The sequence below is a fragment of the Papaver somniferum genome, chromosome 2, assembly GCF_003573695.1.
Source record: "Papaver somniferum cultivar HN1 chromosome 2, ASM357369v1, whole genome shotgun sequence".
In the NCBI taxonomy this organism is placed as follows: Eukaryota; Viridiplantae; Streptophyta; class Magnoliopsida; order Ranunculales; family Papaveraceae; genus Papaver; species Papaver somniferum.
Genome location: NC_039359.1, coordinates 205,979,534 through 206,051,622, shown reverse-complemented (window position 1 = coordinate 206,051,622; position 72,089 = coordinate 205,979,534). Strand labels below are relative to the sequence as shown.

The 72,089-nt window shown below is 35.9% G+C and overlaps 2 protein-coding genes, 3 long non-coding RNA genes, 2 other non-coding genes and 1 pseudogene across 8 annotated transcripts; 5 read left to right on the top strand and 3 right to left on the bottom strand.

Moving 5' to 3' along the window:
- Nucleotides 1–37,329: 37,329 nt before the first annotated feature.
- On the top strand, nucleotides 37,330–41,701 carry LOC113350324. The gene is made up of 3 exons (XR_003360750.1): nucleotides 37,330–37,542; nucleotides 37,694–37,762; nucleotides 41,385–41,701. It is a non-coding gene; the product is annotated as an uncharacterized LOC113350324 (long non-coding RNA).
- A 4,425-nt stretch (nucleotides 41,702–46,126) lies between these two features.
- LOC113350323 lies at nucleotides 46,127–53,725 on the top strand. 2 transcript variants are annotated; one of them, XR_003360749.1, is made up of 3 exons: nucleotides 46,127–46,355; nucleotides 46,508–46,576; nucleotides 50,180–50,297. It is a non-coding gene; the product is annotated as an uncharacterized LOC113350323 (long non-coding RNA). The 2 variants fall into 2 exon arrangements; XR_003360748.1 differs by lacking the exon at nucleotides 50,180–50,297 and adding an exon at nucleotides 51,563–53,725 and having other exon boundaries at nucleotides 46,133–46,355.
- LOC113350322 lies at nucleotides 46,638–51,494 on the bottom strand (annotated as a pseudogene).
- On the top strand, nucleotides 52,317–52,387 carry TRNAG-CCC. The gene has a single exon. It is a non-coding gene; the product is annotated as a tRNA-Gly (tRNA).
- Nucleotides 53,726–56,010: 2,285 nt separating the features above from the next.
- On the bottom strand, nucleotides 56,011–57,736 carry LOC113350321. The gene is made up of 2 exons (XR_003360747.1): nucleotides 57,464–57,736; nucleotides 56,011–57,374 (listed from the first exon to the last, which is right to left on the bottom strand). It is a non-coding gene; the product is annotated as an uncharacterized LOC113350321 (long non-coding RNA).
- Nucleotides 57,737–62,032: 4,296 nt separating this feature from the next.
- Nucleotides 62,033–62,103, top strand: TRNAG-CCC. The gene has a single exon. It is a non-coding gene; the product is annotated as a tRNA-Gly (tRNA).
- A 389-nt stretch (nucleotides 62,104–62,492) lies between these two features.
- LOC113350320 lies at nucleotides 62,493–63,132 on the top strand. The gene has a single exon (XM_026594438.1). It carries the CDS (start codon nucleotides 62,573–62,575, stop codon nucleotides 62,939–62,941), a length of 369 nt encoding a protein of 122 aa, XP_026450223.1. The 5' UTR covers nucleotides 62,493–62,572; the 3' UTR covers nucleotides 62,942–63,132.
- A 40-nt stretch (nucleotides 63,133–63,172) lies between these two features.
- Nucleotides 63,173–68,491, bottom strand: LOC113350319 (replication protein A 70 kDa DNA-binding subunit A-like). The gene is made up of 2 exons (XM_026594437.1): nucleotides 67,990–68,491; nucleotides 63,173–65,124 (listed from the first exon to the last, which is right to left on the bottom strand). The coding sequence occupies exons 1-2, from the start codon at nucleotides 68,247–68,249 to the stop codon at nucleotides 63,522–63,524; spliced, it is 1,863 nt and encodes a 620-aa protein (XP_026450222.1). The 5' UTR covers nucleotides 68,250–68,491; the 3' UTR covers nucleotides 63,173–63,521.
- Nucleotides 68,492–72,089: the final 3,598 nt, after the last annotated feature.

The window sequence follows — 72,089 nt, the reverse complement described above, 5'->3', positions numbered from 1 at the left end:
AGAGATTTCATCATTTAAGAGAGAATCATTTAAAGGAAAAAAAGATTTTGAATATCTGGACGTTTCTTTTTGGAGGATGCATGGTCCAAGAAGCGACACGCACATTAAGCTGCAGGAGAAGGGTTGCACCATGTAAATGAAATTTACTGGTTGTCACATCGTAGGCTCGCACTTCATTGAGTTTTGGATCAGTAAAGTTTTTTACTTTTATATAGTTCTTACTGAAGGGCCATAGAAATGGTGTTGCACTTATAGAAAATTTGTAACTCCAAAACAATCTGGTTTGCCATTTTTTTTCTCTCGCTATAATCCGCTCTTTTTTCAGTGATGTTTACGGTGTTTGAGCCAGACATTGGCAAATAGGGCCAGTTGCCTTGACAATTCGCTCTCAAAGCTTAGTTATGTTTTATGGAGTTCATTTATTTATTTTCTTGTTTTTCCTTACTTACCCATTCGCTCCTAGAACCTCCTTAGCTTTCACTTTTATTCATTGTTTGTTCCGGCCAAGTGCCTATTAGCCATTTTGGCACAAAGTTCACTTTTATTCCGCTAAAATATTGATTCCCTTTGGCAAACAAGTGGCATGTAGAATTTTACCAAACCAAAACCAAAACAAAAGCGAAAAATTTGTTTTACATTGTAGTTTAACTATAAGTACACAGTATATTGTCTTGAAGTGGAAATTCTGCAAAAACCAGTCCAACATTTCTTTACCAAAGAAACCGAATTTTCGTGCCAACATGTTGAAAATAGGGAGGATTCTCTTATTTACCTACTGCAAAAAAAAAAAAAAAAAAAATGGCTGCTGGGGCACTGATTTCCGTTTCCCCATTGAAAAATGACTTTGCCCTTTTTGTTTGCGTATAAAATTTCATAATGCTGTGGAATTTGGTAACAGTCGACTATGGTAATAATCAGTCAGTTGATGGTAGTAATTAGTAGAAATCTGTAAACTTAAACATGTGTTAATGGTTTAGAGTGCAAAATAAATAAGTGAGAACAAAGCAACATATGAAACATACATGATACAAAGTAGTAGAAATTTACGTTAGTCTCGTTGTTGATGTGCTTTGGACGCTCTAGTCCTAGCACATGAGGCCTAGTACTCGCTAATCCTAATTTACAAACTTGTGTAATGTTTAGTTCATATATGGATGAGTTAGTCCAAAGTTCAACCGATCTAGCGAATACGGTCTTTTCTTATTACCTAACTGCCCTTTTCATGTTTCTGTGTTCATTTCATTCTTAGATTTTTTTTTGAGAGAGAGATAAAGCGATTTACAGAGAGGAAAGTGAAGAATGAAGAACAAAATCCACTGAAACGAAACCAAAAATCGCATAACCTTCAATGATAGCAGTAGAAGCAGAAGGAAAGTAGGTAGAAACAAGTGATATGCCATTACTTCTAGGCATAAACCATGTGAAGATCTTAGACAATATTACGTTCAACATGTGGACGATTTCACCTTCAAGTTCGACAAAAATCTCATTATTGAAATTGTTTGTGAAGCTCATCATAATGATCTCAATTCTAGAGGTAATAATTGAATCGACTTCTCTTTTTAACATCACTGCCTAAACATTGATTTAATTTTAGTGTTAAGTTTAGCTAATTGAAATGATCTCGGATTGAATCACTAGAAAGATTTGACGTCTCAATTTGAATTGAACTGAAATTGAGAACGACATATTCTCGAATCAAATAATTGACAAGATTTGATGTAATTAAGCGGATTAAAACCAGAATTTAGGTATATGAAATCTTAATTAGATGTTGTTTTTCAAGAAATTAATTTTAGGGTATAATTCATGGATCCGTATTTTTTTCATTGTGATAATTTTTTTGATTTATTGAGTTCATGAGTTCTAAAAAGAAAGATTTTATTATAGGAGATATAGTTAGGGTAAAATCATGGAAAATTCCCGATTGGATTACTATTGTGCTTGATTCAGTATTGAAAGCACAGAACAAGGTTCTGATAGACAAAGGTATGTGAAACTTTTGTCATTGATTTATGAATTTTTTTTGAAATAGAATGGATTTGGATTGCAAAATTAGTGAAATTATTGTTGTATGGGAGATGATGATTCTGTGTGTGTGCACCGTCATAAAATTTGAAGCAGGCGTCGCTGGCACTCGGGCAAGGAAAAGTTTGATTCTCGCATGTGTTGCGGAATCAAAAGAAGAGCATGGCAAGGAAATGCTTGATAAATTGGAAGATAGGATGGATGAATTTGAACAGGTCATTTTGGACAAGAACACGGACAAAATTAAACCTAAACAGAAGGAATTGCTCTCGTACGTTGGAGGGTGAGAACTAACCACTCACTCTGTTCCCAAGCATTTTTATACACTCCTTCCTAGGTGAAGCAGTTTTCCACTTCATGTGCTTCTTACAATTAAGTTCCACGTATCCATGTGATGGAAAAGTGTTAGGGTGTCTCAGTATACTTATTGGTGATTCGAAAAATGTTAAAACGTTCAAAACTTTGGTACACATTCGGTCTCTCATTGAGTAATTAAGAGAACATGGCTCTGGATTTTATGGCCCCACTATTACTTCCAAATGTTAGAACTTTGAACTATCCATCTATTCTATTATTATCGTACTGTTGCTTACTTTAATTAGAGAAACCTCCGAACGGTGGAAGCCATTTTCAGACTTCCTATCATGCACCTCTCTCTTTATATATACATCTGTAAATCTTTCTCATGTGTATTGTTTTAATCTTTTTTTATTCTACCTCTCTTTGGTACTTTTTGTGTCTGTTTTTATTTGAAATTTCATGAAGTTTCGGTATTTTTCTTTTGTTTATTTAAAGGGTTCGCAAGCAATCACTACTAGTACTCCTCACTGTTCTCTTCATTGACTTACCTATTGTATTTTACTTGAGTAATAATGATGAATTTTCTCTTATTACCGCCAGTTTCATGAACTACTTACATGTCAGAAGGAACATGAAAATTTCTCCTATGATAGCTAGAGCCTTATCAACAAACCAAGAAAAAACAAATAACTTTAAGAAAATAATAAAATGACATCATTTACATGTAAATGACACGTAGGTAAGTAGGCAGCCTAGCACCTTTTTTCTGAGATTTAATTTGACATCCATTCTTATATGTACTGCTTAAAAGATTTTTCATGTGACACTGCTACTGCCATCATACCACTTCACTCTTTCTATATGGATCTATCATCTCTCATCTCTCTTTTGTATGCTTCCAACAAGGGTTGGTATCTATTTTATGTGTTCAGATAAATGCGATAAAAGAATGCTTTTTCAGTAATACATGGTTTTGCGGAGTTATCGCCGATTCAGCTTGACAAGGGAATCACCATCATTTTTGAATTTACATCCTTGTGTCTGGATTAGTGAGTTTTACTATATCTATGGGTTATTAGTGAAAATTTTATGTGACTCTTCAATGAGCTGAATTGCAGATGGAGAAATTTGACATTTTTGTTGGCGGAGTTGAACCTGATGCAATATGCAGTGATTAAGTACTTCCGATTGATGCTGGGTGCATCTGTTGTCTATGCAGCACAATGTATCTTTAAGAAAGCCCCTCTTTGGAACGATATATTGAATCTCCACACGGGTTTTGCTGAAGCTCAACTCATGTATGTATTTTATATAGTTAGCTTATTCAGGAATCATTTTTTTGATGGCTTTATAGGAATATGTCATGATTTATCTTTGATTGTTTAAGGGATACAGAATTGCACATAAGCTCATTCTTAGAGTGTACATAATTGTACACATGTTGAACATGTGTACATTGTTGTATATAAGTTCACTTTTTATGTGCACATAATTGTACACCTGTTGATCATGAATGTGCACATAGTTGTACACTTGTTGATTGTTAATGTGTACATAATTATACACCTATTGATTGCTAATGAGTGAATATATTAATTCATGTATTGGATATTTAGTTTTGTGAACTGAATTTTCTATTAGGTGTTTTATGTTCAACATGATTTTTTCATCCCAGTGGTTGGTCATGATTTTGTCATCACCTGTTTATCGTCTTTCCTGATAATTTAGCATTATTTTTCATGCTCATTGTTATTGCAAAATTCTCTTTAACTTTGATATGTTTGTTACCCAGTATCGTGAAAATGCCAACAAGTATTCTTGACTGATACTATATCCACGTGCAAGTAATTTTCTTGGCTCTCCTTTTTGTCAAAGGTCAAGGTCATCCAGCTTCCAACTCTCCACCATATTTTGGACCTTCAAGGAAGTTGGATTTTGAGCTAGAAATGGTTAGTCATTATTTCCTTACGCGATTATCAGCCACCAATTTTTATTTTGTGTACGACTGGCACATGTTATCTTTGGTAGGTAGCTCAACAATCTGACTGACCTGAACTGATTTTTTTTCAATTTGTTGTAGTAAGTTCGCGAAACAAGTTAGGAGAGTCTTACCAATGACGCAGATGATTACATTTTTGGTCTTATGGCAGTAGGTTGAGTCCAGTAGACCTCAGGATGGTAGTCAACGGGTAATTTGCAGTAGCTCAGTAGTTCAAAGAATAATTGGCAGCAGAAGTCTTTTGATGTGATCCAAAACAGTTGAAATCTTATCCTAAGAAGATTCTTTGCTGCATGAGGACTGGTGAGTGCAATTGTGGCCTTTTGCAATAATTTTTTTTATCTAGTAGACATGGAAGATAGGATCATTTTGATATATATACTTCGGGCATATGTGGACAACATGTGTACATATGTGGACAATATGTGTACATACTTGTACACATGTTGATTATTAATGTGTACATACTTGTAAACTATTATGCTATCTTTTTATTTAGTTGTTTTTGTTCACATTTTAATTGCACACTGTTGATTCTTTTTTAAGCTGGGTATAATTCTGTGATTTAGTTGTTTTTTGTTTATATTTTTTTCGTCAGAGCAATTTATTGACGTGTAATATTTTATTTTTATGGTGTACATATTTGTACACATATTGATTATTTAGGTGTACATAGTTGTGCGCATGTTATTCATTTTGGAGTCTAAGAAATTAGGTAAAGAACTAATGTGTACATAGTTGTACACGCATGTTATGTTATTTAGGTATACATAGTTGTCCACATGTTGATTGTTTAGGTGTACGTAGTTGTACACTTGCAGAACTATATTTTATGTACACAAACCAAAAATTAGGGAAAGCACTAATGTGAATAGGTGTTGGATTTTTTAAAGGTGTGTACGTAGTTGTACACCATTGTAATGATTGGAAATTTAGGTGTGTAAATAGTTGTATACCACTTTCACTCAATTTAGTAATGATTTAATGCTTCGACAATAAATGTTTAGATTCATAGGCTCGTATCAACTGTATTTTGCGTTAGTTCAAAACAACTATTGCCTCAAGCATGAAGGTTAATCTTATGAAAATGGATGAAGGGTGATAGTATGGTCGGTCAAAATTGATGTTCCGAGGAAAACATCTGCACTACCATGAAACATGAAGGCATTTAGATCTGTTATGTTGCAATATTTTTCTTGCTAGGTATGCGGCAAATATATGTGGACTGTGTTATCCATCCATTAAAATAAGAAGTAGGGTTATAAACATCATCTTCCATTTTATTTCGATAGAAGTACATGATATTAGTTACATCAACATATATGTAGGGCTGAAATCTCTAAATATCAATATGTAATGTGGACCAAGTCATTACTGTCAACATGATTACATGCAGAATTTGCATTTCAGCTCTATGTAGCTTTCCATGGTACTTCACTTGAATGAATGTATTATTTTATCTTGATCGACGATGTTTCAAAATTCCAGATTATTTTTACTGTACACGTTGTTTTGTTTTCGGTTTGCTTGCAGGATTTATGGGTCCAGCTACTATTTATGCTGAGTTTAAGCTCCAAATGTCCAGATTTTTGGATTGGCTCGTGTAACTCACCTGAGTATGGAATCAGCAAGATGTGAAGCAAAGCTTCACTGGATTCCCACACCTACAACATATGGATGGGCTATATACAAATTTAAAGTTTTGACAGGAGGATCAGCCAGTACCTCTTGACTTAATAAAAGTTACGGATCAGGTTCGCCCCTACATTTTGTATTAGTAATAGACTTTCCTCGTCTGAGATTTTCTAGTCTTTGGTTAGTATTTCTGGATTTTTGTGGATGTGTACATGTTTATACACCACTGTAAACTAATATTTTTGAAAACTGAGAATTATATAGCCATATGGGTACTCTTTTTGTAGCTCTCGGAAAGAGCTTTCCGAATATATAAAGTTTGTGAATTTTGGACAAACGGTTCAAAAAATAAATTGTTTTTTAATTATTTTTATATTATTTAAAATTGCTGACTTCATCATGACTCACTTGGACTAAACTGTAAATATTTGGACTAAATTGTAAATCAAGAAGGTTATATGTGTATTTTCCATATTTTAAATAACTTTTGGACTAAACTGTACCTAGTTAACTCGGCATGGACTAATTTGTACCTTTTGACGCGTTTTTGGACTAAACCGTTTTTTTCCCTACAAAGTACTACTGTACAAGAGAGGTAGTTTGGTTTTGGTGGAGGCGACTGTAGGATCAGAATCTCGCAGCAATAATGCCTCAGCGAAACTATCAACAACACAACACAACAGTGTCGCAGAACAATTTCAGAAATGACATGATAAACGACGTCAGCTAAAATCATGAGAAAAATGTGATGTTCCTGCGAAAATTAGAGAGTTTGCGAGATTAACATTTGTAAGGATGCGAGAATGTCGCAAGTCATATCCGAAAATAAAGGACAGATTAGCTTTGATCCACTATGAAACTCCCTATAAATAGTCGTTCCATTGTAAAGGAAAGGGGAGAGATCTTTTCTGATTGATAAGCAAGTAAATAGGAGAGAGAAAATCTAGAGCAGTGGTTATTCTTGATTCCTTTATCTTGTCTTGTAAGATTGTTCAAAGATTCATCAATAAAATTAAGATTGTTAATCTAAAATGAGTTGAATGTTAATGAAATCTTGTGAGGGGTGTACTGTAGAATTTCTTGCAACTACATAATGGCGCTAGAAACAGGGAGGATTGAAGATTATTCTAGAAAAAATTGAAGATTAATATTGAGATTTGTGAAGATTTGGAGTGATTGATTAAGAATTTTACATAATCTCTTGCAATTCATTAATATTGAAGAAATGGCTAGAAGAAGAAATACATCAGAACAACCAACTACTGTTAGAAGAAGCAAGAGAATTGCTGGAAGGGAAAGAAGTGAAATGGGAGAATCTACTAGAATGAGAAATAATGGAGAAAATCAAATTCAACCACCAGTTCAACAAACACTAATACAAGGAAGGAATACAGATTATGATAGGGTGAGTATACACACTTGGAAACCAAATTCAGCAGAAGAAGTAGAAGAAGAGCATCAAACCAGAAACCATAGACATGTAGAGAGAAATCAAGAAGCAGATGAAGGAATAATTCATGGAGATGAGGAAATTGGAGCGTTATAAATGTTGAGACGAAGAATACATGAAGAAAGAAGAGCTGGGGCAGAAGAACGTGCGAATCTAACAAGGAAAAATCACGAATTGAGGATGGAAAATATGAGACTACAGAGTAGAAGATCGAGAAGTATTACAAAATCATATTCAAGATCGACTAGAAGAGAGATGAGACGAAACTCACCCGCAATTAATGCCGGAAATAATATTCAAGAAGAAATATCAAATCCTAATGAAGAACATCGCGAAAATAGAGAAAGGACTGATGATCGTTACGTTCCACAAAATGAAACTTTTGATGATAGGCAAAATGATAGAAATCAAGAGAATGGACAACGTCAGGGACAAAATAATCAAGATGGCGAAGGGAATCGAGAGGAAGGAAGGAGAATTTTACATGAGAGAGAAGCTCAAAGAAATCAACAAACGATTGAAGAAGAAATTGAAAGACATTATGCTGAACAAGCATGTTTAATTTGCGAACGTGAAAGATTGAGAGCGGAAATGGAATAACAAGAGCTTCAGGAGACAATTCGCCAGAACAATCACGACAATCGAGAAAGAAGGCGTACACAAAACCGGAATAACGGTAATATCAATGAAGAGTATGATAGAGTACAGAGGATAGCTGAAAGACAGCGAATGTAATTGATAAGAAATGAACAAAATCATGGAGGGGAAAATGAGAGACATCATCATATGAGAATTCAAGATAGAGATAAGGAAGAGAATCGCAGAAGAAGACGAGATGAAGATGATGAAGAAGAAATGCAAAATTTCGCGAGAGAAGAAAGACATGAACGCAGAAGAAGGGAGGAGAAATTAAAAAGACCAATGGATCAAAATTCAGGTGTAAATAAACAAATCTTAAAAGAATTAGAAGAAATGAGAGGAATGCTAAATAATAGAGGAGAAGTAGACAGAAGACAATTAGATGAAGCTATAGAAGAAGCTACGAAAACTCCATTTACAAGGGAAGTAAAACTAGGAGGAATACCTCTGAAATGCAATTTGCCCGCATTAACCAGCATTTTTGATGGAACAACTTGTGCAATTCAACACATTGAAGCCTACGTGAGGTGTATGTTGCAACGAGAAAATCATGATGCCGTATTTTGCATCCATCTTAACAGGGGAGGCGTTAAAATGGTTCGAAGGTCTACCAAAGAATACGATAACATCCTTCCGTCATTTGCAGACTACATTCCTGGGGGCATATATAAGTAATAATTCTTCGCGACCTGGTATTGAAGACGTCTTTGGATTAAAACAAAGGATTGGCAAAAGTTTGAAGCACCTAACTAAATATGGAGGACTATGTGTAGCGAAATGGCTGGCCGTGTAGATGAGAGATATCTTATCTTATCATTTATCAATGTTATGTTTGCAACCAACCTATTGTATATCCAAATTTTCAGAGTCAAGAATACGATCACAATGACTGAATTGCGAGAACTTCAAAAAAAAAAAAAATATATTGCTCTAGAGGAAAGGCAAATTGAATTGGAATCATACCCATTTGCGAACACCAGTTCACAAACAGCGAATGCAAGCTTATTACCCAAACTAATAAACACAGTGGCGAACACTTATGGAGGTGACGGGCAACAATCAACAGAAACTGGTGGCTATAGGAAGCCGAGATCAAGAGGAGTATGAAAGAAAAAGAAATTTCTACAATCGCGGTGGAAAGAACAAAATTCAAAGACTCGATCAGCCGCAAGAAACTTATGGAGGTCAAAGACAAAACTATAATAGAAGACAAGGAGGTCACAAGGTGGTATGGGAAGAAATCAAGATGCCACCTCTAAATGCAAGTGTGGAGAAAATATGTGAAGCTATAATTTTGATGGAGAATATACCAACACCATGGAACATGGTAACGGAACCACCTCCAAACCACAGAAGTCATGAGTTTTGTTCTTATCATCATTTTCATGGACATACTACAAATGATTGCAGAAATGTAAAAAGAATTATTCTGAGAATGATAGATCAAGGAAAACTAAACCACTTTTTGGTAGGGCACCCACAATCTTAACCATTTCCACCACCACCAGAGTATCACAAAGTAAACACGATGAAAAAGAAGGAAATATTCTTCATAAAAGTTGGTGCAAAAGCAAAGAATCTATTCTGTCACTCTATCGTACATTCATACAAGACAATTGAAGATTTTCATGACAATGTTTTGAGTAGAGTGTTCACAAGAGATAATGATGGAAGAAAAATTATGAATATTGCGAAAATCTCGCCACTAGAGGAATGGCAGAAATAGACTATTTCTTTTACCGCAGAAGAAGTCCCCTAAGGTGGAGAGGTACATGACAATCCATTGGTGGTAAAATTAGAAATTAATCCAAAACCGAAAGAAGACGAGGATGATGAAGCTTAAGATTCATGGGCAATTAATAGGATTCTAATCGATACTGGAAGCTCTGTTAACATCTTATTTCATCATACTTATAAAACTATGGGAGGAAGAGATGATGATCTTATACCATCAACATAAAAGATATATGGTTTTAATGGTACTGCCAACAAGCCTAAAGGGGAGGTTACTATGCGAATTCCATTGAAGGGAATATCTTCTGAAATCCTGTTATGTGTCGTTGACGTAGAGTCACCCTACAATGCATTAATTGGTCAACCTTGTCTACATGGGATTCTAGGTGTATCTTCAACTTTCCACCAGTGCATCAAATTCCCTCACCCCAGTGGTGTAGGAATAATAAAGGGAGATTGGGTTGAAGGAAAGAGGTGTTACGAAACTGAGGTAGAATCCTGCGAAGGAAGAGCAAACAAGAAGGAAAATTGGCGACACAAAATCAAAGAGACACAAAGAAGTGAGAGGTTGATGGTGGATGCAATCGAAAGAAAAGAAGAAGAGATGTTGCGAAAATAATGGTAGCTCAGAATAAAAAATGGTGAACATACCACTACCAAGGAAGCAGTAGCACAAAATAACAAAGAAGCAGAGGATAGCAAAGGTAATGTATGAATGATTGATTTGTTGCGACACTCTCGCAATGAATAAAATTCTCAAAAATACATTTTATTTAATGAAAAAATTGAGATTGTGAAATGCAAATACAATATGATGATGTGCAAGAATCTCGCAGAAATAATGAATTCTACAAAAGACAATCAGAGAACAATGACAAAAGAGAAAGGGGCGAACCTTTATGGCGTACACCCTAGTTCGCGAATACAATTTCGCAAGAGGCAAATGTAAGACCTAAAGTACGTCATATAAGGGGGTACCTGTTGCATGGCTCAGGGAAAGGCTACACCGCCACCGGAACCTGAGTCATGGAGATTTGGGGTTAATAAATCCCATCCGGGAGAGGCACCTTGGATTCTCAGCTTAAGCATATGACTTAGGTTGGGAGACTAAGGTAATCAGGACTCTCCCAAGGAGTGCAGAATCTGACCAAGGCGCCGAGGTACACGGTTGAGTCAAGAGTGCCAGGGGCGTCTGGAGCGTACCTTGCCATTCTTGACAAGTCTTGGCTTATACTGCACTCGGCCCGAAGAAAACCCCACTTAGGGTGCAGTCTGGTAACCATAAACTCTATAGGTAAAAGGGATAAGAGGCTGCGAAAACAACAGGTTGTTGTTAAGACCGGATGGGAGGAGCCAACCATGTATGGTAGAGGTACGCCTCCTTGAAGGGGCAACCAGGGGAAGATAAGGGCGGCACCCTCCATTAGGGAGCTGATAAGTGTCTTAAGATGCAAATGTCATGAGGCTTTTTACTCGCAAGGGTATTAAGGCTTGTCATATTTGTGCGAAAATCCGGAAGAGTCAATAATACAAAAGAAAAAGATAAGACGAGATCAATGGGTTTTCGCATGAAAGTGCGAAGACGTCCTGCGATTTCGTCGCAAGACGGCAATGTCATGGGGCTTTATTTTCGCAAGAATATTTAGGCCTGTCATATTGTCATAACATTCCTGAAGAGGCCATAATACAAAAGAAAAAAGTTAAGGCAAGATCAATGGGTTTTTGCATGAAAGTGCAAGGACGTCCTGCGATTTTTTCGCAATGACAAGAGGTGGCATAATAATACCTTTAACTAGGAAGGCAAAATAAGACCACACAGGGATGAGATTTTGTAAAGAATCAAAATTCACTTTGCATATGATTGCAAAATTATACATAAACAACTGCGAAGTTGAGGCACAAAATAAGACAAATCTGCGAAATCTCTCATTTGGATAAGCAAAAATTAAAAAATTAATGATTATATTGATTAGCCATATTGCAAGGAAGAATTGTTTTAATGAATGCAGGTCAAAATGAAAGAAACTCATATATTAAGGAATATGGAGAACCAAAAGAATTCGCAAATATACAGAAAGGAGGAATAAATGTACAAGTATTATAGAAGATTAAAGAAAGAAACAAAGGCTACTTCTTATTTGATCCTTCATCATCTTCATCAGACTTGTTCCCTTCTTCGTCTACATCAGAACTTTCATCACCATCAGAACCTTCATCACCATCAGATTCTTCATCATCATCTTCGCTATTAGAGATAGTTAGACTAGGAATGTTCTTTGGGATCTCCTCCAAGAGACAAGGATAATCAGAGTGAGGAATAGTATGGTCATCACAAACCATTTGAATAGTTTGATTGCGAAAATGCAGAGCGTCCTTCTTAAATTTCGCAACAGTGATCTTGATTTGATTCTTTAATTTAGAATACTTGTCGTTGCGAGAAGAAAGATTCTTTGCGAGTTCCTCTTTTTCAGCTTCAAGTTCCTCAATTCTTTCGCGATATCTACTTTCAGAATATGCGAGCAAAAGGAAATCAATTAATAACTTGATGAAAATTCATAAGAAACAAAAAATTAGTGAAGAAGAACAATTAATATCTCTAATCAAGGCTGTATGCTCAACTTGGAGACTAACATTTACACCTAAATCTTTTCTGGCATCGTCTAAGATTTTCGCAGCCCAAGCGAATTCATCCTCATTATTTATAAGGAGACGGTAACGAATTTGGTTTTCTCTTTCGAAGATCTCGATGGTCTTGCAGTTAGCTTCATCTCATTCAAGTTGAACTTCAAGAAGGGTCTCTTGGAATTTCTCCAGAGCCTTAACACCTTGATCAGAGATGCGATCCTTATCATCTATGCGATCCTTATCTCATTGATTTTCTCTTTAGAATTAATAAAGAGACGCTTAAATCGATTGGCTAAGCCTAAACTATATCTATGGTAAATCTCTAAGAGGCGAAATTTGGATCACAGTTCATTCAGAGAAAAAGAGATGAAATTTTATCATTTGAGAAACTATTTAAAGATTTATTAAGACGCTCAAGAAGGGTATCATTATCAAAGGCATTAGTAAATGAACGAAGAATGGTAGCTTCATCAGAAAGACCATAAATGTCTGCAAAAAGGATAAATTAAATAAGATAAAACAACAGGTTGAATAAATGAACAAAAAGGAGAAAAGTAACATACCATATAGTTGATTATTAGTTTGCTGAAGGCTAGAGATTTTGTTCCTGTACGAAGAAGAATCAATTTCTAGTTGTTTGTTCTTCTCGCGAAGACCTTAGATTTCAGTTTCCAGTTCCTCATTCTTTACACAAAATTGAGATTCTTCTTTTCAAGAATTTCGCGTCTCCTCTCCAGATCTGAGGCAATAGCGAAAGAAGCTTTTCCAGCCTGCGAGAAAATATAAAAAGTATTAAAATAAAAAGAGAGTTTGAGTTACAATAATGAAGAAGTAAAAGGACGAAAGCATACCAGACTATTAAGAGAATGCAGGAAATTGGGGATCACCGATCTAGAAACTCCACGAAGAGAATTATCACCATCCAATAAAGGAACATCGCAAATCGTAGCGAGAGATTTGCAGGTATTAGCGAATTGATTATCTCCCATTCCTTGCAAAGAATCAGAAAAGAGGCCAGAGAGCTTAGCCATAGAAGATTCAGATGGAGAATCTTCATTTGCAGTAAGGTCATCATTATCCTCATCATCCTCATCACTCTCGGAATTTTCATGAGAAGGAATATTTGAAGGAGAGGAAGAACGGATTTTTCTCTTCTTTGAAGGAGGAGAAGTTGGTTTTTCCCTGCGAAGAGCACCTTTTCCTTTATCACCAGTCTTCGCAACATTGGCAGGCTCTTCTATTTCATCAATAATCTTCACACACAGATAGAAATAAGAAATAGAGGCAACAATATATTGTCTAAAATCATAAGAGAATATTTCTTACCTCATTTGTGTATGAGTGAATAGCTAACAAGGTACTAGCCTTCCCAGTCATGTGATAGCTATCTTTCAGTTTATGGATCTGTAGAATTTCGCAAGAATCAGCGAACAAAAGAATAAAGATAAATAAAGAAACGTAAAGTGGGCGAAACTGGAAGAAACATACCTCTTTCTCCTTCTCGGGCCAAGAGAATACCCAAGGTTGATAAGTAGCGAGATTCTCAGGAAGAACATTTGACCCAGCAATGTAAGGTCCTTTCAGCATCAAGGGAAAAACACACCATTTATCATCTTTGGATTGGCGAGGAGTTGTATTCTTACCATAATTCCAATCAATGTCTTGCATGAGTATTTTACCTTCATCAATATTATCTTTCCTTTTCAGGCGAATACCCAGTGAGTATTCTCTTTCTTCATGGAGATCAATTCATAATTCTCAAAGAAACTCGCTACTGTGTATTTTTCAGCGATTATCTCCAAATATGCGAATTTAGGATCCCTAAGTTCTTTAGAGTAAAGAGATCCTTTACCAACACCATGGTTAGCGAACTCCAGCCTCAGACGGATGCAATCCCACTCAGTTGGAAGATAGCTCGCGAAAATCCCGAGTGAGCGAGAATTTCATAGAACAGAGGAATATCTGGGTCATAAAGAGGAATGGGGAGACCTGCGAGAATTTGACCCAGTGAAACTATGATTGATTGATCATCACAATGTTGATCAGAGAAAAGTTTGATAGAAATAATTGACTTGGCACTTTCACCAGGAATGGTAGAAAGTGTGAAATCTTTTTCAGCAAGATCTTTTTGGACGTCTTTTAAGTTTTTCTCATGTTTGTGGCCTCTTGGAGGCATATCTGAATATAGAGTATGGGAATGGATAAAAAGTAAGAAGATTGAAGAGGGAAGAATTACAGTAGCAGAACTTAAGGAAGAACAATAGAGTTGCAGAGATGAGAAAGTAAAAAGAGAAGAGAAAGTAAAAAAGAAAATTGAAAGAAGAGTAAGAAGAATATATAAAGAAGATTTTTTTTACTCGAAGAAATAAACACCATTAATGCGAAAATACGTAAACAGTTGAAAAGCAGCGGTTACAGAAGACGTGTCAAGAAATAAATGGAAGAAAGGATACGTGTGATAAATGCAGAATATGAAGAGATGGACAGCTGCACCATTTCTCACATCATTCTCTACTTCGCAGAGAAGATATGAGAAGAGGCAAGATGTAGGATCAGAATCTCGCAGCAATAATGCCTCAGCGAAATTATCAACAACACAACACAACAGTGTCGCAGAACAATTTCAGAAATGACATGATAAACGACGTCAGATAAAATCATGAGAAAAATGTGATGTTCTTGCGAAAATTAGAGAGTTTGCGAGATTAACATTTGTAAGGATGCGAGAATGTCGCAAGTCATATCCGAAAATAAAGGACAGATTAGCTGTCATCCACTATGTAACTCCCTATAAATAGCCGTTCCGTTGTAAAGGAAAGGGGAGAGATCTTTTCTGATTGAGAAGCAAGTAAATAGGAGAGAGAAAATCTAGAGCAGTGGTTATTCTTGATTCCTTTATCTTTTCTTGTAAGATTGTTCAAAGATTCATCAATAAAATTAAGATTGTTAATCTAAAATGAGTTGAATGTTAATGAAATCTTGTGAGGGGTGTAGTGTAGGATTTCCTGCAAATACATCGACCTGGAAAAACCATGAACAGTGCTCTCAAGTCTCAAAAATAAGAATGAGAAGCCCACGAGAATTTGCACCTCAGGCCCAGTTCATCACCGAAGACTGAACAAGCATAGATTGTCCTCTTTGTTTGAGAGCCCGAGAGATGTTCCGGCTTAGCTCAGAGATGAGACATCATGACCAGAGACTTTGGGTTAAAATTTAAAAAGTTTGAAATCTTGTTACTAATCAACCAAATAGGATTCAAACCATATTATCACTTTACCTAATTACTAATTTCAAATCAGGATTAGTAAACCACAATTTTTTACAGACTCGTAAAGATGGTCATTAAGACAAAAATCAAAGAAGAAGAAAAATTGGACAAACAATAAAACGTAAGAATTTTTGTGCATTGAGGAGAGTAATCTCTTTACTTAAGAAATTTAATGTCATGTCCTAGATGTTGATAGCATGTCTCCAGCATTCAACAATACCGTTGGTGTTCTTCAACGACACTTCCTTAAACACTAGAAATCCAACACAGATTATTGTAGCACAAACTCTCTTTTACAGACTCTCAAAATATTAGATGGAGAATTCAAATTCATGTGTCTGCCAAACTCAACAAGGTGAAGAGTTTACATATGTAGGGTTTAAACTGATGAAAATGTTGTTGTAGTGCAAGATCAACAGCTAGGATAACATAAATTTTTGTAGCATATCGCTTTCATAAAATTGTCAACCAAGATACCATTGATTCATGGGCTTTTGGTCTTCTATGATCTAGATTTCCTTCTAGATCATTTGAGTATCATTGAAGTCGGTTTCTCCATCTTTCTTCTGGCTGCTACTTTAGTTTATCAAATGGAAGTACATTTCCCTTACATGCTATTCTCATCAACATGTACAAATTTAACGGTGTAACTCATATAAAAAACATATTCATAATCAAAGTTGGTAAAATGTTCATGTTAGAGCACTGCTCGGTCGAAATCGCAAGCGTTGCTATCTCAAGCTTGTTGTCAAGTTTAAGTGACAAAACTGTAAGTCTTGATTTCTAGTCTACTTATAGCTAAGTCTCGGATTAGGATAAAAAGTGTAGTTGAGCATTAGACTTCACGACGTTCATCGATTAAAGACGAAGTACTACTAAGGGGAGCTTGTGGAACTTCATCAACAAAAGGTATGTGGAGACTTGAACTCATCTATCACTAAAAAGTCTATCTATTATATCTCATATTTGAGACAAAAGTCGTATAGCTATATATACTTCGATTATACACATTTGATATTTCGAACTGAGTTTAATTCGCTTTCATATTTCTCGAAATATGTGTTTGTAATCTTTCGCTTTAACCAAATTCATCTTATATTCTTGACGAAAGTCAAAAGATGATCATGTGAAAATCGCCTTGTAACATCTTACATGATTTGTGTGAGACAGTCATTTGATGTAGACTCGGAATGTTTCGTATTGATCATTCGATCACTTGAAATTTGTTTTGAAGCTCATAGTTTGTGTGAGACAGCTATATATTGTCGTCTTCTAAGAATGTTTGAATGATTGAAACGAGAGTTTAGAACACTTAACCATAATTGGATTTAAGCACAGTATGCGTACTTGCATATGTGATGGGTCCAAGACCGGAATACGGTATGCATACCTATATGCGTACTGGCGAGGTCAGGTAAAGTCCGGGAGCTATAGTATGCATACTTGTACGCGTACTGGCGAAGTCAGTTGAAGTCCGGGTACTATAGTATGCATACCTGTACGCGTACTGGAATCAACTGAAGTTTGGAAGTGTACGACAGTATGCGTAGCCGTTTGTATACTGGCGAACACAGTCCAAGTCCGGCTACTTAGTTATACGTACCCGTTTGCATACTTGAGTGGGTTATGTTCTAAATTCGTCTTTATAAGGACCCTCAAGCTCGTCAACGCTATTAGACCAGTCAAGAGACGAATTAACTGCTAATGACTCGATTAGTTAACGTAAATTCTAATTAATAGAAATTAATCTAACAACGATTTAGGTACGCAATTAGTACCATTGGATAGATCTCGAAAAGTTACGTGGAATGGACTACTCGAACGTGTCATTCGGATTCCGGACGAAGAGGATAGCATCAGATTGTTATGAAGGGAAAATTAGTTATTTTACATCTAAACCCACTGGGGCTTCCCTTATCCATTTTCTGGGCGCCTTAATAATCTTCATCTACCTTATCTTCAACGCGTGTCGGGAGAAACTCATTTCTCTTTTCTTCTTCTTTTTCCTTCTTCTTTCTCTTCTCCTCTTTGTCAACTTCAGTTCATAAGAACTGAGTTATTTTATGTGTGAGTTTTCCGTAGAGAGTTAGATAGCATGATGAATCAATGAAGATGAGGTTAGAACTGAGACTGTTGGATTTCCAAGAGACGAAAGTGATGTTGATGTTAAATTCAAGTTAGGGTTTTCTGAAGTAGGGTTTATGCAGAACCGGTGAGAATATAGTGTTATTAATGGATGAAGAGAAGAGGGGTTTCTCTTGATTTAATGAGATGACGCTATTCTGATGCTGAATCGAAATCAGGTAATTTAGGTTTTATTAATTCGGGAGTTTATTATTTGATTTGATTGATTGGTTTAATTATTATGAAAAGTTTGTTGTTGATTTGAGGTTTAGATGAATATATAGAACTTAATTTTAGTTTCTTTAAGATAATTGAGTTTCTGGTTAGGGTTAGATGATTTGGGGGTAAAATAATATGGTTGATGTTAATTTGGGTTTCTAGAAGAAGAAGAGTTCTGGAATTGGAAAACTAAAGGATGATTGATATTGTTTAGGTTCTGAGGATTAATATTTGATTATGGATATTCACTGCATGTAGAGGTGGTGTTGCTACAGGTGTTGTAATTACAGATGGATTAGAGTTATAATGGAATTTTGCTGGTCAGAATGAGGGAAAGATGTTGATGATAATGGAACAGGAAGAATTGATGGAGGTAATGGCAGAGCAAATATGAGATATTGTGAAGACTTGGGATAGAAATGAATGGCAGTGTTACAATGTTGTATATGTGGAATCGCCTGAGTTGAGGTATGAATGGTGTGTTGGAATTCTGAGTTTGTATCTCAGATAGTGTTGTGTTAGTCTGAATTGAGATTGTGATAGAAATGATGTTGTTGGTGCGGAACTGAATTGGATAAATGATGTATTGTATGTTCAACTGAAATGGAATGGAGATATAGTTGAGTTGGTAGAGGATATAGTTGTAGTTTTGGTCATTTTGAGATACAGGGGTTATGAAGCTACAATTATAGTTAAGACAATGGCTTGGGCATCTATGGAGTGAACTGGTGATGTTATACAGATGTTGATGAACGGCAGGTGAAGATGTCATGGCTAGGTAGAGGTGATGGTTGTGAACTGGCGCTGGTGATATGTTGTGGCGATTGAAAATGAGATGGGTTTGAAATTGCTGTTGTTATTCAAGTATGGTTGGATATTGAATTAGTTGAAGTTTACTTAGAATGGGAACTGCAGGTGGTAGCAATAAGTAGAAGTGATGAGATGAAATGTATGCAAGTGGAATGGGTAATGCAAGTTATTGTAATGATCTTATTGTTGAGTCTGGTGGTCATATGGCATGTGGTAATGAAGATGACTGTAATTGGTACTCTGGTGTTGCCATTGCAGTCTAGTGGGGTTGATATCTAGAGATGGTGTTGAAGTTTATAAATTGTATAGTTGGAGCTTGAAGTGTTTAAGATAGGATTGTTGTTATTTATAAATGAACTTGAAGTTGCAGTGCATGAAGATTAGTAATTATAGACTTGTAGAAAGTAATTCTTGTGATGCATCATTTTAATACATTAGTTTGTAGCTCAGGCATTGTTTTTAAGCCTATTAGTCATCTTAGTCAGTTAAGCTGACTTATCTGTTTGGTTTGGTCTGACTGGGTTGAATTTGTTGAACTCAGTAGTGATTCGCCTGACTCAGTAAGTAGACTGAGTTAACATGTTGACCAGACTTTGTCTAAGTTTGACCGAGTTGACCTTGACTGATTCCTATTTGGTCAAGACTTGACCTTGACTGGATGTTTACCTTTAATTGACCCCGTGACAGTTATGGACCGTTAGTTGACTCTGGTGGATTGGACCTCATGTTAATGGGCTTGTTTAGTGCATTTGGGCTTAGCATAGTTTTCCTATTTTGGTATATTGGACCTTATGGTCTGAAGTAACCTTTGGTTTCTTCTATAAAGTTATAGATATTCATAAGACATTTCTAATGTATTATAGAACCAATCTAATTGGATTAGTAACTCTAGATGTATTAAAGATAGATAATGAAAGGTGTGGAACCATAAATGGGCTTAGAACCATTAGATAGTTCACTTAACTTATAACTAGAGAATTGTATGAGATTATGTTATGAGTCTTGTGTGAGCCTTTTGTCTAATCTCTTAAAGTGCTTGTGTGGTTAACAATTAGTCTTTATTAACAACGATCGATTCAAAGGATAAACCAATGGATTGAGGAATACAAGGTAGGTGTGACTTGTCATCAAACCAGGTGGGAACTCTGTAACCCTCTTGTAATCATTAAGCTTTCTTTATATGCGATCATGATGAGTCCTTATTATTGGTGTGTATGATTGCGTGCTCTTTGATGTACTATTCATGCATCTTTGAGTATGATGTATATGTTGTATATGTATGTACGATGATTGCTTCGATGTTTTGTTTGTGATATACATTGTGAGATTTCCCTGTGAGGAGTGTCTGTGTTTCCCCATGGCTCTTAGCTAAGTTAAGTAAGGCGGTAATTCATCCGTAGACAATATTACCTAGTAGGGCGGTAATTCATCCATTTTAATAGTATTATATCTATTTCATTAGTAGGGCGGTAATTCATCCGTTATAATATTACTGCTTATTAATATAGTAGGGCGGTAACTCATCCGTTTGAATAGTATCTTAGTAGGGCGGTAATTCATCCGTTATGATATTATATATACTATTTTATTTGAGGGAAATCACTCGTGTGCATATTACACTTGTTTGTCTAACTTTCTGATCTTGATGGTAATATTCTGAATCATGGTTTGTATGGGCACTCTGTGTGGACGATGTTATTATTGTTGATTAGGGTTGCTTTCGCGTCTTCTTCTCCAATGAGTTTGGCGAGGTTAGAGTGACACTTGCTTCGTGATGCATAAATTGTTGTATGATTAGTTTCTTTGTGTTTTCTTTCAATTTATATTCTTTAGAGATGTGATGCATGTTGGTGGTTACTTGAAAGTTATATGTTTCCATTGGGCACCCCTTTGGGATGATGTGCTCACTTGTTCCCACTTCAATTTCAGTTTACGGAAGAGATGGTGTACTTGAAGACATCCGCTTTCGTAGTGTAAACCGATAGCCGATTAAGAACGTTTTTGTATCGTTATATATATGATTTCTTGTTGTAAAAAAATACACACACACATATATATATATATATATATATATATATATATATATATATATTAATATCTTTTGGGAGTTTCATCTATAAAGTATCAGAGTGCTTGGGAATTAGTTTTGTTTTACTTTATGTAATTATGTTCCTTAAGACCGATGATCTGAATGATGTTACTCCAGGTTTAGGCTATAATCCTATTGGCTAAGCAGATTTAAGATTAGGGGCGTGACAAGTTTGGTATCATACCTCACTATTAGATCTTACATGGGAAACAATAGATAATAGCCAGTGCCAGATAGATTGTTAGATTAGATTACATTTGGGTTGGGTTTGTGAGATAATTCTTAATCACTAAAAACAATCAAGAACTAAAAGATTTTTGAATTGAATTGTTTGATTGATTTGTATACCAGGTTAATTTGTTTATTCTTTCCTTTGTGCTTGTTTATTATTTTATAAAGTATGAAGTGAAAATGGTAGGTTGAAATTACTTACATTGTAGATAGAAATTTTAATAGAAAATCAAATATTAGTTAGTCTTAATTGAATAACACTTAGCAATCCCCGGTGTTGAATAGTGAGGTTTGTTGTGTCGTCTTTGTTCGTAGGGAAGTACTGTCAGGCGTTGCGAACCTAGACAGGGCAACTACATTCTTGTATTGCTAGATATAGAAGGAAAACTTGATTCTTTTAGTTAATCGATAGATCCCAAACTTTACTTAGAAACTAATAGAATACATTTTCTCGTAATTAGAACCATTAATCTATTAAAGTATAAATGAAGTTAAGTTGTAAGAGTAATTAAGATATATATACAACAAGATTTTTGGTGAACCCAAAAAAATAAATAAATAAATAAATAAATAAATAATAATAATAATTAGGGGTAGTTAAAATAATAGTTCGATCACTAATGCTAATAATAATAAATGATAATAAGATCATTAATAATCATCATAATAAAAGTAATATTTACACTTATCAAATAGTATTGTATTGAACTTTATCCAATTAAATCTTATTAGTAAATACATGGCGATAACAACAATAATTAAGATTAAATAATTACACAGAAATTATTAATAATTATCTACGGTCAGATTTGACAGTTGAACTTGTTATTAGAAATACTTTTGCATTGAAACCAGATCGACAATATAAGACTTATTAGGATACGACTTAAGAACGTGCGAATATATTGCATAAGATAAAAAAGATTAAATTACTTAGTAATCTTATACCTTAATTATCTTTAGTCTAATAACTAATTTAGTATATCACTAAAATACATATGAAGAAATAATAATAGTATTCGGATGCTTAGTACAATGTTAGACGTAAAAGAAAATAAATTCGTATATTAATAAGATACTTTACACTAAAGACTATTAGAATACATTATAATTTTATGCAGACTCAAATTGAAATAGTATTAAGTTACCAACGCTAATATTTAATTATATATAAATATAGTATACAGACTCGATATGATTAGGTAAAATCAAATATAGTCATACTTAGAAAAATAAGACTTAGTGTACCAGCGAGACAATAAACAAACTAATAACGATAATGATTAAGATATAGAAAATAGTTACACTACTGATAATAGTATTTCAATAATTTTGTTAATAACAAATTTATAGTAGATAATAATATTTGGAAATTTATATATAGTATGACAGTAAGTTAAAATATCATATATTATAGATTTATATGAAAAAAAATTTGGATTAGCCATATGAATAAATGTTTAACAAATATAGAACTACATTAAAATAATAAATTACTAAATATTAAATTATAAATTATAAATTTTAGCGCGAAGAGTTTAGACATACTTATTTGTTAGAGATTAATTCAACATAGTGATCTTAGAGACAACCATATTGAGGTAGAAATTAGACTGTTGAACTTATAGCTACAAATTATAGATTTTAGTTCTAGAGAAACCAAATAGGCTTGTGTTTTATTTCTTGTTGCTTCGAACTTATTTAAAATGAGTTATCTTTTTCGCGCGATTGTAAGTATGAGCAGTACTTGCATTTAGACGAGGGATTGTATTTCTCTATAAGGTTTGGAGTTTTTTAAGACCAGATGGATGGTTTGATTTTCGAGGACGAAAATGAATAAGGTGGGGAGAATGTAAGGATCCTCAAGCTCGTCAACGCTATTAGATCAGTCAAGAGACGAATTAACCGCTAATGACTCGATTAGTTAACGTAAATTCTAATTAATAGAAATTAATCTAACGACGATTTAGGTACGAAACTAGTACCATCGGATAGATCTCGAAAAGTTACGTGAAATGGACTACTCGAACGTGTCACTCGGATTCCGGACAAAGAGGATAGCATCAGATTGCTACGAAGGGAAAATTAGTTGTTTTACATCTAAACCGACTGGGGCTGCCCTTATCCTTTTTCTGGGCGCCTTAATAATTTTCATCTACCTTATCTTCTACGCGTGACGAGAGAAACTCATTTCTCTTTTCTTCTTCTTTTTCCTTCTTCTTTATTCTTCTCCGTTCTTTCTCTTCTCCTCTTTGTCAACTTCAGTTCAGAAGAACTGAGTTCTTTTATGTGTGAGTTTTCCATAGAGAGTTAGATAGCATGATGAATCAATGAAGATGAGGTTAGAACTGAGATTGTTGGGTTTCCAGGAGAAGAAGAAAGTGATGTTGATGTTAAATTCAAGTTAGGGTTTCTGAAGTAGGGTTTATGCAGAACCGGTGAGAATATAGTGTTATTAATGGATGAAGAGAAGAGGGGTTTCTCTTGATTTAATGAGATGACGCTATTCTGATGCTGAATCGAAATCAGGAAACTTAGGGTTTTATTAATTTCGGAGTTTATTATTTGATTTGATTGATTGGTTGAATTATTATGATGGGTTTGATGTTGATTTTAGGTTTATATGATTATATAGAACTTAATTTTAGTTTCTTTAAGATAATTGAGTTTCTGGTTAGGGTTTGATGATTTGGGGGTAAAGAATATCGTTGCTGTTAATTTGGGTTTCTAGAAGAAGAAGAGTTCTGGAATTGGAAAACTAAAGGATGAATTGATATTGTTTAGGTTCTGAGGATTAATGTTTGATTATGGATATTCACTGGATGTAGAGGTGGTGTTGCTACTGGTGTTGTAATTACATATGGATTAGAGTTATAATGGAATTTTGCTGGTCAGAATGAGGCAAAGATGTTGATGATAATGGGACAAGAAGAATTAATGGAGGTAATGGCAGAGTAAATATGAGATATTGTGAAGACTTGGAATAGAACTGAATGGCAGTGTTACAATGTTGTATATATGGAATAGCCTGAGTTGAAGTATGAATGGTGTGTTGGAATTCTGAGTTTGTACCTCAGATAGTGATGTTGTGTTAGTCTGAATTGAGATTGTGATACAAATGATGTTGTTGGTGCGGAACTGAATTGGATAAATGATGTATTGTATGTTCAACTGAAATGGAATGGAGATATAGTTGAGTTGGTAGAGGATATAGTTGTAGTTTTGGTCATTTTGAGATACAGGGGTTATGAAGCTACAATTATAGTTAAGACAATGGCTTGGGAATCTATGGAGTGAACTGGTGATGTTATACAGATGTTGATGAACGGCAGGTGAAGATGTCATGGCTAGGCAGAGGTGATGGTTGTGAACTGGTGCTGGTGATATGTTGTGGCGATTGATATTCAAGTATGGTTGGATATTGAATTAGTTGAAGTTTACTTAGAATGGGAACTGCAGGTGGTAGCAATAAGTAGAAGTGATGAGCTGAAATGTATGCAAGTGGAATGGGTAATGCAAGTTATTGTAATGATCTTATTGTTGAGTCTGGTGGTCATATGGCATGTGGTAATGAAGATGACTGTAATTGGTAGTCTGGTGTTTCCATTGCAGTCTAGTGGGGTTGATATCTAGAGATGGTGTTGAAGTTTATAAATTGTATAGTTGGAGCTTGAAGTGTTTAAGATAGGATTGTTGTTATTTATAAATGAACTTGAAGTTGCAGTCCATGAAGATTAGTAATTATAGACTTGTAGAAAGTAATTCTTGTGATGCATCATTTAATGCATTAGTTTGTAGCTCAGGCATTGTGTTTAAGCCTATTAGTCATCTTAGTCAGTTAAACTGACTTATCTGTTTGGTTTGGTCTGACTGAGTTTAATCTGTTGAACTCAGTGGTGACTCGCCTGACTCAGTAAGTAGACTGAGTTAACCTGTTGACCAGACTTTTTCTAAGTTTGACCTAGTTGACCTTGACCGATTCCTATTTGGCGAGGACTTGACCTTGACTGGATGTTTACCTTTTATTGACCCTGTGACAGTTATGGACCATTAGTTGACTCTGGTGGATTGGACCTCGTGTTAATGGGCTTGTTTAGTGCATTTGGGCTTAACATAGTTTTCCTATTTTGATATATTGGACCTTATGGTCTGAATTAACCTTTGGTTTCTTCTATAAAGATATAGATATTCATAAGACATTTCCAATGGATTATAGAACCAATCTAATTGGATTAGTAAACTCTAGATGTAATAAAGATAGATAATGAAAGGTGTAGAACCATAAATGGGCTTAGAACCATTAGATAGTTCACTTAACTTATAACTAGAGACTTATATGAGATTATGTTATGAGTATTGTGTGAGCCTTTTGGCTAATCTCTTAAAGTGCTTGTGTGGTTAACAATTAGTCTTTATTAACAACGATCGATTCAAAGGATGAATCAATGGATTGAGGAATACAAGGTAGGCGTGGTTTGTCATCAAATCAGGTGGGAACTCTGTAACCCTCTTGTAATCATTAAGCTTTCTTTATCTGCGAGCATGATGAGTCCTTATTATCGGTGTGCATGATTGTGTGTTCTTTGATGTACTATTCATGCATCTTCGAGTATGATGTATATGTTGTATATGTATGTACGATGATTGCTTCGATGTATTGTTTGTGATATGCATTGTGAGATTTCCCTGGGAGTAGTGTCTGTGTTTCCCCACGGCTCTTTGCTAAGTTAAGTAAGGCGGTAATTCATCCGTTGACAATATTACCTAGTAGGGCGGTAATTCATCCATTATAATATTACTACTTATTAATATAGTAGGGCGGTAACTCATCCGTTTGAATAGTATCTTAGTAGGGTGGTAATTCATTCGTTATGATATTATATATACTATTTTATTTGAGGGAAATCACTCGTGTGCATATTACACTTGTTTGTCTAACTTTCTGATCTTGATGGTAATATTCTGAATCATGGTTTGTATGGGCACTCTGTGTGGACGATGTTATTATTGTTGATTAGGGTTTCTTTCACGTCTTCTTCTCCAATGAGTTTGGCGAGGTTAGAGTGACACTTGCTTCGTGATGCATAAATTGTTGTATGATTAGTTTCTTCGTGTTTTCTTTCAATTTATATTCTTTAGAGTTGTGATGCATGTTGGTGGTTACTTGAAAGTTATATGTTTCCATTGGGCACCCCTTTGAAATGATGTGCTCACTTGTTCCCACTTCAATTTCAGTTTACGGAAGAGATGGTGTACTTGAAGACATCCGCTTCCGTAGTGTAAACCGATAGCCGATTAAGAACGTTTTTGTATCGTTCTATCTATGATTTCTTGTTGTTTGTAAAAAAAATACACACACACACACACACATATATATATATATTAATATATTTTGGGAGTTTCATCTATAAAGTATCAGAGTGCTTGGGAATTAGTTTTGTTTTACTTTATGTAATTATGTTCCTTAAGACCGACGATCTAGATGATGTTACTTCAGGTTTAGGCTATAATCCTATTGGCTAAGCAGGATTAAGATTAGGGGCGTGACAGGCTTGTTCATGAACTAATACATTTATATATTAAGGAATGCAATCTTTTGCTAACCGTGGCTATAATGTTCATGAATTGATTCGAGTGAATCAAAATCGATATTGCTTCAATTGTGTCTTTTATACTTCTATGAGAATATAAACAATTGATCAACTCTAGAACTAGTTACATTTGAGTCATTTGAACTAGTTATGGTTAAGATGAATAAGGTTCATATGGCTAACTTCGGTTAACTATTCTTGAGACAACAAAGGTGCATACGTTTAAGTACGGTTACTCATATCTAAATGAAGTCACTTTTTATTTGTGCGTAACAATCTAAGTTCGATCTAACGGTTGAAATATATTAGCTTTAGTCTAATCATGTTTTCATCAAACGGTGAATATTGAATGCTTTGTTACCAAGGTAGCATTGATTGCAAACCCTGATTTGAAGACTATATAAGGGAGAACTCTAGCAACTGGGAAACCTAATCCCCACACCTCCTGTGTGATACTATTTGTGACTAGAGTCGATTCTCCTTTAACCTTAGGTTTTTCCAAAACCCTATTGGTTAACGACTTGAAGACTTCATTGGGATTGTGAAGCCAGACCCAACTATTTTCTATATAGTTGCGTGTTCTGATCTTGATGTTTTCTATCGTGATTGAGTATTATCTTCTCTAAGATCTGATCGAGACTTAATCTCCGATAGGCAAGATAAAAAGTATTCACAAACATCTTCGTCTCATCGTTTGTGAATCCACAATATCTTGTTTCGCTACCATACGATTAAGTTTATTGTGAGGTGATTGATATTTCTAGGCTGTTCTTCGGGAATATAAGTCTGGTATATCAATTGGTTCTTGTTCACCTTGATTTATCAAAAGACGGAACAAAACTCATAGGTATATCTGTGGGAGACATATTTATCTATACAATAGACTTTTCTGTGTGAGACAGATTGGTTTATCAAGTCTTCGACTTTGGGTCGTAGAAACTCTTAGTTGTGGGTGAGATCAGCTAAGGGAATCAAGTGCGTAGAGTTCTGCAGTGATTCAGAGGCGTAAGGAACGCGACTGTACCTTAATCAGTATGAGATTAGTTAGGGCTCAACTACATTCCAGTCCGAAGTTAACTTGGAGTAGGCTAGTGTCTGTAGCAGCTTAATACGGTGTGGTGTTCAAATCTGGATTAGATCCCGGGGTTTTTGTGCATTTGCGGTTTCCTCGTTAACAAAATTTCTGGTGTCTATGTTATTTCTTTTCTGCATTATATTTTTTTATATAATTGAAATATCACAAGTTGTGCGTAAGTTCAATCAATTGTGAATCCAACCTTTGGTTGTTGATTAAATTGATTGAAACTTGGACATTGGTTTTTGATACCGTCTAAGTTATTTCTTATATTCAATCGGGATCGCAAATTCCTATTTGTTTGATGCAGATTGAATTGAAAAATAGAGATATAACTCTTTGATATACTTTTCTTAAGATTGAGTCTGACTGTCTAGTTGATTCTCTTGAAAGTATATTGGAGTTAGTCCATACATATTGTTAAGCAAAATATTGGGCGTGGTTCTTAGACACCCGCTTTTTCAATTGGTATCAGAGAAGGCAAGCACGTTGAAGACCTCACAAGTTTGTGTTTGTAGCGCTCTGACTCTATAGACAGAGGTGTTATCTCTATAAACGTACCACCAGTCTTTGATGGCTCGAATTACTTATGGTGGAAAAATTGTTATGCATGCCTTTCTTCAAGCGCGTGATTTTCAATCATGGGTTTATGTTGTTAATGTTTATTTTCCTCCGGTTGTTATCGTAGGCGATGTAACTGTTCCGAAGGATATCGGTGATTATGATGTTGTCGAGATTTTTGCTGCAATGCAAAATTTTGACGAATTGAATGCAATCATCCATGCCAATACCCCAGATATTCAACACCATGTAACTACGTGCACTCGGTCCAAAGATGTGTGGGATATCTTAGAAACCGTATTTGAAGGAAATACTTGTGAAAAAGAAGCCAGGCTTCAAAACCTAAATTCAGATTGAGAACCATATGGCAGATGAAGATTCATTTGATGAGTTTAATCGCAAAGTGTCTAAAATCGTTATTGTATCTTTTGTGTTGGGTAAGACTATTCTTGAAAAGGACATTGTGATGAAAATTCTCAGATCATTGCCATCTAGATACGATTTTAAGAAACATGCCATCGTAGAAGGAAATAACCTTGATGCGCTTACCAGAAATACTCTCATTGGAAGTTAAATATCTTTGATCATAAGCATATATCCAAATCTGGAAAGGATATTGCTTGCAAAGCACAAAAGAACACTAAATTACTTGATAAAACTAAAAGTGTTGGCATCTCTGAAAATAATCCTTCTGAGACTGATTCATCAGATTAAGATCTTGACAAGTCAATCTATTTGATCAAAAGACAGTTTAGAGATCTTCTTTTGAAGAGAAGTAAACGGTTCTCTAGAGATAAACCTAGGTCATCAGTTAAACCTCATAATCATGTTCTTCCTAAAAACAGGGATACTGATGATACTGATGACGAGGATATGCCACAGTGCTTCAAGTGTAAAGGTTTTGGTCATTTTGCAAATGAGCGTCTGAATCATAGAAAATACACTGGAAATAAAGGTCTTTCTACAACTCTTGATGAAACGTCTGATCACTATTATTCAAATTAAGACGAAAAATCAAGTGTTGCACTCCTCTGTGAAAATATTGATTTTGATAAATGTAGCAATACGTACATCCACCTCGATATTCTTCCGGGAGAAACTTCAACCATTCTGGAGGATAAAATGAATTTCTCCTTGTCTACTGGAAATTCTATTTCTAATTTTTCAGGTTCTACCGCTTGTCTAGCAGCCTGCACAACTATGACGGCTGAACCATCCTCCATATTGACATGTTCTTATTGTAGTCTCAAAGGTCATGAACTCTCCAAGTGTTTCAGGTACAAACATAAGATAAGATATGTCAACAAACTTCAACGAAGAGAAAATGGATTAGCAAACAAGCTCAAACTTGTTCGGAAGTCGTTTGAGGTATGTAATCTCATTTCTTCTCCAAAGAAGTTAATTTCTAAAGAAAAATGAGACCACTAGAGAAAAGACAACGGTCTAAACAATCTTGAAACAAGGTTCTGAGAATTCCATTCTAGAAGGTTATGGTGGACAGATTATTGTTCACCTCTACACAACTTAAATGTGTTGGTTGTGTATCTTGTCTCATGTGTCTGGTTCAAAAGAGACAGGAGTTTGCACACTTCAGGCTTTAGGAAAAGAGAAAAGATTTTTTTTTTCTTTTTTGGTTGTGTTTTCACTGTTTTGGAATTCTTCCATCCTTTCATATCTAATTGATACTAAAATGGCTTTACTCTGTTTCATCAATAAAAGGAGGGTTAGAATCGACAATTCTGCCTTCTTTAGGGTTGTGAGTTGTGAGTATGTGAATTCTTTTAGTGTATAAAGGTTTTGTAACCCTACATTCCTTTTTTCTTCTCTGAAAACTCTTTTTATCACAAGATTGATTATTGAGTATGATTTGTGAATTCCTCTCACAATCTCATACTGGTATGGAGGATCCAAGCATTATGTCTTCTGATAGAAAAGATGTTTAATATGATTGTTAAGCCATCAATCATGAAGGAAAAAGATAAATCTCATGTACCTTCAACTTAGAAAAGAAAGAGGAGGAATGTGAGGAAACCAAGAGTTGTTCTTTCTAATCTACGAAGTTTTCTGGAGTTCTTGAAGAGTTGAAGGAAACAAGAAAGAAGATTCAGAAAATAAAGTCTTTTATCTTGAGGACTCTCGAAATTCAGAAGGCCCTGGTTCAGCATCAGTCAAGAAGGTTTGTTAGAATTGACTCCTTTCTTCATGAACCTTATGTTCCTATGGATTTTGACGACAAGGAGTTCGGGGACGATAAAGAATATGTAGAGGCCTTAATGTCTAGGAAACTTCTTATGAGAATTTATTCTTGTGTTTTAAGAAGGATAACTAGGATTTAGAATAACAATTATTGTGAGTACACATAGCTATTGTCAACGATTTTCATCTTGCAATGTTTTTAGATTTATTTATTTAAATTCTAAAGTTTATTTGGAAGATGATTTTTGCAGTATTAATCTTTATGGTTCCATATATTGCAACTTGTTATGGGATATGTGTGTTTGCGTCCGTGAACTATAATTGTCCTATATATAACAAAAGTTAAGCAAATATTGATGAAGATAGGATGAACTTTTTTTTGCAAAGATTAAGTCTATTATATGTCTTTATTGATGAAGAAAAACATATTAAGTCCATAATATCTTCATCAATATTATGCAAATATTGATGAATATAGGACGGACTTTTGTTTGCAAAGATTAAATCTATTATATGTCTTTATTGATGAAAAATAAAATGAATTTTTGAATATTCCGCAGTATTGGTTTTTCCCTGATCCATTTCTATGAGTATTGTGTGGCTCCGTAAGTACTCTTTATGTTGATCATTTCCGATTAAATTAATCATGAGTTCTCTTGTGGTTAATTTAATTGAGTTTTTTGGATACAAATTCATGTTTCATGTGATTTGTTAATGTCCAAAGAAATCTTTCTTTTCTTATGAAAATAAGATCGCTCTTGTTGTTCTTTCGGGAATGACATTTTATGGGGGAGATTTCTTAATTGAACTTTTGATTAATTGCCAAATCTTTGTGGGGAGTGCGGCTGTGGAATATTGTAGGAGTTTTCTTGTATCTTTATAAAATCCTTGATGAATACACTAGTTTCGACTATGTGAATTCATCGAAACAAATTTGATACGTTCTCTTTTGGTCGTGAAGTATCTCTATGGAAATTTCATTAGGATCCCACTAGTTTTCGTACCTTTGTCAACTTTTATTGACAAAAAGGGGGAGAATTGATATGTAGTTCACACTATAAATACATATGGTTTACGGATCATTATGTAAGGGGGAGTGGGTTTCATGTGAGATGAAGTATTGACTAAGGGGGAGTGATACATATCAACGTAGTATTGTTGTCAAAGTTGTGATACAATTGGACTATGATGCTGTGTGATAATATTATGACACTATATAACAATGATTGGGAGCTACTGTTTTCTCATTGTTATAGATGCGGATCTTCAACAACTATGATATTGAGTTGAAAAAATTCAGAATCACTGGAGTACTTGGAAGTGGCGAAGATTTCGAGTAATGTTGAAGAACCAAGGAAATCAAGAATTTGGATGAGAAGCTACAAAGTTTATTTATTTTGTATTCCATATGTATTGCTAGTTCTGTCACTAAAATTGACAAAGGTGGAGATTGTTAGAGCATTGCTCGGTCGAACTCGCAAGCGTTGCTATCTCAAGCTTGTACATTGTCAAGTTTGGTTGCCAAAACTATAAGTCTTGATTTCTATTCTACATATAGCTAAGTCTAGGATTAGGATAGAAAGTGTAATTGAGCATTAGACTTCACGGCGTTCATCGATTGAAGACGAAGAACTACTAAGGGGAGCTTGTGGAACTTCATCAACAAAACGTATGTGGTGACTTGAATTCATCTATCACTCGGAAGTCTATCTACTCTATCTCCTATTTGAGACAAAAGTCGTATAGCTATATAGACTTCGATTATACACATTTGATATTTCGAGTTGAGTTTAACTCGCTTACATATTTCTCGAAATATGTATTGGTAAGCCTTCGTTTTAACCAAGTTCATCTTATATTTCATGTGAAAATCGTATTTAACATCTTACATGATTTGTGTGACACAGTCATTTGATGTAGACTCGGAATGTTTCGTATTGGTCATTCGATCACTTGAAAATTACTTTGAAGCTAATAGTTTGTGTAAGACAGCTATTGTCGTCTTCTAAGAATGTTTCAATAATTGAAATGGGAGTTTAGAACACTTAACCGTAATTGGATTTAAGCACAGTATGCGCACTTGCATATGTGATTGGTCCAATACCGGAATATGGTATGCATACCTGTATGCGTACTAGCAAGGTCAGGTAAAGTCCGGGAGCTAGAGTATGCATACCTGTACGCGTACTAGCGAAGTCAGTTGAAGTCCGGGTACTATAGTATGCGTATATGTATGCGTACTGGAATCAACTGAAGTTTGGAAGTGTATGAAAGTATGCGTACCTGTTTGCATACTGGCAAACACAGTCCAAGTTCGGCTACTTAGGTATGCGTACCCGTTTGCGTACTTGAGTGGATTATGTTCTAAAATGGGTTTGTTCATGAACTAATACATTTATATATTAAGGAATGCAATCTTTTGCAAACCGTGGCTATAATTTTCATGAATTGATTCGATTGAATAAAAATCGATTTTGCTTCAATTGTGTCATGTATACTTCTATGAGAATATAAATAATTGAACAACTCTAGAACTAGTTTCATTTGAGTAATTTGAACTAGTTATGGTTAAGATGAAAAAGGTTGATATGAAAGTGTCCATATGGCTAACTTCGGCTAACTATTGTTGAGCCAAAAAAGGTGCACATGTTTAGGTACAATTACTCATATCTAAATGAAGTCACTTTTCATTTGTGTGTAACAAGCTATGTTCGATGTAAAGGTTGAAAGATATTAGCTTGAGTCTAATCAGGTTTTCATCTAACGGTGAATATTGAATGCTTTGTTACCAAGGTGGCATTGATTGCAAACCCTGATTTGAAGACTATATAAGGTAGAACTCTAGCAAATAGGAAACCTAATCCCCAAACCTCATGTGTGATACTAGTTGCGACTAGAGTCGATTCTCCTTTAACCTTAGGTTTTTCCAAAACCCTGTAGGTTAACGACTTGAAGACTTAATTGGGATTGTGTAGCCAGACCCAACTATTTTCTCTGTAGTTACGTGTTCTGATCTTGCTGTTTTCTATCGTGATTAAGTACTATCTTCTCTAAGATTTTCTCGAGATTTAATCTCCGATAGGCAAGATAAAAAACTTAGTAACAAACTTCTTCGTCTCATCCTTTGTGATTATATTATATCTTGTTTCACTACCATACGATTAAGATTATTGTGAGGTGATTGATATTTCTAGGCTGTTCTTCGGGAATATAAGTCTGGTATATCAATTGGTTCCTGTTCACCTTGATTTATCAAAAGACAAAACAAAACTCATAGGTATATCTGTGGGAGACATATTTATCTATACAATAGACTTTTCTGTGTGAGACAACTTGGTTTATCAAGTCTTCGAATTCGGGTCGTATCAACTCTTAGTTGTGGGTGAGATCAGCTAAAGGAATCAAGTGAGCAGAGTCCTGCTGGGATTCATAGGCGTAAGGAATGCGGCTGTACCTTGATCAGTGTGAGATTGTTTAGGGCTCAACTACATTCCATTCCGAAGTTAACTTGGAGTAGGCTAGTGTATGTAGCGGCTTAATACAATGTGGTGTTCAAATCTGGACTAGGTCCCGGGGTTTTTCTGCATTTGCGGTTTCCTCGTTAACAAAATTTCTGGTGTATGAGTTATTTCTTTTCCGCATTATGTTTGTTTATATAATTGAAATATCACAGGTTGTGCGTAAGTTCAATCAATTTAATCAACAACCTTGGTTGTTGATTAAATTGATTGCACTTGGATATTGGTTTTTGTTACCATCCAAGTTATTTCTTACATTCAGCGGTCTCGCAAATTCCTATTTGTTTAATTGCGGATTGAATTGAGAAATAGAGATATAACTCTTTGATATACTTTTCTTAAGATTGAGTCTGACTGTCTAGTTGATTTTCTTGAAAGTATATTGGAGTTAGTCCATACAAATTGTAAAGCGAAATATTGGGTGTGGTTGTTAGACCCCCGCTTTTTCAGTTCATAAAACTAAAAACTAAATCTAAAAATTGGACAAAAAAAAATTTTAGCAAAATTCGAAATCTTTGGAAAGGAACGTATTTATAGTCTCCCACCATCGTTCCAATTAATACATCTTGAATAATTTGAATTTTATGATTTTCTAGGTGGTATGAAATATAAATACCGCCAAGAATATCTTCGGACTATTTCTGAACAACAGGGAAAGGGTAAATGTACACCGTATTGAATTGGCGACACAATGATCTTCAACATACAAAAACCCAATATTAGAGACATTAGGGTATAAAAGAAAAAAGTTGGAGACATTAGCTTGATTGGGACAATAACTAAGCAAAATAAATAGGAGGATAATAGTGAAAAGCCCATTCCTTTTATTTATTGGTGCAGGAAAATTAATAATAAGGACGGGGAGTTTGACTATAAGCCCAAGTTATTATGACTTGTCAAGCCAGAAACAAATATTTATTACTTTAGTTATCATTCGTATACAATTAATTTTGTGGAAGATCACTTAGCAAATGACTTCTCAACAGCTTTTATTGGTAGTGGTACACTGGTACTCCATATACGACTTCATAGCGGTAGATTCATAAGAAATTATCAGACCTTATCAATGGCAGCATCGAGAGATGGACCGGGAATAGTTTCTTACTGGCACTTAAAATCAAAGCAACATACATCTCCAATCATCTTCTGTGAAGCTGGGTCGATGAGCTTCCTTACCAAAGGGTTCCTCATATATGTGCAAATGCATGCTCTGTTTTTCTCTATGGCTGCGCAGCAGATTTTAATTCCCGCGAGAGTTGGACTAAGAGCTAACTCTATGCACGGATTAAAATCAAGAGGGTTGGCGCAAAAAGTACCGACGGGTGTAGGAGATGGCTTAGGTGCTTCTAAAGTATCCATCATGGAGGTAGCATGGACTTTGTTCAACACCAAAACAAGAGATAACAACGTTGCTAAAAAATAACAAGTTGAGCTAGTCTTCATCTCTGACTTATGCTGTTTTATCGATATCGTGTTTTAGATTTAGGATACTAGAAACTGAAGAGGATATGAAAGTTGAGGTAATGAAGTATGAGATCTTTCTCATATTTATACTAGCAGGGTGATTGATGCCAAGAGAAAGCCATAATAGAAAACCCTTGTATAGAAACGTATAATACTAGTGCATGGCGATGGATTTCTATTTCGTGTGGTGCACTACTCTCAATTTGATGCAATATACTGATGTAATGAATCGAACAAATTCCTAATAATAAGTCCATGTGATTAGAATAGAAACTATTCGGATCTTGCATGACGACTGATTTAGAACTGATCATGGATTTTTAATTAAGTAATTGCTTTATTTTCTGGTTATAAAGTTTAGGAGTCCAAAGTCCAAGCAACATGGACTTGTGCCGAACAACGTGCATTGAAGTTACAAATATGTAAGCTGGGTTCGTCTTAAGTTGAATCATGAATCGTGAAGCAATGTTTTTCTGTTGAATGCGTAATGACAAACGTACAATTCTTGATTACCCAGTTCTCGGCAGGATGTGTCTCCAAACTGGTTTTGGCATCTGTTAGTTCTAAAAAATATAACAAAATAGCTAATCGATCTGAAACGATTCATTTGATTTTAGCAAAGGAAAAGAAAAACAACAAACTTAGGTTTCAAGAGTGGGCAAATGTTCACGTTTCATGCTGCAATACAGTACTGATGTAATGAAAATGGGGATTGTACTCAAAGTTGGTAACTATTTAATCGAAACATGTCAGGTAAAGTCGGCAACAAACGCAAGGCTGTTCTCATAATCATATTATTAGAGTGCAAATTACGAACCATAATTTGGGGCATACAAGAAAATTTTGGGTATCCACAACAAGATAAAATTAGGTCATGAATGAAATAGCAATTGTGTATAGCCTTTATCCACCATTTTTTTTCATAATGACAAGACTAGCCTTATCAATTATTTTTTTTATTTCCTTTTAATTATTTTTTGTTGAATAAGGAATCCTGTTACAAAAAATTAATTGGAAGCTTATTTACATGATGAGCACCAACAATGTACTACATTAATCGAATAGGTTGACGTGATTGCCTGGTTCAATATAAAAATTTACTAAAAAATTATTTCTCAAGATAAATTTTTTATATTATACAAAACCTAAGTTCAGCTGATAGTTTATTAGCCGAATCTTGGGCATTCTTCGTATACGAAGTATACTCAGAGGTTCGGCTGATAGCTTGTCAGCGGAACTAAGGCTTTGTAAAAACATAGCTAGGTTTGGATGACAAGTTATCGGCCGAACTTAACTCTATAATTTTTGAATTTAGATTCGGCATATTCGAGCAAAAAAAATAGGACCAATGAACTTAGTATTTTCTTCTTAGAGTGAAATCAACTAACGTTTTCGTGTTTAATTGTCGCCTAGTTCCCCTAAAGAAAAGGCTAGCCCCCCATGCCCATAGCCATGTGTGGAACAGTTGGCTTGATATTTGGCGTTAGTGCCATGGGTCAATCAGACTTGGAGTTAGATGTTTAATAAAACCAAAACAAAAAATTAACATCGGCTTCAGGCGAGTCAGATATTGAGCCAGATTCACATACCAAGTCAGATCCAAACACAAAAAATCGATGTCCACAAATTATTTAACAACAAGTCTTTACATACCAAGAAAAAAATTACACTAAAAAACCGCCCCACACAATGCACTCTATGCAGGGGCTGACCCGCTGGGATCCACATATTAAAAAAATAAACAATTGTCAGTCGGGTCACCAGTACCCCGGTCCCTATCTCATCGAAATCTTCTCCATCAATACCCAGTCCTTCATCAGAGAAAGAAAATGGAGTACATTTCGAAACCAGAGTTGTTACCCTTCTTGAGAATCGACAACTCAGAAGAGAAAGAAGATTGTTTGCTTCTTCTTAGATGATTTGATTCGGTTTCTACCACTCTGTTTCAACTTAAAAAAGGCAATTTCAGATAATAAGGCCCCTGAGGTAAGCAATAAGCCAGTAATCTTCAATTCCTCTACCATCTTTTACAATCTCAAATTCTTCAAAAATTAGTGTTTCTATTACTTAATTTTACAATTTAGATTGTGGGTTTTTTATTAAACTCACCTAATTCATGTTTCTTTACCCATTGAAGAATGCTGCATTTCAGTTGTTCGTTGTTTGGTCTGTGTCATTTACTCCTATCTACTCCTCATTGAGCTGGGTAAGTCTCAGTATGTCTAATCTTTACTACTTTTATTGAAGCATTTGTGATTAGAAATATAGATACTAATCCAACTTCATTTAGAAAATTTGACATACACACAACTGATTAGAAATGTAGATACTAATCTTTAGGGTTCATAAAAAAGATGTTATGGTAACTTAAGGGGAGATATGCATTTCACTTATTTGATTATTATTATTATAACTCTTAACATCTGCTTCAAAAAAAAAAATATATAAAAAATAAAATAACTCTTAACATCTCTTACCATCACATATTTCTTGTACCAAGAGGATTTCAAATAGGCATTTCGATTATTTCATTTGCTCTAACTTCTCTGTGCCGTCTACAAACCCATGCAATTTGTCCTGTATCGCGATATCTTACTCTCCAGAGACCAAATCTGTCAGCAATTTCTTTTCCTGTTGAGCATCTATTTTCCTTCAAGAAATCCAAAAGCCACTGCTGAGCTGTTCTTAGATCTTGCTGAATATCCCTTGACTTGTTTCTGCTTCTATATCTACTTCCGATCGCAGCGGCCCCCATGGCTCCTGCAGCCAACCCTCCTGCGGCTCCATTTATGACTGAAGAATCGACTAGATGGACCACTACTCTGCTCAGATCAGGTATCATTTGTCCCATTCCAGCTGCGACGTGAACGCCTATCTTTAGAGCGAATGTTAACAATGTCATGAACTTCTTCATGTAAGGAACCAAACTCTTAACTGCTATGTTATCCAATTGCATCAACTCGCAACCAATTTGATCTTCAACAACATGCATTTCTCGGCGGAATTCACATAACATGTGTAGTCTGAGTGCCACCATAACCTGAAACTATGTTGGTCACCAAATCTCTTTGTATAGTTATCAGTTCTGACAAAGTAAAACATGTTGGGTACTTTTCTTTCTTCAACGTTCACATTGTAGTTAACCAAATAGTTAACGTTTCGGTTAAGCTCAACCAACATCCGGTGCTCGTAATATCTCAGCCCCTGAATCTCTTGCTTCAGGTCACGGATTTCTCGTTCGATGATTTTTAGGCGTTGTAGAACTATCTCCACTCCCTTCGCGATTCCACTAAATGATGGTTCAACTACCCCTTCAGGTTCACTTTGGGTGACCAGAGTATCAGCTGTGTCGGGGTTGTCCTCAAGTGGGACTGCCAATTCCACCGCAAGATGGTGGAGATCATTATACCGTCGGTGAAGCACTTCTCGAAAATCATCATCTGATAAGAGATCTCTAGCATAATCAAACCCAGACTGTAAAATTAGTCTTCCACCATCAGACACTGGGTTCCAAGTATGTTGATAATCATACATGCTTTCTGCCGGAACCGAAAGTACTGCTTCCTTCAGTTTTTGTAAATGCACAAACTGGGACTTCCTGTATCTAGGAGGTATCAGATTTTTCACGCACTCTGGCCGAAGAACGTTTTCAGTTAAGGTGACACCATGGCAGAGACTTTGGATTGTTGGAATTATGAGCTGCCGCAAGAGTCTTAGAGTTTCAGCCAGGTTTTTTGTTGAACATGCAAGGACATCAATATGGTAACTCAATTGCCCTCCAAGCTCCACTCTGACATATATTCCGTTGATAGATAGAGAGATGAGGTATTTCTCTAGGCTGTAAGTTGCTCCAAGCTGATTTTGCGACTTGAATATCTTGTTGTGTAGATGTACCTGGACCCAGAAGCAAGTAACATGATAATGCCCATCAGTGAAAATTTCTTATTTCCCTGATTACATGCATGGATCTGAACTTCAATACAGAAAATAAGCAATATTGAGAAAGTATTTTAAGAGAAAGAAACTATCAGTACCTGTAACCTGGGAAAGAAGCCTGGTGTAAGAAGCGTGTGGTTCGAATCAGCACACTCAAGATGCAGACCAGTGTAAGTGCAATCTGGCATTGATATTTGCCATCTTTGTGTTTTCCCTCGTCCTTCCTGAAGAAGTGAAGGTATTAGGAGCAGTGAATTTTTATCTTCTTGATCTTTTTCATAACACAGTTCTAATTTTAGCATCATTCTCACTAGATCACCAGCCTCCAAATTATCGAAAACTTTTGAGTTCATTCCTGGAATGTGACTTTGTAAACTCCCTTTAAGAATTTTCTCCAGATCTTTCTTTCTCATGAATCCACTCTTTTCTAAAGGTGGCTGGTTTCTACAGTCTAATTTTACCAATTGACTAAGCACTTCCCCACAAAACCACTCACAATCTAAGATCAGAAATCCTAGCTCTTCGAAAAATATTACTTCTCCTATATGATGAAGAGAATGTGCCATGGCGCGTCGCCTTATCTCTACCTTCTCGACATTATCATGCCTCGACCGGATTCTTAATGCTGATACCTTGACTTGGCACAGCTCACAAAACTCCTTCCATCTCATTGCTGGCTTAGAATTCTGTGACCTCCAATTAGATAGAATTTGTATTAGATCGTTGCAAAGTTCATAAACTCGAGGCACTCGCTGGAGTATCGTCTTGCTGGTCTTTCGGAGATGATGAGTGAGTTTGCCTACTGAGCTGGATGATCTTGCATCAACTGTAAAAACTGTTGGATAGAACTCAACAAATCCTTGGAATCTCTCTCTAAGTTTCTGAATGGAATGAATGGTAGCCTGCAGACTCTCTGACGGTTGCATGATTTTGTCGAAGTGCGTAAGTACTATTGTGACATTTGGCAGCAAAGATTGTGGACCTGCTCTTCTTGAGTTTGAGACTACAAACCTAAGCCAATACAGTAGGTCTTCTTTTATCTCTGCTGAGCTTTTAAGTTCTCTATTTTGAGGCTTCCTGTAGAAACTGCATACAATCAGAAAAAATGATGCACTTCCATGTCCGGGAAACATGAGATCATGGAGCGCATAATATTCGTGCTGACCCGGAAGATCCCAGATTGAGATCTTAACATCGTCATCTTTTATAGTTTTGATCCTGATTCCTTCAGTTCTCACAGCTTGTTCGATCGGGTTTACTAGAGTTTTTACATGGTCCAAGTAGGGAACTTTTGAAGAAGTAAAGTTCTGTGATATAGAGTTGCATATTGTGCTTTTACCTGCAAATTCAGTTTTATGCATTTTGAGTTCATACCAATAAGATCAATAGTATTAGTTCTGCTGAGTGCTGAGTCTAGAAATGATACCTGCATATCCCTGTCCGCACAAGAATACCCTGCAACTCTTGGGTGCTGTTAATGGCATGTCTTTTAGCACATCGATTTCTGGTTCCATCATTCCGTTCTGCCCGAGCTTCTTATAAATCTCCTCAGTCTTGCCAGAACTCTGCAATGGTGTTTTGGTTAGATCGATGTCTTCAACCCAAGGATTAACTTGTAATGTCTCCATTATTGTCTGAAAAACAAGCTCTCCATCAACCCCTTTGCAACCCTGTAAAGATAAGTATCTCAGAGTTGCATTACTCTCCAAGCTTTTAAAGATACTGACAATATCTTCCTGTTTTAAGCTTTCATCGTTGTAGATTCCTAACCGGACTAGACTCTGATTCGTTATCAGCATCTGCTGAATGGCTGCAATTCCCTCCCTCCCAATCCTTGTTTTACTTCCTCCGAATGTTACTGACTTTAGAGTTGTGTTTGCTTGGTTTTGTAGGGCTGAAAACCTGGTGAGTGGACAAAGCAATAATTGAAATGGGAGTTTAGAACACTTAACCGTAATTGGATTTAAGCACAGTATGCGCACTTGCATATGTGATTGGTCCAATACCGGAATATGGTATGCATACCTGTATGCGTACTAGCAAGGTCAGGTAAAGTCCGGGAGCTAGAGTATGCATACCTGTACGCGTACTAGCGAAGTCAGTTGAAGTCCGGGTACTATAGTATGCGTATATGTATGCGTACTGGAATCAACTGAAGTTTGGAAGTGTATGAAAGTATGCGTACCTGTTTGCATACTGGCAAACACAGTCCAAGTTCGGCTACTTAGGTATGCGTACCCGTTTGCGTACTTGAGTGGATTATGTTCTAAAATGGGTTTGTTCATGAACTAATACATTTATATATTAAGGAATGCAATCTTTTGCAAACCGTGGCTATAATTTTCATGAATTGATTCGATTGAATAAAAATCGATTTTGCTTCAATTGTGTCATGTATACTTCTATGAGAATATAAATAATTGAACAACTCTAGAACTAGTTTCATTTGAGTAATTTGAACTAGTTATGGTTAAGATGAAAAAGGTTGATATGAAAGTGTCCATATGGCTAACTTCGGCTAACTATTGTTGAGCCAAAAAAGGTGCACATGTTTAGGTACAATTACTCATATCTAAATGAAGTCACTTTTCATTTGTGTGTAACAAGCTATGTTCGATGTAAAGGTTGAAAGATATTAGCTTGAGTCTAATCAGGTTTCATCTAACGGTGAATATTGAATGCTTTGTTACCAAGGTGGCATTGATTGCAAACCCTGATTTGAAGACTATATAAGGTAGAACTCTAGCAAATAGGAAACCTAATCCCCAAACCTCATGTGTGATACTAGTTGCGACTAGAGTCGATTCTCCTTTAACCTTAGGTTTTTCCAAAACCCTGTAGGTTAACGACTTGAAGACTTAATTGGGATTGTGTAGCCAGACCCAACTATTTTCTCTGTAGTTACGTGTTCTGATCTTGCTGTTTTCTATCGTGATTAAGTACTATCTTCTCTAAGATTTTCTCGAGATTTAATCTCCGATAGGCAAGATAAAAAACTTAGTAACAAACTTCTTCGTCTCATCCTTTGTGATTATATTATATCTTGTTTCACTACCATACGATTAAGATTATTGTGAGGTGATTGATATTTCTAGGCTGTTCTTCGGGAATATAAGTCTGGTATATCAATTGGTTCCTGTTCACCTTGATTTATCAAAAGACAAAACAAAACTCATAGGTATATCTGTGGGAGACATTTATCTATACAATAGACTTTTCTGTGTGAGACAACTTGGTTTATCAAGTCTTCGAATTCGGGTCGTATCAACTCTTAGTTGTGGGTGGATCAGCTAAAGGAATCAAGTGAGCAGAGTCCTGCTGGGATTCATAGGCGTAAGGAATGCGGCTGTACCTTGATCAGTGTGAGATTGTTTAGGGCTCAACTACATTCCATTCCGAAGTTAACTTGGAGTAGGCTAGTGTATGTAGCGGCTTAATACAATGTGGTGTTCAAATCTGGACTAGGTCCCGGGGTTTTTCTGCATTTGCGGTTTCCTCGTTAACAAAATTTCTGGTGTATGAGTTATTTCTTTTCCGCATTATGTTTGTTTATATAATTGAAATATCACAGGTTGTGCGTAAGTTCAATCAATTTAATCAACAACCTTGGTTGTTGATTAAATTGATTGCACTTGGATATTGGTTTTTGTTACCATCCAAGTTATTTCTTACATTCAGCGGTCTCGCAAATTCCTATTTGTTTAATTGCGGATTGAATTGAGAAATAGAGATATAACTCTTTGATTATTTTCTTAAGATTGAGTCTGACTGTCTAGTTGATTTTCTTGAAAGTATATTGGAGTTAGTCCATACAAATTGTAAAGCGAAATATTGGGTGTGGTTGTTAGACCCCCGCTTTTTCAGTTCAACTAAAAACTAAATCTAAAAATTGGACAAAAAAAATTTTAGCAAAATTCGAAATCTTTGGAAAGGAACGTTATAGTCTCCCACCATCGTTCCAATTAATACATCTTGAATAATTTGAATTTTATGATTTTCTAGGTGGTATGAAATATAAATACCGCCAAGAATATCTTCGGACTATTTCTGAACAACAGGGAAAGGGTAAATGTACACCGTATTGAATTGGCGACACAATGATCTTCAACATACAAAAACCCAATATTAGAGACATTAGGGTATAAAAGAAAAAAGTTGGAGACATTAGCTTGATTGGGACAATAACTAAGCAAAATAAATAGGAGGATAATAGTGAAAAGCCCATTCCTTTATTTATTGGTGCAGGAAAATTAATAATAAGGACGGGGAGTTTGACTATAAGCCCAAGTTATTATGACTTGTCAAGCCAGAAACAAATATTTATTACTTTAGTTATCATTCGTATACAATTAATTTTGTGGAAGATCACTTAGCAAATGACTTCTCAACAGCTTTTATTGGTAGTGGTACACTGGTACTCCATATACGACTTCATAGCGGTAGATTCATAAGAAATTATCAGACCTTATCAATGGCAGCATCGAGAGATGGACCGGGAATAGTTTCTTACTGGCACTTAAAATCAAAGCAACATACATCTCCAATCATCTTCTGTGAAGCTGGGTCGATGAGCTTCCTTACCAAAGGGTTCCTCATATATGTGCAAATGCATGCTCTGTTTTTCTCTATGGCTGCGCAGCAGATTTTAATTCCCGCGAGAGTTGGACTAAGAGCTAACTCTATGCACGGATTAAAATCAAGAGGGTTGGCGCAAAAAGTACCGACGGGTGTAGGAGATGGCTTAGGTGCTTCTAAAGTATCCATCATGGAGGTAGCATGGACTTTGTTCAACACCAAAACAAGAGATAACAACGTTGCTAAAAAATAACAAGTTGAGCTAGTCTTCATCTCTGACTTATGCTGTTTTATCGATATCGTGTTTTAGATTTAGGATACTAGAAACTGAAGAGGATATGAAAGTTGAGGTAATGAAGTATGAGATCTTTCTCATATTTATACTAGCAGGGTGATTGATGCCAAGAGAAAGCCATAATAGAAAACCCTTGTATAGAAACGTATAATACTAGTGCATGGCGATGGATTTCTATTTCGTGTGGTGCACTACTCTCAATTTGATGCAATATACTGATGTAATGAATCGAACAAATTCCTAATAATAAGTCCATGTGATTAGAATAGAAACTATTCGGATCTTGCATGACGACTGATTTAGAACTGATCATGGATTTTTAATTAAGTAATTGCTTTATTTTCTGGTTATAAAGTTTAGGAGTCCAAAGTCCAAGCAACATGGACTTGTGCCGAACAACGTGCATTGAAGTTACAAATATGTAAGCTGGGTTCGTCTTAAGTTGAATCATGAATCGTGAAGCAATGTTTTTCTGTTGAATGCGTAATGACAAACGTACAATTCTTGATTACCCAGTTCTCGGCAGGATGTGTCTCCAAACTGGTTTTGGCATCTGTTAGTTCTAAAAATATAACAAAATAGCTAATCGATCTGAAACGATTCATTTGATTTTAGCAAAGGAAAAGAAAAACAACAAACTTAGGTTTCAAGAGTGGGCAAATGTTCACGTTTCATGCTGCAATACAGTACTGATGTAATGAAAATGGGGATTGTACTCAAAGTTGGTAACTATTTAATCGAAACATGTCAGGTAAAGTCGGCAACAAACGCAAGGCTGTTCTCATAATCATATTATTAGAGTGCAAATTACGAACCATAATTTGGGGCATACAAGAAAATTTTGGGTATCCACAACAAGATAAAATTAGGTCATGAATGAAATAGCAATTGTGTATAGCCTTTATCCACCAATTTTTTTTCATAATGACAAGACTAGCCTTATCAATTATATTTTTATTTTCCTTTTAATTATTTTTTGTTGAATAAGGAATCCTGTTACAAAAAATTAATTGGAAGCTTATTTACATGATGAGCACCAACAATGTACTACATTAATCGAATAGGTTGACGTGATTGCCTGGTTCAATATAAAAAATTTACTAAAAAAATTATTTCTCAAGATAAATTTTTTATATATATACAAAACCTAAGTTCAGCTGATAGTTTATTAGCCGAATCTTGGGCATTCTTCGTATACGAAGTATACTCAGAGGTTCGGCTGATAGCTTGTCAGCGGAACTAAGGCTTTGTAAAAACATAGCTAGGTTTGGATGACAAGTTATCGGCCGAACTTAACTCTATAATTTTTGAATTTAGATTCGGCATATTCGAGCAAAAAAAAATAGGACCAATGAACTTAGTATTTTCTTCTTAGAGTGAAATCAACTAACGTTTTCGTGTTTAATTGTCGCCTAGTTCCCCTAAAGAAAAGGCTAGCCCCCCATGCCCATAGCCATGTGTGGAACAGTTGGCTTGATATTTGGCGTTAGTGCCATGGGTCAATCAGACTTGGAGTTAGATGTTTAATAAAACCAAAAACAAAAAATTAACATCGGCTTCAGGCGAGTCAGATATTGAGCCAGATTCACATACCAAGTCAGATCCAAACACAAAAAAATCGATGTCCACAAATTATTTAACAACAAGTCTTTACATACCAAGAAAAAAATTACACTAAAAAACCGCCCCACACAATGCACTCTATGCAGGGGCTGACCCGCTGGGATCCACATATTAAAAAAAATAAACAATTGTCAGTCGGGTCACCAGTACCCCCGGTCCCTATCTCATCGAAATCTTCTCCATCAATACCCAGTCCTTCATCAGAGAAAGAAAATGGAGTACATTTCGAAACCAGAGTTGTTACCCTTCTTGAGAATCGACAACTCAGAAGAGAAAGAAGATTGTTTGCTTCTTCTTAGATGATTTGATTCGGTTTCTACCACTCTGTTTCAACTTAAAAAAGGCAATTTCAGATAATAAGGCCCCTGAGGTAAGCAATAAGCCAGTAATCTTCAATTCCTCTACCATCTTTTACAATCTCAAATTCTTCAAAAAATTAGTGTTTCTATTACTTAATTTTACAATTTAGATTGTGGGTTTTTTATTAAACTCACCTAATTCATGTTTCTTTACCCATTGAAGAATGCTGCATTTCAGTTGTTCGTTGTTTGGTCTGTGTCATTTACTCCTATCTACTCCTCATTGAGCTGGGTAAGTCTCAGTATGTCTAATCTTTACTACTTTTATTGAAGCATTTGTGATTAGAAATATAGATACTAATCCAACTTCATTTAGAAAATTTGACATACACACAACTGATTAGAAATGTAGATACTAATCTTTAGGGTTCATAAAAAAGATGTTATGGTAACTTAAGGGGGATATGCATTTCACTTATTTGATTATTATTATTATAACTCTTAACATCTGCTTCAAAAAAAAAAAATATATAAAAAATAAAATAACTCTTAACATCTCTTACCATCACATATTTCTTGTACCAAGAGGATTTCAAATAGGCATTTCGATTATTTCATTTGCTCTAACTTCTCTGTGCCGTCTACAAACCCATGCAATTTGTCCTGTATCGCGATATCTTACTCTCCAGAGACCAAATCTGTCAGCAATTTCTTTTCCTGTTGAGCATCTATTTTCCTTCAAGAAATCCAAAAGCCACTGCTGAGCTGTTCTTAGATCTTGCTGAATATCCCTTGACTTGTTTCTGCTTCTATATCTACTTCCGATCGCAGCGGCCCCCATGGCTCCTGCAGCCAACCCTCCTGCGGCTCCATTTATGACTGAAGAATCGACTAGATGGACCACTACTCTGCTCAGATCAGGTATCATTTGTCCCATTCCAGCTGCGACGTGAACGCCTATCTTTAGAGCGAATGTTAACAATGTCATGAACTTCTTCATGTAAGGAACCAAACTCTTAACTGCTATGTTATCCAATTGCATCAACTCGCAACCAATTTGATCTTCAACAACATGCATTTCTCGGCGGAATTCACATAACATGTGTAGTCTGAGTGCCACCATACCTGAAACTATGTTGGTCACCAATCTCTTTGTATAGTTATCAGTTCTGACAAAGTAAAACATGTTGGGTACTTTTCTTTCTTCAACGTTCACATTGTAGTTAACCAAATAGTTAACGTTTCGGTTAAGCTCAACCAACATCCGGTGCTCGTAATATCTCAGCCCCTGAATCTCTTGCTTCAGGTCACGGATTTCTCGTTCGATGATTTTTAGGCGTTGTAGAACTATCTCCACTCCCTTCGCGATTCCACTAAATGATGGTTCAACTACCCCTTCAGGTTCACTTTGGGTGACCAGAGTATCAGCTGTGTCGGGGTTGTCCTCAAGTGGGACTGCCAATTCCACCGCAAGATGGTGGAGATCATTATACCGTCGGTGAAGCACTTCTCGAAAATCATCATCTGATAAGAGATCTCTAGCATAATCAAACCCAGACTGTAAAATTAGTCTTCCACCATCAGACACTGGGTTCCAAGTATGTTGATAATCATACATGCTTTCTGCCGGAACCGAAAGTACTGCTTCCTTCAGTTTTTGTAAATGCACAAACTGGGACTTCCTGTATCTAGGAGGTATCAGATTTTTCACGCACTCTGGCCGAAGAACGTTTTCAGTTAAGGTGACACCATGGCAGAGACTTTGGATTGTTGGAATTATGAGCTGCCGCAAGAGTCTTAGAGTTTCAGCCAGGTTTTTGTTGAACATGCAAGGACATCAATATGGTAACTCAATTGCCCTCCAAGCTCCACTCTGACATATATTCCGTTGATAGATAGAGAGATGAGGTATTTCTCTAGGCTGTAAGTTGCTCCAAGCTGATTTTGCGACTTGAATATCTTGTTGTGTAGATGTACCTGGACCCAGAAGCAAGTAACATGATAATGCCCATCAGTGAAAATTTCTTATTTCCCTGATTACATGCATGGATCTGAACTTCAATACAGAAAATAAGCATATTGAGAAAGTATTTTAAGAGAAAGAAACTATCAGTACCTGTAACCTGGGAAAGAAGCCTGGTGTAAGAAGCGTGTGGTTCGAATCAGCACACTCAAGATGCAGACCAGTGTAAGTGCAATCTGGCATTGATATTTGCCATCTTTGTGTTTTCCCTCGTCCTTCTGAAGAAGTGAAGGTATTAGGAGCAGTGAATTTTTATCTTCTTGATCTTTTTCATAACACAGTTCTAATTTTAGCATCATTCTCACTAGATCACCAGCCTCCAAATTATCGAAAACTTTTGAGTTCATTCCTGGAATGTGACTTTGTAAACTCCTTTAAGAATTTTCTCCAGATCTTTCTTTCTCATGAATCCACTCTTTTCTAAAGGTGCTGGTTTCTACAGTCTAATTTTACCAATTGACTAAGCACTTCCCCACAAAACCACTCACAATCTAAGATCAGAATCCTAGCTCTTCGAAAAATATTACTTCTCCTATATGATGAAGAGAATGTGCCATGGCGCGTCGCCTTATCTCTACCTTCTCGACATTATCATGCCTCGACCGGATTCTTAATGCTGATACCTTGACTTGGCACAGCTCACAAAACTCCTTCCATCTCATTGCTGGCTTAGAATTCTGTGACCTCCAATTAGATAGAATTTGTATTAGATCGTTGCAAGTTCATAAACTCGAGGCACTCGCTGGAGTATCGTCTTGCTGGTCTTTCGAGATGATGAGTGAGTTTGCCTACTGAGCTGGATGATCTTGCATCAACTGTAAAAACTGTTGGATAGAACTCAAAAATCCTTGGAATCTCTCTAAGTTTCTGAATGGAATGAATGGTAGCCTGCAGACTCTCTGACGGTTGCATGATTTTGTCGAAGTGCGTAAGTACTATTGTGACATTTGGCAGCAAAGATTGTGGACCTGCTCTTCTTGAGTTTGAGACTACAAACCTAAGCCAATACAGTAGGTCTTCTTTATCTCTGCTGAGCTTTTAAGTTCTCTATTTTGAGGCTTCCTGTAGAAACTGCATACAATCAGAAAAATGATGCACTTCCATGTCCGGGAAACATGAGATCATGGAGCGCATAAATTCGTGCTGACCCGGAAGATCCCAGATTGAGATCTTAACATCGTCATCTTTTATAGTTTTGATCCTGATTCCTTCAGTTCTCACAGCTTGTTCGATCGGGTTTACTAGAGTTTTTACATGGTCCAAGTAGGGAACTTTTGAAGAAGTAAAGTTCTGTGATATAGAGTTGCATATTGTGCTTTTACCTGCAAATTCAGTTTTATGCATTTTGAGTTCATACCAATAAGATCAATAGTATTAGTTCTGCTGAGTGCTGAGTCTAGAAATGATACCTGCATATCCCTGTCCGCACAAGAATACCCTGCAACTCTTGGGTGCTGTTAATGGCATGTCTTTTAGCACATCGATTTCTGGTTCCATCATTCCGTTCTGCCCGAGCTTCTATAAATCCTCAGTCTTGCCAGAACTCTGCAATGGTGTTTTGGTTAGATCGATGTCTTCAACCCAAGGATTAACTTGTAATGTCTCCATTATTGTCTGAAAAACAAGCTCTCCATCAACCCCTTTGCAACCCTGTAAAGATAAGTATCTCAGAGTTGCATTACTCTCCAAGCTTTTAAAGATACTGACAATATCTTCCTGTTTTAAGCTTTCATCGTTGTAGATTCCTAACCGGACTAGACTCTGATTCGTTATCAGCATCTGCTGAATGGCTGCAATTCCCTCCCTCCCAATCCTTGTTTTACTTCCTCCGAATGTTACTGACTTTAGAGTTGTGTTTGCTTGGTTTTGTAGGGCTGAAAACCTGGTGAGTGGACAAAGCAAATGCTCCACGGCTACCCCGCCAAACCGGTTACCATCAACACTTAAGCTTTCTAAAACCTGATTCCTGAACAGTCCTGCTGCAATATACACTATTGCCTTGTCTTTTAAGAAGGTATTTGATAAGTTCACTTCCTCGAGAGTCCGATTCTGTTCTAAAACCAGTCGGAATTCCTTGGCCCAGCGTGACTTCAATCGAATTCCAGACATGTCTAGTGATTTTACTGTTGAATTCCACCCCAACGCACAGGCAACCCTGCAAGAACCTGAAAGATCGAGCCTGTAAATTCTTAGTGTGCTGTCTCCAGGTACAAATTCGACCACCTTAGAGTTTTTTTCACTGTTCTCTGCACTCCATATATGAACTTCCATAGACCTATTTCTTGCTAAAACTGCTGAGATCAATGGGGTAGCTGTCATGGAGGTTGAATCGAGAATTGTCAAAAGTTTCAATTTCGTATTCACCTCGATCATTTTTGCGAGTTCTTCTGCGCCTTTCACTCCAATTGAATCATCCCAAATCTGCAACTCTTCCAAACTGTCATTATTCTTTAGAGCAGAAGCGACAAGCCCAACCCCAGCATGCCCAACACCAGACTCAGAAAATATGATTTCCTTGATTCCTTGATTGCTCTTTAACATTTCTGATATTTCCCATAAACCTTCTACATTGAATCTGTTTCTCCGAAACACCACTTGTTTGATATCCAAGTTTTTCCGTAGCACTGCACAAAGATTTCTCAGTTGCTGCATTTCCCATTCTACTCTCTGGAATTCCAAAATTGTCAGGGATTTTTGGATGTTCTTGTCTTCTCCAATTACATTTAAAAGATGAGAGAAATACTGAACATCGTCTTTGTCTGTTGAGATGTTTATGCACATGGAGTTCTCTGTTTCCTTGTAGCAGCATGAAATGGCTTGAGAAAGATGGAATGAGATACTGTGCAGTGTTCCACTTTCAGAAGTGATTACTTGCAGAGCCCATTTGAGATCTTTAAGTTTGTGATTTTCTGCCATTGTTAGAGCAATATGATATATTCACTGCATCAGAGAATCTCAATGGATTTTAGCTCAAGATGGAAACGAGAACATCTTTGTAGCATTTGAGTCACAATTTACGTGTTTAACCATCTTTGCAATTAGTACTACTAGAGAAATCTTCTTACTTTGATTCTGTTGCAGTGATGATTCCTTTGTGATTCGAAATTGATAGTGATAATGAAGTAAGAAAAGAATATTACAGAGAAAAAAAAAAAAAGAACTTTTTTTGTTTACACCAGAATTTCTTATACTGGGCTGGCAACTTTTTTCAATCTTCTTTTAGACGCTAATACTTTTTCTTTCTTTTGCCAAAAGGCATCAGAAACCTTTTCTTTTTGACACAGGATACCTTTGAAGCTGCCCAGTCTTGGCATTTTGGTTCCGTAAGAACAAAGAACAGCACTGATGATCACATTACTAGCGCAGGCTACTTACCTGGACACCCTAATTACAATGGAAAACAGGTCACATGATCATTGGTGTCTTTGATTTGACTGACAACATAAAAAGAAGGATGTTACTTTTACTTTGTGGTGTTGGCAACTATTTACAGTTCTACTCCTCTTTCTTTCTTGTGCTCTCATTAGAAGGGATAAGGATGAACTGTAAAAACTTTCAACAAAGTAGAAAAAAGTGACTGACATAAAATTATTAAAATTAGAGAATCTAAGAAAGTAAAATGCAGATGTGGGAGACAGATTAGCCTACCATTAAGGATTGTTAATTCCTTTTCAAATTAAAAAAGAAAAATAATAAACCCTCAAGAATGCTCAATTAACGAAAGAGCATACTTGAATTTTCATGGAGCTAAATTGTTGTTGTTCTCATTCAAGAGTGCTTTAACAACTCCTAAGAAGCATAAGCGCGTACGAACTAGACAACACTTGACAAAGACGGGATCAGGATTGAAGGTAAGAACTGACAAAAAGAAAGGGAAAAAAAATTTAGAAGGACTTTATGAAAATAAAAGCAAAAAAGTTGTGGCACGTGGGGGCAACTGCCCCAGTGTGTATATCTTGGGGAATCTGTCTCCTGGTTGAAAATAAACCAAAGCCTGCAGACACAACAAGCGCATCTGGTGTAGTGGTATCATAGTACCCTCCCACGGTACTGACCAGGGTTCGATTCCCTGGATGCGCATTTTTTTTTCTGGTTTTCTTCTTTTTATTTTTTTGCTAGAAATTTTCATGCAAGTACTGATGGCATTGGCCGTAGCACAAATGGCATAAGCTCATCAACTTGGTAAGAAGGATTGCAGAGCTCCTCCCATCTTCTGTTGCACATATCGTATGCCCAAATATACTTTTGATAACCAATTACAACAACATTTTTATCGAACGGATCGAAGCACCAAACCTGGACTAATCTAAGTGAATTAACCCTTTGTCCTTCATCCAACAATTGAGGTTCTAGTTTTGACAAATCTTCATGAAGTTTGATATCCATTTCTTCTAGGAAATCGCTTAAATCGATATCTTCATGCAACAAGTGCCAGTCCTCCTCCTGCAGCACCCAAACACACAAAGTCTTTGTCTTTCTCTTAATCCTGGCATAACAGATCAAGCCTTCCGACTCCCCAAGACAGACTACGGTAATAATCAGTCGGACTGAAAAAAAGTTCGTCGTAATCAGCTAACGCCTTGTCAGGCAAGTTGAGGAACTTACATTCTGAGCCACAACTTCCATCGTTGTTGTTCTTCAGGTCGTAAACAAGGACTCTTCCATGGGATTCAACCCAATACAAATTTCCCCTGTGCATAACTGTCCTGGGCGTCTCCAGGTGACAGATTGAGGGCACGAAACTTCATAGACCACCCATTCGCCCAAATCCGAAGAAAATACTTCAATGCTCAATTTGTTCTTATTTTCTCCAAAGTCAGGGATACGCACAACCTTGTAACAACTAGTGGAAACGAACGAGGACCGCAAAATTGGCTCGCAGATGAAACCATGAATAGCCCATGCACTGTCGGACGGAGGCGAAACCCATTTCTTAGTCGGTGGATTACAAACGTAATATTGCAGCGGTCTGACGAAACACCATAAAACCAAACCATAACTTGAACCCAAAAGCATTAATTTTTTTGCTTCAATTTCAGCATTACTGTTTTGAGGATACTGGTATTGGTTTTATTAACCGAAATGAGAATCCGGTATGAGAAGATGAAAACAATTGGGATGATTGCATATGATTATCACTGTACGCTAATGCGAATGTAGGGATATCTGGAAGACGAAGTGCAGGTAATCTGACAGTATAAACTAATGTCCACGGAAATGATTTGTTTAAGGTGTTGTCGAGTTTTATCCATTTGCGTATGAAATTTGAGTTAGTGAGATGTGAATCCATACCTTTGATACACACTTGAATTTGAAGATCGAGTTAAGAGGAAGACGAAGAAAGATTTCAAACCATATATCATCTGTTATAGTAAGAAATCTTTCAATGGTTGATGATTCTTCACATGAATCAACTAGTCTAGAAGAAGAAGAAGAAGAAGAATCCATCTAACAAGCTTTTTTCACTGCAAAAATTGGTTCTAGTGGCAGAAACTTTGGATCTTTGAGTGATTACTTAAGAAAACAAATGAGTGGATAAAAATCTACTTGTTGGTCGACATTTTAGAGCTACTTGAGTATCATGGATGTCTACCTACTTGCTTTTAAATTTTTTATTAAAGCAGCCATTTCCTGTGTCATGTACTTTTAAATAGGGGCATATGCCCCCTGTTGCCAACAGGGGGCTTACTACACATCTAAAACAAGACTCCTTGAGCATCAGTGAAACATATTCTGTCTCCTTTACTTGCAGCAATGCAATAAAACAGCATCAAAAGTTCTGTTGTGCCGTTTTTCATCAAAAGTTTGATGCAGCAGCCTGAGTGACACCTGACTTGTCAAGTTACCTTGTATCCCAGGTATAAAGACAGACGAACTCAACCCCTTAAGAACAACAACTGCAATCCCAGGTGAAAGCATAAAACTTAAGGTTCTGAATCCACTTTGAGGTACATATCTTAACCGAAGTATCAGATAGCTTTATATTCTGGTGAAGCAAACACAAAAGTCCTACAGAGGCAACAAATGCTCAGAGTCCTGAATGTTCTCTAATTTCTATCGCAACAGATAAACCTTAATTTGTGAGTCATTAATACATAATTGACTGCAATTCTTATGATAACGACTGTAATAAATACCATAATCACCTGATCCTGACAAAAAAAACCAGTCGAGGGAAAAGAACAGCAGGGCAAAGCACCACATACACAACAGACACAGAGAAAGGAAATGGGAATATGGAGCAAAATTGAGAAATGTTCATTATGTGTAGATACAGTATATTCGATACCCTGATTTTCAAATGTTCTACTGCATTATAATCCCTAGCTACTATAGTGACAGTGTAGGACTCCACCTCCACAATCACTAAAGACATTTTAGAAGGATTGTTAAATTACCTGTGTCTCACCTCCTAAATCTCCAAACGAGATAATAGCAGTTATATTACTGCAAACAATACAAGGTTTGTGAATATTTATATTTCCTATTGGAAAAAGATCCTCTGCCTAGCAAGTTTTTTGTTCAATGCAGAACAGTATAACAGAGAAAGATTTCAGAGGTTCACAATCAAGAAAAATAATCCAATTACATAAAGACTAAGTAAAGAATGGTCAGACAACAAAAGAACTACGTTTCCAGCATACCTACTAGTTTGTAAACCACAATAAACTGAAATACGTATAAAACACAACTTTTATAAATCCTACAATATATTCATATTGTTTCTCTGTTCGAGAACTCAAATAGCAAAAGTTGATTTAATAAAGAAAAAAAAACATACTCCCATGCACTAAATGATAAATCTACTTCAAGTGAATCTTTATACACATGAAAACATGGAGAAGGTTAACACAAAATATGTATTCTCTACTTTGCTCTATTCATTCAATCGAAATTTGCGACAACGAGATGTGTCTTCTTTCAGTTAGTTGAGCTTTGGGAGACAAAAGATTGACTAAGTGTAGCTACAGTATATGCAATCCTTGCCACTCTTCTGGTCAAATATTCTGATGCATTACACTCCCTAAATGCTTAACACATTAAAGACATCTAAATAAGACTGTATGCAAGTAAAATATGAATCGACCACTTCACAGTCACGACAGCACTTTAGAAGAAGTGAGATACCTGATTCAGTCTACCTAATTTCCCAAAGAGATAAGTTGATTCAGGAAGCCGTAAAATGTAACATTTGTGAACATCTATTTTTGGAAGAAGTGACTGTACACAGAAGTATGATTCGATCACCCCACAATCACTACAACATTGGAATAAGTGAGAATACCTAATTCACTCTACCTAAATCTCCAAAAAGATATAATTTTGTTGATTTAAGAACCCGAAAAATTAAGGTTTGCGAGCATATCTATTTTTTCCTTTTTATTTCACACAACATCAAAATTAGGTCTTCATTCAATGTAACCTACAATTAGTCTTCACTTTTCGTTCTAATACTACCTGGAAAACTGCAGTTTACATGAACTGAATTTGACTTCAAACAAAGGTGTCCCAAAAATAAAATGCTCATAACTAAAAACGGCAATCCCCTAAATGGATTGAAAGAAATCTAACATAAAACAACCATTCAAAAAGGGGGCACAAGAAAAGGAAAAAAAAAAAGGAAAAATAAGGCACATCAGGTAATATACCTCGTAGGCTGTGTTCTGACAGTGAATGTGGAATGTAGAAGTACCCATCAAATATAAAACTTTCAAAAATAAAATTGGATGGATTAAAGCTCAACAGCAAAGTAATTCCATGCAAGTGGAAACATGACAATTTCATGCTTCTTAAGCAATTACCAAAGACTCAAAGTCTCTTTTTCTTGAATGTAACAGTAACTAGTCTACTCCCTAAATATCTGTTGAAACAAGAAATATGATGATACGCACCTTCACTCTTACTTTCATAATTGAACATCCAACATTGAGGTGTTTCACCAAGAGACTGGTGGAAGTACTGACGGACTTGGCTTTATAGCAAATGTTGATTGGGATGCAGGAACGAAGGATGGGAGAGTTGTTCACCAAGAGACTGGTGGAAGTATTGTCGGCCTTGGCTTTAAAGCAAATGTTGAAATACCCGAATAAGGACCTGGATGATTGCTACCCAAGAAAGACGGATGAGAGAGTTGTTCACATCCCCCGTTTCTGATGTTGTAAGCCAAAATGTGCTTCTTGTAGCTAATTATAACCACATTTTTGTCAACCGGATTGAAACCTATAACCTGAATATCTCTAATCAAATCAACTGTACTTTCTCCTCCAAATAACGAAGATTCCATTTGTGCTAGCATGTCACAAAATTCGATATCCTTGTGCAACAAATACCAGTTTTCTTCAAGTACCCAAACACTCAAACTCCCCTCTGTATGTTTGATAATAGCGTAACAAATCAATCCTTCTGATTCCCCTAGACATTGATGGAAAAACCTTTTTTGTTCATTAATAGATTGAAAAAAATAACTGTCCGCATCATCCATCATTCGATCAGGCAAATTAATCATTCTAAACTCGTTGCCGCAAGTTTGATGGTCGTTGATTCCATCAACACTGAAAGCCAGAACTTCGTTGAATAACTTTTGGAACCAGTAAAAAATGCCATTATGGGTAACATAATTGTCATAAATGGAGTATCTCTGACATACACCAGGAGTATATAAAACATCATAGACATTCCATTTACCCAAATCAGAAGTAAATATATCAATTTTTGAATGAATCCTCTTCTTGAGAAACACGAATAACCTTATAACTCGTAGAAATTAGTGATGATTCCCATGTAAAACCAGTGTGAACCTTGATTGCTTCTCTTGGTGGTGGTGGGAGTGAAACCCATTTCTTAGTGAGTGGATTACAAACATAATTATTGTTCTGACTTGAAAATTCAGTTGTGCATAGAACCAAACCCTAGAATGTATAAATTTGTAGTCGACAACTCATGCTTTTTATTAACGAATCTAAGAGAGAACCCGCTAACACTTTGAAGATGAGATATAAACTGTGAATTCAACTCAGGACATGGAAACCCTGAGTTAAGTCGGGCTGTAGGGTTTTGTTCTGCAAAACTGCTGGCAAGAATCAATGTCCATAACGAAGAATTGCGTTTATACCATTTGTTGATGAAATAAGGGTCTGAGAGAAATGATAACCATACCTTCGAAACACACTTGAATCTGAAGATTGAATCAAAAGGAAGACGTAGACAGACTTCAAACCAATCATCATCTGCTATATTATTATTCATCTTCTTCATTGTTGGTTGAATTTGTTGATTCAATTTCTGCCTCAGAGCAGAGAAGAATTAGGGCATCTCCTCTCTAGGTTATCTCAATTCACACCGAAGGTAAAGAGAAATAGGATAAGATCGAAATGGAAAAAGAAATAACACGTTTCTGCAAAACTCAATTTTTTCATTTTTTTCATTTTCTTTTTCTTTATTTTATTTTTATCTTTTTGTTCTTTGGAGATAGAAATCGGAAATGATTTATCAGTGGTTCTAAACGAACCGAGTGAGAAAAACTAAGGGTGTACACGGTACCGTTCGGTTCGGTTCGGTTCTTGCCGAGGCCGAGTATCTGTACCCCGTACCGCGATTCCGGTACTATTCGGTATATGTGCGGTACCAGGTACGGTTCCGGTACTAGTCTCGGTTCCAGATAAAAAAAATCTAATCGTTTACTAAGGGGACTGGAAGCATAAGATCAAACCAAATCAAAAAAACAGAGGACAACAGAGACTTCAAGAACTCAAAAATGGCAGGAAAGAAAGAGATGATGGCTTAGAAACAGTTTGCCAGAACAAAGAAGCAATACCAAAATATTGCAGTTTTGGAATAAAATTCACCTTGGGTTTCCTTGATCAAGCAGATATCTATTTTTAAATGTAAACCTAAGGAGATGGACTCCATGTTAGTTAACATCAGCAGGGTCTGTAATCTAATTAATAGCAGCGTGTGCTGGTATGAAGACGATTATGAAGAGATGCAACTTTGGTTCAAAACTGCGGTGAAGATCCAGAACAACAATGAAGGGGACTCTACTAACTTAAACAACAGATCAACAATTGGGTATTATTAGATGAATGTACAGAACAATAATAATCCAATAGATATTATTAGTTTACTACCCCTAAATCTAATGGCTATAATTTTTCGGTACATTCGGTATGGGACCTATATAAGACCGTGTACCTGTACCTGCTTAGCCCCGGTTCCTCGGTTCGGTACAAAAAGGGGTACGGTTCCACCGGTTCCGGGACGGTCCGCCGGTCCGGCTCGGTTCCTGTGCACCCTTAAGAAAAACTAAAGCAAAACCGACTCTCAAAAAATTTATTTTATTTGTGGATCCCAGTAGGGCCCCCCTCGGAAGACGTGCAGGGGTTGTGAGAGGCGGGTTTTTTTTGTGGCTTTTCTCTTGGTTCGTTAAGAATTTTTGATGATTTATATCCTGCAGGTTGAATCCCACGGGCCATACCGAGTTAGAGAGGGGGTGGGATCCGCACAAAACCCACCCCTTGTTAAACCGCCGGGTCATAAAGGGATCTTCCTTTCTCTCTTGCGGTACGCACTGTGGGATCCAGCCCGCGGTGACTGTATCGCTTCCGGATAGTAATAGGGATACAACCACATATTAAACACCACATCATAATTATAAAAAAGAAACGTCAAAGCGAAAAAAGAAAAAATATTACATTTTAACACTCGATTGAAAAACAAACTTTTAACCTTTAAAATGAGTCGATTAAACTTTATTTTTTAGTTGTATTTACTGCTAAAATAAGATTGTACGCGTGACCTCGGCCATCTCCAAATGAGGGGGCTAAGGTTTTAAAATGATCTATAAATGTTAATTTTGTTTGCATATGGAACAAACATCGGATTTGGTATTGCAATTACAAAAAATTGATATTGTAACAGTCAAACCATAAAGAAACTGGGGATTGAAGTTCTGTTTATAATAATGGTGGAACTTTTGTTTACTAGAAACATTTTTTTTTTTATAATGGGTCGCTGGGGTAGATGGCTTGCATGAAAGAATTCTTTACCTCATCAACGAGTGTAAAGATAGAATGAAATGAACAATAAAGGATTATCCTTATGATGTTCATGTATTGAAAACCTATGAGATGAAGTGGATGAATGTTAAGTCTGTGAGAATAGTAGAATGTTATTTTCGTTGCTAATGGCTCCTAATATGTTTTGATGGGAATTTTAGAGGAGATCCTAATGTTATTTCCCAATATGATCCTAAACAACTATAAAAGCTTTCACAAGCGGAAAAATTCCTTGGTTTGCACATTCAAAATGGAGAAAAAACAAAGTTGACTCACGGAAATCTAAATGGTACATAATTTGTTTTGAATCATGACACAAAAGCTTTTATACGAGATCACTTCACATTCATAGGTTCAACTGAAATTCTATCTTTGAAACTTTTCAAAGAAATATCTAAAGTTTGTTCTCACTGCATTAAAGGGAAAAAAACTAATAAAAAAACTAGAAATTATGTTTTAGGAACTTTTTCATGATGTTATGTTCAGCTAATTCAAAATCAAACCCACTTTTCTAAGTACATCGTATATTTATTGTCGGATACGAGAAAAGTAAGATGTTTCATGCCCTGGTTTTCATCTTTTTTTCAGGTGGAAGCATCTTTCATACGACATGCTACATAGAAGCTTTTGTTCTGCATCTTTAATTGGAGTTGTTTGTTATTTCCCAAGATCTTTTGGACTCCTTTTCCAAACTCTTGGGGACACCCAAATTCTAATTCACACTATCAAAATCAAAAAGAAACTATCGTATATGCACCGACGGGTTATACTAATTAAAATAAACTAAAAAATTTCAATACGTAATACTGCTAATTTATATTGCCAAAAGCAAAAAAAAACTATGCAACTATGAACCATGTTGGCCAAAACAAAACATGGTCTTTTTCAATACAATATGTAATGTTGATTTATACTGTCAAAAGAAAAGAAATTATTATATATACACTGATAAATCATGTTATCCAGAATTAACTATGTTTTTATAATGCAACGGATATGTATTGTTCACATTAGCTAAAGCAAAGAAAACTATCAAACATGCACCGTTTGATCATATTAATCAACATAAACTAGGATTTTTTAGTATATATCATATATGTACTGCCGATTTTCATAAGTATTTAAGTTATGTACTGGAAAATTTATCTCTTATAACACAAATACAAATTACATGTCATTTATGATGGTTATTTAAGTACTTACAACAATATTGCACAAGATATAAAGATATCGATGTGTGTGATGTGACAAGACCATTTAGGCTCAGAAACAAGTAGAATATCATGTAATATTAATTCATCAAAGAATATTAATCCATGCTAAAAAGAAAGTCGAAATTGTTGGTAATGTGTACAAAAACAAATATAAACCAAAAACCTAATTTCGAAACTCAACAACACTAGAGAAAAATTCCAAAAAAAAAAAAACTGAATACACCAAAAGAATAATGAAGAATTAATAACATAACCTAGACGGTATACCTATCAAGCAATCTTTCTCCTCTGTGAAACCCTAATGGTGAAATCAACAAAGAAACCTCCCTTTCTTCTCGGCTAGTTTTGTTCTCCACCGGTCTTAGGGATGGTTTAGGCTAATTGCTAATTATATATGTGGTATAATCATGTTCATAGTTTTATTTTGCTTTGATGATTTGGGTTCTTTGCTGCTGCTTTGGGGTTTCAGTGAGGCTCTTTTGAAAATTGATGGAGTTAATAGATCTGTTCTTAATCAATTTATGTATCAATTGCTCAATCAGGGAAGAAAATGGATTCCACTTCAAGACTCGATCAAAGCCAAAGACTCAATTTCAAGTTATGAATCAAGCCGACAAACAAAGAAGTATACGGAAATCAATCAGCTAATTCTCCGCGGCATCAAGATATAAAGGCCTGACTACCAACTTCAATCAACCGCATCGATCACCTCTACCACGAACTAAGTTCCTATGGACACTGTTGTGTCCATCAAAAATACAACTTTTCTTGTGGAAAGCATTGACCGGAGGCCTTTCGACCTTCGACTTCAACATCCGCCCAAGATGCACTACTGATCCGAAGACTGTTATCATGCTCCAATGTCAGTTTGTTGCTGATTCATGGCTTACCAATCAAATTATAATTGATGAATCTTGGGGCATTATCTACCCTCGTGTAATATTCTCTTAGTAGTTTAATAAAATTCATGCTTCAAAAAAAATAAAAACATAATGATAACCTTACTACTACTAACTATTCCCCATCATGAATATTCTTATAATAATCAACCCCATGATTTCGGTTGCGGAACATTGATATTGGCAAGGAGCCAAAGACCTCGCTCGACGATGACATGGAATTTACTAGTGCTTGAATTCGATGGATTCTCTTTGTTACGAGCGCTTGATTTCGATGACTTTTCTTCCATACGAGTGCTTGAATTCGATGAAGCTAATGTGTGTACAACCAAATCACCTTCCATTTATGAACCTATCGAGGATGTGTTTTTCTTGCTTCCAAGAGTAAGAAATCCGTTTTGCAACCGAACTCTATTATGAGAATGTTATTTCGAGGGGTATTTAAATAATGTGTCTACTCTATTTCTCTCGTCTTTCATCTTAGATGGTCTCTATTTTTTCCTTTGAAATGCCCGAATTTCTATTTCTTTACTAACTCTTTCACAGTTACCGCCAGAAGCGCATCTGGTGTAGTGGTATCATAGTACCCTCCCACGGTACTGACCAGGGTTCGATTCCCTGGATGCGCATTTTTCCTCGATCTCAGGCCAGCACAACCTGTGACATTCTGATTTCTGACCGATCTTTTTGTTTTTGCTGGCAGCCTCGCACCAGATTATGACTAGCCGTTGTCATCTGACTTGGCATTTGGATCTGACTCGGAATCCGACTCAGTTTGAGTCAGTTGTCAGATTATAGGCTCAGAATTGTGACAGGGAAAGCTAAGAGAGCCCTACATTGATTGATGAATGTGAAATCAAAACCTATTGAGAAGAAAGGTCAGCAAAATGACACAAATCCATCTGGGGTCTAGATAACCTTATCTTCCAAACCCGGGTTGACACGTAAGCCAATGAGAGAGTTCCATGGTGTCTGGAAATCTAGATTATCAGCCTCTCATAACATTTCTCTGTATCTAATCTACTCCTCTCCTCATTTCTGCAACAAAGGAAAAAAAAAAAACTCACATTTTCTTTGTCTAAGAAAAAGAGAGATCAAATGGCATCTACTTCAATGGCGGTCCAGATGGCAATGCCAATAACATCTGCAAGTCAGAAGAAAATACCATCAACAAGAACATTCTTCAACCCATTACCACTGAAGTCGTCCAAGTCTATCGTTGTCGCACAGAAATCAAGCTCTGTGAGAGTTCAGGCATCACTAAAGGAGAAAGCTATTGCAGGATTGGCTGCTGCAACTCTTACAGCTACAATGGTTATCCCTGAAGTTGCTGAAGCTGCTGGTTCTGATCTTTCTCCCTCTCTTCAGAATTTCTTGTACAGTATCATTGCTGGTGGAACTGTTCTTACTGCAATCCTTGGTGCTGTCATCGGTGTCTCCAACTTCGACCCTGTCAAACGTGCCTGAAAAGCGAAATTCACAATTGAAAGTATATGGTGCAGTTATTTACCTACCGTTTCTCTGTATTTACATTCTCTGTTTAATGTTTAATTTTCTTACCTTTGTTTCCGTTCCATCTTGCCTGTAATTTGATCTGAAGATATGAATTCAGAGATTCGGTTTCCACAATCCAATAACAAATCATACATTTAAAAACTGATCTCAGTTTATCAAAAATGAAATGAAATGAAACGGATATGGAGATAACAGTTTAAACAGATAGATTTCAAGGACGATAATTAATTACAAATACGTAATTCAAATGCAAAAAAGGTCTTCTGCAAATCTAAAATTCTCAACAGCTCTAAATTTTCTCTCAATAAAAACGAAAACTGAAACACGGATCAAAATGTTTAAAAACCTTCAAGGAATCTGTCACTGCACTTTGTAATTCCCTGCTAGGTTTTATCTTCACTGAAAAGTAGAGTTGATGATTAGTAACTGTTACCATTTATTTGTGTCTGTTGATGTTTAGTTTCACGCCTTTCTCCTGTCTTTACTTACAATCCTAAGCTACCGATTTTAACCAACGTGGGAAGCTTGCACCTTATGCAGAAACTCTTGAAAAAGAATTGAGTAGATATCTACTCTCAGCTGAGAAGTTCACTTTCTCTGCCTTCATAACAGTTACCTTTACCTTCAGATCTTCCCCGTAACTTTCTTCTTTGATTTTAAGCCTGAGAATGAACTCATGGAAGAGACGCTGGCGAACTAGCTCCATAAACTTCATATCATCTTCTTGTTCGTTCTTCAGCTGATACAACTCCTTAGCTGAACAACCCAAGATCTCCTCCCCTGTTTCTTGGAAAGCTGTGACCCAAGTTAATCCTGTATTATCTTGTATTTGAGCTTGAAGCAGATATCGATAATCACACTCGTCAAACTCTTGATTGCATCTGTCACATTGCCATCTGTTGTTACTTGTACTGACTACTTTCTTAGAGCACTGCCTATCTCCAATCATCAATGGACAAGCTGTATAACAGAAACTATCTGTCTTAATAAAAGATATTGCAGCTTTCAAAGTAACCCAATCAGGCTTCTCTCCCCTTCCGAGACCTTCGTTTTTAATCTGTGCAACTGTCTTACGTATCTCATTTTTCGGTCCTCCTTGACTCAGGTCTCTAGAGATGGACAGTGCAGCAGTATCCTTACCTCCTCTGTCAAACCAATTTCTCAATGTATGAGCTTCAGGGAAATCTGGATTGATGAAGAGTTGGCTAGATGAAATTGTCCCTACTGATTTCCCACTGAAGTCGCTTACTTTACCAGCTTTAACAGCTAAAACTGGAGATAATCCACAATCAAATATCTCCTGAAGCGCTCGACCTTCTTTGTTGCAAAATTCACCCCATAGAGTTATTTCGACACTCCGGCCGGATCCATCTTTTAAGACCAGTGTTCTTCTCTGTGTTTCCATACCATTCTTTCTCGTAATAGGAACCGATGGATTGACAGTTATGACAATGCCAATGACATCCAGTATGGAATTGTTCACCACATTCTCAATCTCAGAGATTGGTGTGAAAGAAAATTGTTGTTGCGGTATTGCACTGTCCTCATCTTCACATCTTTCCAATGTGGAGGTTTGTTCCAAGAATATCTCCCATTCATTTTTGAGATGGTTGAAGTCTCTTCGAGCAGGTTTGAGGCTTCCTTTCGATACAACATAAACTTTTCCAACCTCAACAGAATCATAAAACCGATCAACAACAGCATTGAAGCAGGTCACACGAATTTCTCCTCCACCAGAATCAAGGAGATCAAACGAGAATACCTTGCCATCTCCCCTGGCGTTGTTGTAGCGGCGGAGATCACCTTTTGCAGTTACTCTGGCCTTTATTGCCCATCGACCCTGATAAGGATTCAAGGCAGCAATTGGGATTATTCGAGCAGGGGCTTCATTCTTCACAATGGAACCATGATTCCTGTAATTCGGTGCTGGAGGTTGGTATGCAGGTTGTACAGTAGGACGGAAGTTTGCAGTCGTATTGCTATTACCAGTTGGGGCTGACATATTACTATTAATCCTGGGCTGGTATCCACCATTATTATCAGATGGAGCACTTTGAGGTTCACTCATAACTTTTGGGTTCCCAATTATTGCACACTCAGGGATAATAGTCTCCATGTTCAGTATAAGAATAATCCTGTACAAAACAAGTAAATATCAAAACAGGAAAACAAAAAGGAAAAGTCCCCAGCATTTCCAAATAAAACTAAGACGTTCAATAGATATTAACTTTATAATTTCCAAGAATCGCTGTTGCAAACATGGTACAAGTATTCACACTAATTTTGTTTGCTTACACAAATTCCAATCTGATTTTCCCCAAGTACTTAATACATTAGTAACACACATGTGGCAGGCAGACAACCACCAAAACCCAATCCATGAGATTCTTAGCTGGTTAAGAGTCAATCACAAGATTCACAACCACTGGTGATAAAGACGATAAGAACAAATCCTATAATCACATGTTTACTTCAGTTAGGGTGAATTCTAGGTGCCTTCTACTGTAACCAACACAATCCCGGACAAACTGATAGTAAACTGAATAAGCATCGTTTAACTCCATGTTCTCTCACTAACTTCGCTTCCTTGAGAAAATTCTACTCTATAGTTCACCAAACATTCAAAATACAATTCATAAATATACATGCTTAGTAATCTATATTCAAACAGGAGGCACACACTGACAACATCTGTTAGAGTCTTAGCTGATAAACACACAATACAGTCTTTACTAACCAGAACAATACCAGATAAACACTACTAGTAAATTGAACTACACATTATTTCAAAAATTCATTACACTAACCTTACAAAAATTGAAATCAAAAAGAAAATTAAATCGGAATTCAGAAAATACTTAACTTCCAATTTTGAACAGTATATATACTCAATCAATGGAACCATAAATCCTTTACGAATATCACCACTTGACACTTTCTCATTCAACTGAGATGCTGACATAGCGTACTCAGTCGAAACTGAGCCAGAAACAAGTATTTGAAGCCGATCTTGTGTTTTTACTTGAACTAGTGGCTATAAGTTCGTACCACCTCCAATAATAGCTAATAATGCATCATGCGTTAATTTCAAAGACATTTTGTTACTGAATATTAAGGTTTCTGGATATGAAAGGAAATGAAATTGAGCTTAAGATGACGAAAAACCTCTGAATAATCTCGAAGTTATGAGATTACGAACATGAAGCTTAACTAAAAAGGAAAAATCCAAGGATTTTTCCTTTTTAGTAGAAAGCATGTTTTCACACTAATTTTGCTTGCTTATACAAATTCCACTCTGAACAGACAAATTATGGCTCAACTACACCTCCCGGTTTTGTAGCCAGTACAGGATATCCCGCAGTAGCTAATACATTACTAATTACCATGTATATGCTTGGTAATCCCATATCAAAAGGCAGGCACACAACCGGTAAAACCTAATTCATGAGATTCTTACCTGGTTAGAGTCGATCACAACCACTGATGCTACACACAATAACAACAAATTATATAATCACATTGTGTCCTTCAGTCAGGGTTAACTCTGGGTATCCTCTAATCTAACCAACACAATCTAGGAAAAAAACGCCAGTAAACTGAATAAAGCATTGTTTAACTCCATGTTTTCTCACTAACTTTATTTCCTTACACAATTTCTAGTTGATAGTTCACCAAGCATTCAAAAAATTACTCACGAATATATATGCTTAGTAATCTATATCAAACGGGATGCACACACCGACAATATCTGTTAGATAGCTGATACACACAACAACACAGTCTATATATGTACCCACATAGTGAAACTTCTGGTCTTACCAACACAATATCAGATAATACCTCTAGTACCTCTAGTAAATGGAACTAAGCATCATTTCAGAGATTGATAACACTAATCTCAAAACAATTGAAATCAGACAGAAAATTATATCGGAATTCAGGAAAATTTACTTCCAGTTCTGAATAGTATTATACATGTAATCAATTAATTGAACAACAGATCCTTTACGAATATCGCCATTGAACACTTTCACATTCAACTGAGTTAACACAGCATATTGAGTCGAAACCGAGTCAGAAACAAGTAATAGAAGCCGATCTTGTGATTTACCAGCAGATTTTATATCTAATACTTGAACTAGGGGGTTTAAGTTCGTATCACCTCCAGTAATGGCTAAAGTTGCATTGTGTGTTAACTTTACAGACTTTTATGGATTTTGAAGACATTAGAGCTAAAATGATGAGAACTCTGAGAATAGTCTCAAAATTATGAGACTAAGAAGATAAAACATAACCAAAAAGGAAAAATCCCCAACATTTCCGAACACGGGATAAAACATGGTTCACACTAATTTGCTTGCTTACATAAATCCACCTGAACTGGACAAATTATGGCTCAACTACACCTTCAGGTTCTGTACAGGATATTCCCCAGTCCATAATACATTACTAACACACATGTATATGCTTAGTAATCCATACCAAAAAGGCAGGCAGACAACCACCAAAACCTAATCCATGAGATTCTTAGCTGGTTAGAGTCAATCACAACCACTGTCATGATAAAAACAATAATAACAAATTCTAAAATCACACCGTTCACTTCACTTAGGGTTAACTCCATGTATCTTCTAATGTAACCAACAAAATCTCGGACAAAACCCCTAGTAAACTGAATTAAGCATCATTTAAGTCCATGTTTTCTCGCTAACTTGCTTCCTTACACAAATTCTACTTAATAGTTCACAAATCATTTAAAAAAGCTCAGAGATATACATGCTTAGCAATCTATATCAAACGGCAGGCGCACACACACTAACAAAATCTGTTAGATTCTTAAGCTGATAAACACAATAATAAAATAGAAACTTATTTTCTAACGAACACAATATCAGATTAAAAACCTACTAACAATCTGAAGTGAGCATCATTTCAAAGATTCGTAACACTAAAAAATTGAAATCAAAAAGAAAATTAGGTCGGAATTCAGAAAAACTTACTTCCGAGTCTGAATAGTATTACACATGTAATCAATCAATTGAACCACAGATCCTTTACGAATTTCACCATCGAACACTTTCTCATTCAACTGAGATGCTATCACAGCATATTGAGTCGAAACCGAGTCAGAAACAAGTAATCGAAGCCGATCTTGTGATTTCCCAGCAGATTTTATATCTAATACTTGAACTAGAGGTTTTAAGTTTAAATCCCCTCCAAGAATAGCTGAAATCGCATTCTGAGTTAATTTCACAGACATTTTCACTAAATTTTTATGGGTTTTGGATTAAGAAATGAACGAATCTGGATGAATCTGAGCTTAAAATGATGAGAAATCGATGAATAATCTCGAAATATGAGATTACGGAGATGAAATTAATGAAGAAAATGAAGATCTGTGAAATTTGGAGACGATGAAGAAATTTTCTAGGGTTTTGGAAAAAAAATGGAGCGAAGTTGAATCGGATGTCTGAAAGAAATGGGATAAATAGGGATACATATATGGAGAGTTTTGCGCTTAATGTGTGCCTTTGTTGGGGATTTTTAGAGGGGTATTTTAAGGATTTTGCGAAATTTATTAAGGCACTCGTATTAGAAGGGAGTTGGGTTTATGAGAAAGGGCGCTTTTATGAATGAAATGTGTGGGCTTAGACTATCGGTTGATTAAATCCGTGATAGGGTGCACATACCGATATCTTAATCACTTTTGATCCAAAACTGATATAATTGATGATTTTATAGGATAAAATGCAGTCACTTTGGTGTAACTATGATCAAGACATGAACAAAATTTTAAGGAAAAGAAATCATAAGTTTCTCTAATGGAATTCACTGCATCAAAACGAAGAAATTAATAACAAAGAGAAGAGTTAAAAATGATTTTAATAGTTTGCAATAAAGAAGGAGATATTTTGTTGAAGGGTCGTATTTTTCTCGTCGTATTATGGTCTGGGTCGTAGAACATGCAATAAGGTCGTAGACTAACTTTGACCGTTTGATATGTTTACTAAAATACCCATATGAAAGAAATAAGTAAATGACTTATTATCCTAACCCGCTAAATACTAAAACTACACTAAACTTGCAGTTGCATTTTGTGATTCTGGGGATGCTAATTTGAGAGTTCCGTTGATTCTTGGTGTTTTGATGTTGCTGTTGATTTTTGGTGTTTGAATAATGGTAGTCAACTGGGTTTCCCATTTACTAATTCTCTTAGTAATCCAATTAATTTTGCTTTTCTATTTAAATCAAAGTACCCCAGTTTGATTGACTGTAAGCTATAACCCATAAAAGTACGTAGTAGTATATCCTAGTATGCCATTCATAAACGGCAACAGGTTTATTATCATTATTCATGAAAGATTCATATGCTTCAAATATTTTGGATTTCTAATAGTCACTATGCATCGAAGATTGCTGTATCTAATCATGAATTGGAGGATAACTAGCAAATGTGTTCTGATCGTATCCAGTTTGTGCTCATCAAGCGTTTCGTAAAAATGACTGAACCGCAAAAGAAACAAAAAAAAGTGTATGAAAGACATTTTGCACCGAATAGAAGGAGATGGAAAAGGATTAGGGGGTAAAATAGTTTGACAGTTTTAATTGTCAACGCTAGTCAGCTGATTGTCAAGGTCTTTGGCTAAATATAAAAGTCAATTAACAATTTTTTAACGGTCTTCCGCCGGTCTACGATCCTATCGCAGGAACGACATGTTCTACGACCCAGACACTAATATAATCAAAAACATATGACCCATTTACATAATATCTCATAAAAAAATAATCGAGGTTTCTTTCGATTTCACATAAATATGTAACTTTTAAGTTGGTCTATGAAATAATTTTTTTTTTAATAGGAAATGATAAATAAAGATATATTGATAGGAATGGGAAATTACATACTGTTTCTTTCCTGTTGGACCATAACATTTATCGAATCAGGCATATTGGAAACTGGGATTGAAGAAAAGTCTTCAGACGTTGCTTTTTTGGCAATTTTGTCTGCTAAATTATTTGCTTCTCGTTTAACATGAGAGAAATACCAGAAATCAAAATCTCTAAGGATTATTAATGCATCAAAGATTCAATTTGCAGTAGTCCACTTTATTGCTGAAAATTTCCCATTCAAAGCATCGATCACATTGCTACAGTCTCCCTCCAGGTGAATTGAAAGTTTTCCTTGTTCTTTAGCCCACAATACAACTTCAAGTAGAACTCTAGCTTCATCTTGTTCAGGGTCTAAGTCTTTACCAGATCCTTCTCGCAGTCCATTGCAGATCCCTGAAATGTTTTTACAGATTAGTCCAAAACCATAAGCACCAGAATCTTTAATGAATGCAACATCAAAATTAATTTTATCTACATTATAAGTTGACAAAGTCCAAGAATGAGAAATTCTGTCATCATTAGTGCTGGTTTGAACAAAAGCTATACTAGCAAACCAACTTCCCAATTCAGATAGAATAGTATTAATAATGGAAGATACATTATTAATAATGATGGAAGAAAACTAAGTTTGTCTTATTTTTTTACTTAAATTAATTGTCTTGGTCATGATTTTGAAAATCGTACGATTCGATTATTTTCCAAGTCGATCTGAATCGTGCATTAGAATCGTTTAGCTTCTGAATCGTGTAGTCAACCTTGTTTAACTACAATTCTTGACTAAACTCTAAAATCAAAGGTGGATTTTCAAAAATGAAAGGGTTAAGGTTCGAACTGATGACCTCCTGCGTCATAAGAGAGTCCTCTAACCAATGTTCCACTTTGTTTTTTTTTTTTTTAATGTTTAATGAACTTTATTTGTATATGTTAGATCAAAAGACCAATTTTTTTAAGGATATAAACTTAGTTAAATACTCAAGATAGTTCAAATTTATTTACAAGAAAACATACGATTTGATAATCCACCATGAATCTCCGATTCACGATTCAATATATAATTCGATTTTTAAAAATGAGAAAACGATTCGAGTTACGATTCACGATTTAAAAACCTTGCTCTTGGGCTACATATAACATGGATAAGCATGTCAAGTAGAGATGCACATGATAATGTTTGGTACTAACCAAACCAACACCATGAGAATGGTTTCCTGGTTTATAAAACCATATCAAACTATTTAGTAATCATTTCGTTTTTGCACTGTCATGATTCAGCATAAAATCTTTGATTGTTCAAAAGCATAATTTCATTTCAAGTATCTGACAACTAAAATTTTAATAAAAAAACAAAAGAGAGTAAAAATTAATATCATATATATAAAGAGAGTTGGACCATTTCTTTGGTTCATGGTCAAAAACCATATAAAAATGAAAAATGACATAACCTTGATCAAGATAAAAAAAAACACGTTGCTATGGACTTTTTAATAAGAACTAGATAGTTAGGTAAAATCTAATGGATGTAATCGAAATAATATGATGGCTCAGCTGATTAAACCAATAGTTTTCGGTTAGGTGTGAGGGTTCATAAACGGTTTCCACAAATCATAACATTCCCAAAACCGTAAGATAAACGACTTGGTTTGGTTTACTCTCGAACGGTTCGATTCCCACTGTTTACAGTGTGATTTTTTGCTCAGCTCTAAGAGTGTAATAGCATTAATTTACACACCTTAGTATAATCTTTATTTCTACAGATTCACATTCACTCTACAAAATATTAAATTTTATGGGTTTAGTAGCATTAAATTTTTATGGGTTTCAGTTCAACTTGGTTGCACTTTCTTTATAAGTCGTTTTTACTTCAAAATATTCAAAATCCCTAGTTAACATACATTTAAGACTTTTGTGTTAAAGATATTCCTAATTTCTGGACGATTGTGGATAATCAAACATTTCTTTCATTTTTGATCCTTCGTTGAAATATTTCTAGAATGAAATTTGCTTTCCTCGTTTTGCAGACATCATCTATAGTTAAACATCAGGGGCACATTGAGTTGAATTGTCTAGGTTTTGTATTTTAATTTAATTAGTACAACTGATGTTAATAATGTTTATGACAAATGATTGGGAAACCAAACTAAAGCAGATGTTCTTATAATCAAGAAAGAGATTGAATTATCCAACATCTTTTTTTATGATGGAAATTCAA

Bases quoted from the DNA above. Each gene is read 5' to 3' on its own strand.
- LOC113350319 (XM_026594437.1), bottom strand. From the start codon at position 68,249: ATGTCTGTGAAATTAACTCAGAATGCGATTTCAGCTATTCTTGGAGGG. The intron at 65,125-67,989 runs GTAAGTTTTTCT...TGTTTTGTACAG, and splicing joins AATACTATTCAGACTCGGAA to GATTATTCTTATACTGAACA.
- LOC113350320 (XM_026594438.1), top strand. From the start codon at position 62,573: ATGGCATCTACTTCAATGGCGGTCCAGATGGCAATGCCAATAACATCT.